Genomic DNA, 72,089 nt, shown 5'->3' with positions numbered 1-72,089 from the left:
AAGCCCACACACTCCCAATAGCTAATTAAATTTTAAAAATAAATAATGGATGTAATTCCACTATTCTCACCCTAGCCTTGGAAACCCAAATTAAAAATATGCTCTGGCCAACATAACGAGGATCGAACCTAGGTACCTGTGGTGGTGTCTGATCGTCAATTTGGCTGGAGATTTAAGTAAAAATTGAGGAGAGAGAGAGAGAGAGAGAGAGAGAGAGAGAGAGAGAAAGAGGTTACCTTACCATAGGAGTGGTGCCTACGTTGCTCCTACAACAAATCCACTCTGGTAAAAATGTCGGTGGAAGAGAATGGAACCTAGTAGTATTTTCTGTTTTCCGATCGGCGCTCCTTAGGCTGAGAAAATCGAGAGGAGAGAGAAGGAGGGACGGAGGAGAGAGAGAGTGATGATTCGCACGGGGGGCACTGCCTCTCCTTTCTGAAATTAAATTTTTCAAGATGCTTCACAAAAGCATCCTGATCCTTCCTTTTAATATATATATATTTATATATAATATTATATTATATTATTTAATTAATAATTAATAATTAATTAATTAATTTTTTTTACATTTCCATGCATATTATTTTTGGGGTCGTTACAGAAGAGATGCCGAGAGCCAGGAAAATTCATATTTAATGGATTTGTTGACGAATTGGATATTCTCCTTGACGATTGTTCTTCTTGGGTTCGTCAAAAAAACTTTTAGACTCATCGACGAACGCCTGATTATAAAGAGGCCCTGGATCCATTTCAGTGTGAAAATTCTCTCTTATCTCGCTCTCTCTCTCTCTCTAGGGTTCGGCCCTACAACCTTCTCTCTTCGATTTTGGCCTGGATTTGGCCCAATTCGATGATCGAAAACCACCATGAGGTTCCTAAGGCGATTCTCTTCAAGTTAGCCAGAGCAGAAACTTGATTTGGAGTTTTTGGGCACCACTCCAAAATTAGGGTAAGTAGGATATTTTTAATATTAAATTAATTATTGGGAGTGCAAAGGCCTAGGAGATGTTAAATGATAAATATCCTGGGGTTGAACTGATTAAGTTAGGAATTTTGGAATACAGGGTTCCGTTTTCCGTTCGTTGTAGGTAGAACTTCAAGGATCAAGTAAAGGGAATAAAATTATACCAGGCTTTTTTATTAAATTTGAATATGTTATTTTCGAATATAGGAACTGAATAATTATAATATGAATATAGGAACTGAATAATTATAATATGATTTTCTGAACAGTTTAGGCAATTGAAAGTAATGATTTTTGATTATAAATCATATTTGGGAAAAATCGTGTGGCATAAGAATAACCTTTCATAATTAACTGGTTGTAATCCTGTTCCATTGTGAATACAGTTTGCTTGTGAATACTGTCTGTTTGGGAATACAGTTTGTTTGAGAATATTGTTTGGTGGTGAATATTGGTTGGTTGTGAATACTACCTGTTCAGGTGAATACTATCTATTGTGAACATAAACGTGCAGTAAAATACGTAGCTGCCCTACGTGGGCCACGTAAAATGAAGTACGCAACTGTTCTATGTGGGCCACGTACTAGGTAGTACGTAGTAGTCCTATGTGGGCCACGTACTGAGATGGTACACAGTAGTCCTATGTGGGCCACGTACAGAAACGTACAATGAAATACATAGCTGCCCTACGTGGGCCACGTATAGTGTAGTGTGTAGCTGTTCTATGTGCGTCACGTATTGGGATGTATGCAGAAGCCCTATGTGGGTCACGTACTGCAAGGTATGCAGCTGCCCTAGGTGGGCCACGTACTGAGTTCAATGGATTGTATCGTATCCTATGTGGATGAACTGTGGTGTATATGTTTGTTGATTATGTGAGATAATTGATGTGATTGTGTGTGTATACTGGTATATGAACTTAAATGCATAAATATTTATGGCAAAGTAAAACTCTCCGCCTGAGGGCTTACCTTAGGTGAGTGCCTTGATAAGTATCATTTGTAACTGCACCCAGATTAATAGTAAGGTTGCAAACGGTATCAAGCAAAGGGGCGTTACATGTATGGGCATGTAAACTCCCCAATCCTCAGGAACTTTTCGCTATAAATATTGGTTTTGTTTGTGTGACTCCAGTTTATATGTGCTTTTCCAATTGTTGATTGATTGATGAGTTTATATATATATTAAAGCTCTTTTGTCACACACTGCTATAGTTTATTTCTTCCTTACTGATAGGTGTCTCACCCCGAGGAATCATTGACTTTTCAGGTCCTTCAGGTGATCAACCTTAGAAAGCTCCAGGGCAAGGCTGGGAATTTTGGGTAAACTTTGGGTGGTAGTAGGAACAGCTATTTGTAAAGTTATGTTTAGAATTTCTAGTTGTGTAATATATGTGGATGGATGCTCCTTTTGGGTTGTATATAGTACTCTGCTATTTTATCCCAGGTTGTTTATTATTTTTCTGTTGTATGAATGGTATCAGAGACGGTGAATGGTCTCATCACACCCTAGGCCCCACCTAGTGAGTTCAGGGTGTGACGAAGGTTTTCTGTGAAGTGTGTTGGTCCCTAGGGTTAGTCTACGGTCATTCTAAGCTATCTATTCACATCATGCATACCATGCATTATTGCATATATGTTGGCCCGAATATGCATCTAAAGGGGGGTGAATAGACGTTTTTTGCGGATGTGCAAGTTTTTATGCAATCACACAAATTTCTTGGCAAGAACAAGAGTATTATATCACAATGTAAAAATCAAGCAAACGGTAATTGCTAAGTAACACAAGAGAGAAAAGAGGAGAGAAACTTAACGCAGCGATATTAATGTGGTTCGGCATCGTGCCTATGTCCACGCCTTGAAACCAACTCAAGGATTCCCCAAATCAACTATGTGACCCACTTTTCAGCAGAGAAGCCTACACAATCAACTGCTCACAAAGAGCTCTTACAATGGTGCTCACTTAGAGACTCCTCACAATGGCCCACAAAGAGCCTTAAAATACAAGTAGTTTGAAGAAAGGTAAATACAATTTGAAGTGCTCCTCTTGAGCTGAATATCCCAATGTAATCCTCACACTATTTCCTCTTTGTCAATGGAGTGTAAACAAAAACAAGAGCAAGAGGGCAAGTGATTGCACAATGAAACCTTAGAGTAAATGCACAATGAATGTTTTCAACAACTAATGAGCTTCACTAGTTTGAGTTTAATGCATAAGTCTTATTTTAAAGGCCAAAGGGGTGAGCTAGGCGCTAGAGAGCCGTTGGGCATTTATTGATACGAAACAAGATGAAAACTAGCCGTTCTAGCGCATTAAATGCCACCTATAGCCTGATGTTCGTCGACGAGGTCAAGCCTTTGTCGACAAGCCCCATAAGTATCTTCATCGATGAAACCTTGTGTTTGTCGACGAGGCAGGAGTTTTGAATTTTGATAGGTCTCGATTTCTCTTCGTCGACGAGTACCCTGTGTACATCAACGAAATGTGTGCAGACTTCATCATTGAATCCCCTGTATTCGTTGATGAAGGTGCTCTGAACTTTTTGGTGTTCTCGGTAACTTCTCGTCGACCAATACCCTGTGTACATCGATGAGGGTCTGTGTTGTTCTCGTCGACAAAACCTTGTGTTCGTCGACGAGGCCGCTTTTACTTTTCTAAAATTCATTTCAACAATATTTGTGTCAAAGTAAAAAGGTCCCTAACTTTATTTTAGAAATGATCTCTGATCTATTTTAAGATGTCTTAGGTTTAATAAAATATTTTTGAAGGTTTTAGACATCTTGTGCAATTTTTCTTGACTTGTTATATATTTGGGAGTGTGCCTGTGTTCTAGTGATATGTATGTGATTTGCCCATTTCTTGCTTGTTATTTTGAGCCACACCATACATAAAGGATTACAAAATAAATCTCTTTAAGTCTCACACTCAACTTAAAACATGTGCTTGCTATGTAGGATCCATGAATGCTTTGGTTTGAGTGGCTAAATTTTGGTCATGTCATATGTTGCTTTTGGCTGGTTTGAAACTTGCTTACTTTAGAGTTGTTCTATGCAACTGAGCTGGACTAGAGGAAAAAGTTAGTGGCCCTAAAGAACTTCTAATGGGTTGTTGTAATTCAAACATAGTTGGAATGAAAGACCTTTAACCACTAGGTCTAACATTCTCCCCCTTTTTGATGATGGCAATCCAATAGTGTTCTTTTTGAAGATATGCTCCCCCTCACTATACGTAAATGTTTGGAATTTAAACAGTTCCTCCCCCTTAATATATGCATTATTTAAACGAAGATTCAAATAAATTTTCGACAGCATGTCGTCTATAAATAAAGCATTTTCCATTGTTTTTTAAACCTGCATGAAACCTATACTTGACAGTTCAGTATATCAACATTTCAATATTCTAAGCAAGTATTCAAACATTTCAGTACTTTGCATTCAACGTAAGTTCATTCATGATTCATGTTCATCAATTATGTTCATCAATCAAAATACATGCAAAGTAATCAGTACATCAATCACAAATACATGCGGAGTTATCACTAGGGCTACTACTATATTATCGATAAACTACTACATCCGAAACTATAACATCTTAAGACCTATATTTGACAGTACTGCTACATCCAAAAACATCCAAAACTATTACATCTGAAGGCCTATATCTATATCTCCCCCTTTGCCATTATCAAAAATTGGGGGGAATAGAGCTATGGAGGATTACTCGCGCGGGCGACCAAGTATGTTGAAGAGAGCGGCTAGGGAAGTGTCAATAGAGTCAAAGTGAGAACGATTATTATTTTCTTAAAGGGCAAGAGTCGCATCGATAGAGTCAAAACGAGCACGATTACGCAAATCAGACTGCGTCATAGCCTGTTGAATGCCATCTAGGCGTTCCAAGATAGGATCAGCGGAAAGATCCTTAGCTTCTTCATCCTCCTCCATGGCGGTCTTGACTTCATCAACAGGGGCCTGACCCTGCTCATGGGTTTTGACCCACGTGTTAGTGTCATCGTCCTTCTTGAAGTGCATGCGACAAAGGGTGGCCTCGGTGTAGGTATCCTCTAGCGTAGGTCGAACGTAGGGCATCCCGGTGCAAATAAGGTCGAAATGATCAAAGAAGGTCATGAGGAGATGACCATAGGGAAGGCAACCCCGTTGCCATTTCAGGCTCTCTTCCATGTTTTGAACAATCACGGAGGGTAAGTAGATGTCGTGCTTAACCTAGAGACAATACATAGTGAAGATATCACCCAGAGTCACCCAATCGCGTCCACCAATCCGAGGGCAAAGATTATAAGTAATCATATGGTAGAGGACCCGAAACTCAACCATGAGGTCCTTGGATTTCGGTCGGGTGATGGAAAGGATACGAGGGTTACCGGTGATCAGCTTGAGGGCCGTATGAGAGTAAAACCATTCGAAATGCGTGGGCCGAGAGGCCTTGGGGAGGCCTCGGAGAGGGCAGAGGCTGCATCCGAGCACCTGAGAGAAGGTGTCTTAGGAAAGACAAATGATGGTGCCTCGCACGATGGAGTACGTGGCAATGTCGCTATGGGACGAAATGAAGTTGGCGTAAAACTCTTGAACAAGCTCCTCATATACGAGCTCTCCTAGGTTGGAGAGAGCATCCCACTCGACGACCTTGATTTTGGAAAGCAATGTAGGGAAATGCTTCCGGAGGAAAGTGCATGGCACGATCTTTCCATGGATTATGTGCTGCTTGGTGATATCATTGTGATATCGATAGGAAGCCTCTGTGGATACGAAGTGAGGATCAATGTCAACGAGAGCCTACGGGGGTTAAGCGGTGGAGGACGGTGAGACGACCCCTTGTCGTCCTTAGTTTGAAGGATTAGTCACTTGGGTTTGGGAGCCATTGATGGTGGGAGGCAAGTTCTTGAGTGCGAAGGTCTAAAAGGGATGTTTAGTGGTTGCCCTACTAGCAGTCGCACCCACCAGCGGAGCGGCAAGCTTCGGGAGAGATGTGGTGGTGGAATGTAGGTGTGTGCAGTTGTGAGGGAAGGAATGGAGCTTGGAGGGTGTACGAGAGAGTGTGGTGTGAGGGAAGGAGGCAAGAAGGCGTCAGAGGGGTGAGAGGAAGGAAAGGAGGCGAAGTGTTAGGGTTAGGGTTTGAAAATGAGCACGACAGGCTAGCTGGTATTTGAGGTATCTCGACAGCTTTCATCGATGAGGACCCTGTGTTCATCAACAAAATTAAGGCAAGTTCGGTGAGGAAACCCTTGTGTTCATCGACAAAGGTAACGAATTTCTCAGCTACAAAACCCCTGTGTTCATTGATGAAGATGATGGATTTCTCGGCGATGATTCCCCTCTCTACGTCGACGAGGTCAAGAAGAAAAACAGAGTTTTACTTGGTTTGAGCTTTAGAATGAAAGAGGAGAGGCAACTAGAAGATCCTAAGATAGATATGAGGGAGTACACATGCCTAGGGCATGCCAAATTTTATTGAACCTTTCTTCATTGAGAGGCTTTGTCAATATCAACTAGTTGATTTTTAGTAGGTACGTAAACTAACTCAACATCTCCCTTTTGGACATGATCTCGAATAAAATGATGCCTTATCTTAATATGTTTGGTCCTAGAGTGTAGGCATGGGTTTTTTGAGATATTGATGGTACTAGTGTTATCACAATAAATTGGAGTTCCCTTAATTAAAACTTTGAAATCTTCAAGCTGTTGCTTCATGTAAAGGGCTTGAGCATAGTAGCTCCCAACTGCGATGTATTCAACCTCCGTGGTTGAGAGAGCAACAGAGGTTTGCTTTTTGCAAAACCATGACACAAATGAGTGTCCTAGGAAGTTACATGTTCCACTAGTGCTTTTTCTATTAGTTTTGCAACCTCCATAGTCGGCATCCGAGTAGCAGGTAAGATTAAGGGGAGCATTCTTAGGATAAAAGAGTCCTAAGTCATGTGTTATGGCTAAGTACCTGAAAATTCTCTTGACGACATGAAGATGAGACTCTTTGGGACATGATTGGAATCTAGCACATAAACAAACACTGAACATGATGTCAGGTCTACTAGAAGTGAGATATAACAAACTACCAATCATTCCGCGGTAAAGCTTTTTGTAAGAACCCGAATCGTGATAAATGGGTTTAAATAAATAAGAGAGCGGAAAATTTGGAATTTGGCACATTTTGTCGACGAAGCCAGATTTCGTCGACAAAGCCTTTGTTCTTCTCGTTGACGAAATTCAGAGACTCGTTGACGAGGAGAAGCTGAGGAGTCCCAGAAAAACCGGTGATTCAGATTCTTCGACGAGGGCACCGATTCGTTGACGAAGTCAGTGGAAGACTCGTCGACGAAGGCACCATTTCGTCGACGAATTGGGCTAGGTGAAAAGGCTATAAATAGAAAATTTCATTACTTCTTCATTAAGAAAACTCAATCCTATCTCTCACTCTCTCTAGAACTCTCCCTACTCTCTCTCTCTCTAGATTTCTTTGACGATCGTTGATGGAATCGAAAATCTGAAGTTACCATGAGGATCGTGGAAGGATTCTCTACAATTTCTATGGATCAGAATCTCGTTTCCGAGATTTTTGGGTTTTGGGGAAAAATCGAGGTAAGACTCAATTTTCAATTTTGATCCAGTAGTTTTGTAAGTAACTGTTTTATGAGCATATTCTGTACTGTGACTTGTAGGTTTTGGAACTCGGTTTGTTGTTTAGGGACCTAGGAGTTCGAGATTTGCTTTTTGAGGAAAAGGTAAGGGGAACTATGTTTATATTGGTTATTTTTTAAATCAGACTTGGTGGAACTACGGTTCACACTCCTGTGTGTGTTTTGGCTACTCATATGGGGGGATCTAACAGGGAAAACTATAGGTTTTTCATTATTACAGTTTTGGGAAAAGGGGTCGACGGGCTGCATCCCTAGTTTTGTTGAAAACCGTGGGTATATGTTGATTTATACTATGATATTGGGATGGTCGTACCTTAACTTGTTTAAACTGTATATGTTTGAAAAACCATGATTTAGATTACTAAATGGGTGTTGTTTGTTTTGTTATATGAGCATGCATGTGTATATGATATGTTGAAATGCTAGTAAGAACGCGGTTTCAAATTGTTCCAGGTACTGAGAGTGTCCGGCTCTATATCTGAGGGTGTGTATTTTTACCACCTGCCATATGGGCAAGGGTGTCCGGCTCTATATCCGAGGGCGTAAGCCTATTCCGGAAGATCAGGTCGAAGGGTGTGGATCCACTAATTATGCGCCGGTACAATGCCATGGGAGTCTGGGACTAGCCATGGGCCAGTGGCGCCGTGCTTCACAGGTTGGCTACGGGCCAACGCCGAATTGTCGTAGACCGGCTTTGGGCCGAAGGGTGTGATGACACCAGGATTACTGATCATGTATATGTGTATGGGTGCGTGTGTGCACTGTGGAAATTAGTACTGGAATGCATTTAACTGCATGTATGTTGTATCATGATAACACTCAAATGCCATACACCGATATAACATGTGTTCTTCCTTACTGAGAGGTGTCTCACCCCTACTGTACGTACATTTTTACAGGTCCTTCGAATAACCGGAAGTAGCGTCCTAGTGTAGGGAGCGTAGTGATTGGTGTACTGTGTTTAGCACTTGGGTAAGTGCTAGGACTGTATTTTTGGTGGGTTGCCATTTTGTGATGTATTTGGGCACCCGTTTGTACGTTTTGTTAGAGCCATGTTCTGCTCTCATATAGACTCTGGTATGATACTGTATATGTTATATAGAATGACCTTATCCGTTGCGTATATCTTTGTGTTTGGATGTGTTTAGGGTGCCTGGGAACCCCACGGGGTCGGACCCTCATCCATTGTACTGTATCTTTGGATGTTTGATCAAATACAGGGACATGTTAGATTACATTTTCACCCTTGGGTCCCCATTTTGGGGTTCGGGGCATGACACTTTTGGTCTACATTCTTCCCTTTTTCATCAGTGTCAAGTTTTGTTGTGATGCTCATAGGGGTTACTTTAGATTTTCCCATTTCAAAACCGAACTTCTTGAGCATGTCCTTAATGTATTTGGCTTGATTTATAAAAATTATGTGTTTTATTTGTTTTATTTGCAACCCTAGGAAGAAGGTTAATTCACCCATCATACTCATATCAAAAGTTTTCTGCATGGTTTGGGCAAATTTTTGACACAAAGTCTCATTTGTTGCACCAAAAATGATATCATCTACATAAATTTGTATGACTAGAATATCCTTTTCTTTATGTTTTAAAAATAATGTTGTGTCAAATTTACCTCTTGTGAACCCATCGTCTAGGAGGAATTTGCTTAAACATTCATACCATGCTCTTGGTGCTTGCTTAAGTCCGTAAAGGGCTTTTAAGATGCTTGACATAGACCTCTTCATTTATGTATCCATTTAAAAATGCACTTTTTACATCCATTTGAAATAGTTTAAAGTTTTTGTAGCAAGAGAAAGCAAGTAGTATCCTAATAGCTAGTAGTCTTGCCACAGGGGCATAAGTTTCATCATAGTCAATACCCTCTTGTTGGTTATACCCTTGAGCCACTAATCTAGTTTTGTTTCTAACAATATTGTCATCTTCATCTTTCTTATTCCTAAACACCCATCTTGTGCCTATTATTGTAGTATTTTTCGGTTTAGGAACTAGGTCCGATACTTTGTTTTTTTCAAACTGGTCTAATTCTTCTTGCATGGCATTTATCTAGTTTTTATCATTTTCAACTTCCTCAAAATTCTTTGGATCTAAATGCGATATGAAAGCTATATGATTACATTCACTTCTTAAGTGAGATCTAGTGCTAACTCCTTGGGATGAACTACCTATGATAAGGTCAGTTAGGTGATTCTTGACAAATTTCCAAGCCCTAGGTGGTTCGTAATTTTCTTCTTCTTGTTCACTAGACTTTTGAGGAGATGATTCTTGATGATCAATTTTTGTGTCTTGATAGTTTTTATCTTGATCATTATTTATCTTAAGTTGCTCAACTTTTTTTTCAATTCTAAAGGTAGTGACTTGATTATTTTCTTCCATGTCAACAGTTGTTTTGGATGTATGAGGGTTAGTTTCATCAAAAACCACGTGTGTTGATTCTTGAACAATTTGAGTTTTTTTTTGTTGAATACCCTATACGCTTTACTATTCATGGCATATCTTATAAAGATTCCCTCATCAGATTTTGAATCAAATTTTGCCAAATGATCTCTATCATTTAATATGAAACATTTGCATCCAAAAACTTTAAAATGTGAAATGTTTGGTTTTCTACCCTTCCATATCTCGTATGGGGTTTTTCCTAATTTAGATTTAATGATGACATAATTACTAACATAGCAGGTTGTGCTAACGGCTTCGGCCCAGAAATATTTTAGCAAATTATGTTTGTTGAGCATTGTCCTAGCCATTTCTTGGAGTGTTCGGTTTTTTCTTTCAACTACTCCGTTTTGTTGTGGAGATTTTGGCACTGAGAAGTTGTGTGAATAGCCATTTTCATTACAAAAGTTTTCTAGTTTTTTATTCCTGAATTCTCTTCCTCTATCACTCCTAATATGAACAATTGACATTCCTTCTTCATTTTGAATTTTTCCATAAAAGTGGATGAAGGCATTACAAGTGTCACTTTTGTTTACAAGAAAAATTACCCATGAGAATCTAGAGAAGTCATCAACTATAACAAAGACATATAGTTTTCCACTAATACTTGCAATATCAATAGGTCCGAACAAATCAAGATGGATCAACTCTAAAGGTCTTGAAGTGGATATCATTTTCTTGGTTTTGAAAGAAGATTTAACTTGTTTTCCATATTGACATGCATCACAAACTTTGTCTTTTACATAGTTATCTTTTGGTAGACCATTTACTAGTTCCTTAGATGATAGTCTTTGTAGTAAATTCATGCTAGCACAACCTAATCTTCTATGTCATAACCAACAATTTTCATTAGTTGCTGCCAAACACCTAACGTTACTAGTTTTAATGTCATCAAACTCAATTGTGTAGATGTTGGATTCACTTTTTCCTATTAGTATGATATTTCCATTTAAATCATTTATCAAACACCGAGTGGTTTGGAATGTAATGTTTAACCCTTTATCACATAACTGACTAACACTTAATAGGTTATGCTTGAGTGTATCTACAAGAACAACATTTTTAATAGCCAAGGATGAATTACTGATTTTACCTTTACCAATGATTCTTCCTTTGGCATTGTCTCCAAAAGTGACCAATCCTTCCTTCTTGTAGGTAAGTGAGAGGAATTTGCTTGCATCTCCCATCATGTGTCTTGAGCAGCCGCTATCAAGAAGCCATTTATTTCTTGTGGAGTTGGTCTTTAAGCATACCTGCACACAACATTAAGTGATTTGTTTTAGTACCCACACTGTCTTGGGTCCTATGGAGTTAGTGTTCTTAATCACCCATTTGTATTTTATGCTTTTTCCTCTATTTCCCCTAAAGGGGCAAGTAAAGCATACATGACCTCTTTTTTCGCAATATAAACAAACTTTATTAGCATGTAAGGGGTCTGGTTTAGGTGTAGGGGTTTTCTTTGACACAAAGCTTCTTTTAGTACAAAGATTTGCAAAACCTATTGATTCAGACGACGATAAGTCGTATCCCAATCCCTCTTTGAAAATTCCAAATCTTTGAACTTTAAGTAGCTTATCAAAATTTTCTTTACCATTTGTAAATTTGTAAATTGTATTATTTTGATCTTCCACCTTCCTTTTCAATTTTAAATTTTCTTGAAGAATTCCCATAATTTGTTTTTTCAAGCTTCCAACTTCTTTTTGAAAAGAGTCCTTGTAATTTTTACACTCCTTAGTAAGTTTTTTGTTTTCAAAACTGAGAGATGCATTCTCTTCTTTTAAAGTATCACATGAGCAGATTTGTTTTTGCTTACATCTTGCATGAGTTTCTTCTAAAAGTTTGATTTTCTTTTTGGTAGTTATCAATTCAATGTAGAGCTTCCTACAATTTTCTTCTAATTCTTCATAAGATGGATGGTATTCATCGTCAGAATTTACCTCACTTTGTTCGTCCGCCATAAGGCAGAAGTTGGAAACCTCTTCATCTATTTCTTTATCGATTGAGGTTCCATCTAGTTCATCCCATTCGGTTGCATTCATTGCTTTGAACTTCTTTTTGTCTCCTTGCTGTTTGTTGCCTTGTTTTTGAAGAGAGGACAGTCAGCCATACGATGCCCGATCTTTTTGCAGTTGTAGCACCTTATGCTTAATTCTCCCTTCTCCTTTTGTTTGCCACCTCGTTTGTTTATCAAAAAATTTTTTGAATTTTCTTGTGAGGAGAGCGACTTCATCTCCGTCGTCATTTTCTTCCTCCTCTATGAGCTCTTTTTGTTTTCCATCTTTTAGAGCTATTACGATAGTCTTCTTTGGTGCTTCAAAATCTGTGGTAGCGTTTTTCTTTTTGATTTCATAGGTCATGAAAGACCCAATCAGCTCATCAAGAGTGACCTTTGATAGGTCCTTTGCCTCCTCAATTGCAGTGGACTTTGCGTGTCAGGATGCCGGTAGAGAGTGAAGGACTTTCTACACATTATCTTCCACAGAGTGTTCTCTACCAAGTGCTTTTAGCTCATTTGTGATATGAGTAAAGCGAGTAAACATAGTAGTAATTGTTTCACCCTCTTCCATTTTAAACATTTCGTATTCCTTAACTAACATGCAAATTTTTGACTTCTTTACTTGGGTTATTCTTTCATACATTACCTGAAGCTTTTCCCACATTTCCTTTGCTATGTTGCATCCACAAATTCGGTTGTATTCTTCATCGTTCATAGAACAATAAAGGAAGTTTTTAGTCTTGAAGTTTAGTTGTGCTAGCTTTGCATCAGCCTTGGGAAGTTTCCCAATCAGTATGTCATTACCTTCCTCATTTTTGAAGATGTAGTCTCCTTCGGTGATGACGTTCCACATTTGGTAGTCATAAGCTTGGATGAAGGTTGACATCCGATCTTTCCATGCTGGGTAGTTAACTCTGCAGAATTTGGGAGGATGGTCCACGGATTGACCTTGGGTGAACATATCCGCTATATTGATCTTTGTGCCTGGGAGTTACTCTGAATATCTAGCGAGTGGCGCTCTGATACCACTTGTTGGCCCGGATATGCGTCTAGAGGGGGGTGAATAGACGTTTTTCGCGGATGTGCAAGTTTTTATGCAATCACACAAATTTCTTGGCAAGAATAAGAGTATTATATCATAATGTATAAATCAAGCAAATGGTAATGGCTAAGCAACACAAGAGAGAAAAGAGGAGAGAAACCTAACGCAACAATATTAATGTGGTTCGGCACCGTGCCTACGTCCACGCCTTGAGACCAACTCAAGGATCCCCCAAATCTACTATGTGATCCTCCTTCCGACGGAGAAGCCTACATAATCAGTTGCTCACAAAGAGCTCTTACAATGGTGCTCACTTAGAGACACCTCACAATGGCCCACAAAGAGCCTTACAATACAAGTAGTTTGAAGAAAGGTAAATACAATCTGAAGTGCTCCTCTTGAGCTGAATATCCCAATGTAATCCTCACACTATTTCCTCTTTGTCAATGGAGTGCAAACAAAAGTAAGAGCAAAAGGGCAAGTGATTGCACAATGAAACCCTAGAATAAATGCACAATGTTTTCAACAACTAATGAGCTTCACTAGTTTGAATTAAATGCATAAGTCTTATTTTAAAGGCCAAAGGGGCGAGCTGAGCGCTTGAGAGCCATTGGGCATTTATTGATATGAGACAAGATGAAAACTAGCCGTTCTGGTGCATTAAATGCCACCTATAGCCTGACGTTCGTCTATGAGGTCGCACCTTCGTCGACGAGCCCCATAAGTACCTTCGTCGACGAAACCCTGTGTTTGTCCACGAGGCAATAGTTATGAATTTTGATACGTCTCTGTTTCTCTTTGTCGATGAGTACCCTGTGTACGTCAACGAAATGTGTGCAGACTTCATCGCCGAATCCCCTGTATTCGTCGATGAAGGTGCTCTGAACTTTTTGGTGTTCTCGGTATCTTCTCGTCGATGAGTACCCAATGTACGTCGATGAGGGTCTGTGTTGTTCTTGTCGACGAAATCCTATGTTCATTGACGAGGCCCGTTTTACTTTTCTAAAATTCATTTCAACCATGTTTGTGTCAAAGTAAAAAGGTTCTTAACTTTATTTTAGAAATGATCTCTGATCTATTTTAAGATGTCTTTGGTTTAATAAAATATTTTTGAGGGTTTTAGACATCTTGTGCATTTTTACTTGACTTGTTATATATGTGGGATTGAGCCTGTGTTCTAGTGATATGTATGTGATTTGTCCATTTCTTGCTTGTTCTTTTGAATCACACCATACATACTCTCACACTCAACTTAGAACATGTGCTTTCTATGTAGGATCCATGAATGCTTTGGTTTGAGTGGCCAAGTTCTGGTCATGTCATATGTTGCTTTTGGCTAGTTTGAAACTTGCTTGCTTTGGAGCCGTTTTGTGCAACTGAGCTAAACTAGAGGAAAAAGTTAGTAGCCCTAAAGAGCTGCTAATGGGTTGTTGTCATCAAAACATAGCTGGAATGAAATACCCTTAACCACTAGGTCTAACAATACCAAATTATAAAACAGAATGTAATACAATTTAAAATAGATGTCTTCTTCTATCTTGTTCTTTTAACTTCATGGAATACACCATGATGTATGATCTTGAGGTCCTTCTGGCGTCCATTTTCCCTTAACTCATATGCATGTTAAGATATAGACCTATTCACACTCTAAATGCACACGTGAGATACAGACTGCTTTGTCAGCATCAAAATAAGGATCGGACTCTAAAAGTCAACACGTGTTGCCACTACTGTTGGAGATGATTTGGTTCTTGCTTATGATGATAATGTAATTAGTGTTAACTGTAATGAAATTAGCTGGGTGGTTAACAGTGTTGCCTTTTTTCATGTGACATCAAGGAAGGATTTCTTCAGTTCATATACTTCCGGTGACTTTGGAGTTTTGAGGATGGGAAACGATGTTGTGGTACCAATAGTTGGCACTGGAACTGTTTGCTTAAAGGCCAACAATGGAACATAATTGGTACTCAATAATGTCAGGCATGCTCCTAGTGTTCATCTGCATTTGATCTTTATTGGAAGACTTGATGATGATGAATATTGCAACTTCTTTAGTAATTGACAATGGAGACTTACCAGAGGAAATTTAATTGTGGCCCAAGGTAACAAATTTTCTAATTTATATTTTATGAATGCTTTTATTCTCTTGAATTCTATGAACGCGGTTGATACTGATATCATATTAGAGTTATGACACAAGTGACTTAGTCACATAAATGAAAAAGGACTCGATCGCTTAGCCAAGAAGAATTTGTTGTTAGGCTTAAATGGTGCAAAACTAAAAAGATGTGTTCACTGTTTAGCTGAGAAGCACAAAAGGGTTTCATTTAAGAGTTATCCTCTTTCCAGAAAAATAGAGTTACTTGAGTTGATTCATTCAGATGTTTGTGGCCCAATGAAGGTAAGGACATTTTGTGGTGCACTTTATTTTGCTACTTTTATTGATGATCATTCAAGAAAACTTTGGGCTTATGCTTTGAAACCCAAAAATCAGGTGCTTGATATGTTTAAATATTTTCAGGCTTTAGTTGAGAGAGAAACAAGAATGAAGATAAAATTTATTCGCACTGATAATGGTGGAAAGTATTGTGATCCATTTGATGTAGACAACAGGGCATCCGACATCAGAAGACACCTCCTAAGACTCCTTAGTTGAATGGTTTGGCAGAAAGGATGAACAAAACATTGGTAGAGAGAGTCAAATGTTTGCTTTTAGAAGAAAAACTACTTAGATCATTTTGGGGTGAGGCATTATATATTGTTGTTCATATAATTAAATTTTCTCCTACTATTGCACTACAAACTGATGTCCCTGACAAAATCTGGAATGGGAAGGATGTTTCCTATGACCATCTACGCGTGTTTGGCTGCAAAGCTTTTATTTATGTGCCTAAAGATGAAAGGTTTAAGTTAGATGTCAAGCCAAGACAATGCATTTTTATTGGGTATGGTTAGGATGAGTTTGACTACAAGTTTTATGATCCGGTGGAAAAGAAACTTGTGAGAAGCCGTGATGTAGTCTTCATGGAGGATCAAACCATTGAAGACATTGCCAAGACAGAAAATTCTCAGTTTCAGGATAGTGATGGCTCAGTTGACTTGGATCCGACTCCTTCTAAAAATTTTCCTGATACAGTTGAGATTGACAATCAGTATGATATAGAGGCAAATGTTTAGAATGATCATGTGGTGGAAGATCACAAAACTGTTGATAAGGAAGGTACTTCAACTATTGAACCACCTACAACTTCACTCAGGAGGTCTACTAGAGACCGAAAACCCTCCACGAGATATCCTATAGATGAGTATGTTCTTCTAACTAATGAGGGAGAACCAAAGTTTTATGAAAAAGCCATTGAAAGTGAGCAAAAGCAACAATGGTTTAGTGCAATGGAAGATGAAATGAAATCTTTGCATAACAACCACACTTTTGAGCTAGTAAAATTACCTAGAGAGCTTTGAAAAATCGTTGGGTCTATAGATTAAAACAAGAAGAGAATTCTGCACTCCCACGGTACAAAGTTAGATTAGTTGTCAAAGGCTTCAGTAAAAAAAAAAGGGATTGATTTTGGGGAGATTTTCTCACCGATAGTAAAAATGTCGTCAATTCGTGTTGTTTTGGGTTTGACTACTAGTCTTGATTTGGAGGTTGAGCAAATGGATGTGAAAACTGCTTTCTTCCATGACGATCTTGAGGAAGAAATTTATATGAACCAATCTGAGGGTTTTGTGGTGAAAGGTAAGGAGAATTATGTTTGCATATTGAAGAAGAGCTTGTATGGCCTAAAACAAGCTCCTAGATAGTGGTATAAGAAGTTCGAATCTGTCATGGAAACAAGGCTATAGGAAGACGACTTCAGACCATTGGGTATTTGTTCAAAAATTCTCTAATGATGATTTCATTATTTTGTTGCTTTATGTTGATGACATGCTTATTTGGTCACAATGCTTCTAGAATTAATAGGTTAAAGCACGTGTTGAACAAGTCTTTTGCCATGAAAGACTTGGGACCAGTGAAACAGATTCTTGGCATGAGAATCTTATATGACAGAAGTGCTAAGAAGTTATGGTTATCTCAGGAAAAGTATATTGAGAAGGTACTTCAACGGTTTCACAAGGAGAAAGCCAAAGTGGTAAGTACTCTTTTTTTAAAAAAAAAAAAAAAAAAGGACAGCACCTCCATTTATTTATTGATAAACCCTCACTTTTGGCAGAGAAATACCGTAGTTACTGGTACATACTCCTCTTGCTACACATTTCAAGTTAAGTAGTAAATAGTCTCCTCTAAATGATGAAGAAAAAGAGACATGGAAAGTTTTCCATATGCATCTGTAGTTGGTAGCTTAATGTATGCCATGGTTTGCATATCGTTAGATTTAGCTCATGCAGTTGATGTAGTTAGTAGATTTCTCTTTAAACCAGGTAGAGAGCATTGGAATGCTATGAAATGGATTATAAGGTATCTCTGTGGTACAGCTCATTTTAAACTCTGTTTTGGTTCTGAAAAATCTGTTCTAGTTAGCTATACAGATTCAGACATGACTGGAGATTTGGACTCAAGGAAATCTACTTCTGGCTATTTGATTACCTTTACAGGGGGAGCTGTGTCTTAGCAATCTAGGTTATAGAAATGTGGTGCTTTGTTCACTATAGAAGCTGAGTTTATTGAAGCTACTGAGGCACATAAAGAGTTATTGTGGATGAAGAAATTGGTCCATGAACTTGGATTCACTCAAAAGAGGTATGTGTTATTTTGTGATAACCAAAGTACTATTCATCTCAGTAAGAATTCAACCTTTCATGGTAAATCAAAGCATATTGATGTGAGATATCATTGGATTCGAGATGTTTTGGATTCTAAGTTGCTTGAACTTGAGAAGATCTACACTCATAAGAATGCTGCTCATATGATGACAAAGATGGTACCTCGTGCGAAGTTTAAGTTGTGTGCCGTGACAACTGGTATCAAAATTGTTTGATAATCTTAATGAATGTCTCATTCCTCTTATGAGCTGGAGGGGGAGATTTGTTGGGTCCAGCCCACATAAGGGAAAAAAAAAAAAAAAAAAGGAGGCCCATGGGCTTGAAGCCCATTAGGGCAAATTAAAGGAGGCGACAATGTGAGTGCCGCTACAGGGGAGAAAGAATTGAAGCACTGCAACAGTGTGTGTGTGGCAGTGTGTGAGACAGTAGTAGTGTGTTGAGCAATCTTCATCAACTCGACAATCGGAAGGTCTTTTGTGATCCGATTTTGCTAAAATTTGGATAGCACATTTGGAATTTGTCAACTTTCGATCTGGACGGTAGAGATCTGTTTCAGATTTTTGGAGGACCTGATTTTGTAGTAATGATAGTAATTGCATTCAGGTGACTTCTTTCTGCTCATTCTTATTTTATCGCAATTCTTTTGGGAATCCTTTTTCACTCCAAGTTTGTGAGCATTTTTGGTAATTGTACTACTGTAATTTTTGTCTCTATTATAGTGGAAATTTTATTGGGTCTCATAGGCCTCCTGGTTTTTACCCTTCACATTGGAGGGGTTTTCCACGTTAAAAATAATAGTGTTCCTATTGTGGTGTGTGATTTATTATTATTGTTGGTTGATTATTTTTTACTCGTCACAGATTTATTTTTGGGAAAGATTTATCTGCTATCCTAGTTGTCTTGTTACTTTCCCAACAGAGGGCTTTGTCGTCTTTGATTCTGTGACGTAATGGTCTAATATATCAACAAGTGTTCATACATAACAATTTTACTAGCTTTATTTTTTTTACATCTTAATAAAAATTTTCTTGTACATATATTATTTTTTACTTTAAAAATTTTTAATTTCAATAAAATAAGATACAATGTAACTATTAAAATCAAATTAAGTCCAACTAAGTATAAATTATAATAATAGAAATTTCCAACTTACTGCAAAATATGCAACTACAATAATGTATGAGAGGCTCAAATAAAATAAGATATAATAATTAAACTTAATATTTCTTTTGTAAAATTAGGTACATGTATAGTTATTTAATTTTTTTAAAACTAGGCATATGTAAACTAGACTATTTAAAATTTAACATAAAAAACTAAAATCCTTTAACGCAGGATGTCATAAACATTATATTTTAAATTTTAATTTATCTAAAAAATAATGTTTGTTACACTGAGATACTTTAATGTAGAAATTTAATTACTAAAATATATAAGTAATTTGTTTTGAAAAATTACTTCTTTTGAGTTTTGACCTGCCTCTCTCCTCGGCAAATACATAAATCAATCGCCGAAGCCGCCACCGCACTGCCGCCGCCACTGCCGTCGCCGCCACCCTTCCCTTGCCGTCAAGGGTGGAGTGGAGGGACTGAACTTTTGAAATTTTTGTTTCTACAGAAGTGAAGATGAATGCGTCCCGCCGTGACCGGTGTTCTTCCGAGCTCGGCTCTTTTCTTGTTGTAGTGATTGCATTACTGTTGGTGAATGCACCGATCGAAGTCTTAGCCTCCAATTCTGCCTCCGCCTTCGTTCACAACGTCATCTATTCCAACAAGATCGCACTTTTCTCTAAATCCTACTGCCCGTGCGTCTCTCTTCTCTCGGTTATTCTTTATAATCATTTCATTTTCTTTTCTTTTTAAAATGTTAGGATTAGTGTTTCATGTGGTAACTGCTTGAAACTTTTTCTCGATGCATCTGCTTGAAATGGGCCATTGGTTGTTCTGATGATGGTTCTACATGCAATTTTAGCAAGGGCTAGTCTAAATTGATCGACATGCGAACATAGATTGAGGAAAACTTGGGCCCTGCGTTTGGGAGCATGGATTTCAAGCATTAGATTCGAAATTTTGTGGATTTGACAAACCACGATAAGAAATTTTATTGAGTTTCGTCGAATTCTATAGAAATCCAAATCCAATGTTTGAACACTTTCCCCAAATGCAGCCTAACTTAATCAAAGGGACTTATGCCGTACTCCCACACAGAGACTCGTGAAGTTGATTTGAGAGTGGGAAATTGTCGCAACTTTCCTGTTGGTTTGATGCTTCATTTGGTTGGCATTGCAATCTCTGCAGCTTTGTAATAGGGACCCCAATATGGGTCGTAAGATTCAGAATGATGATCTTAAACACCCCAGTTGCTTTGTGACTCTAGTTCTGCTGAATGTCAACAGTTTGTGCTTGATAGGTTTAGTATGGAATATTATAAAACAAAAAGAAAGATTGATTGTGTTGTTGCTCTGTGGATTTTTACTAATTCCTAGTGATGCACTTTCATCCTATCCCTCGAATTCTCTCTTGTTGTAAAGTTAGAGATGGAGGAGAGAAGAGAATAGGAGAAGAAGAGAGAGAGGAAAGAACTGAGCAGCAGTTTCTGGAGTACATGTACAGCTCTAGGTCTGCCTTCCTATATTATAATAATAATAATAATAATAATAATAAAGTATTAGGACAAAAATACTCCCATTAGCACAACCTAAATATTAAAATAACTTATTCTCTTCTAACACTCCCCCTCTAACTGGAGGTGTATAAATATCACCTAACCCCAGCTTGTAACAAACATTAGACAAGGCGGGTGGGCTTAAATAAAGGTTTTGTAAAAACATCGCCAAACTAATCGAAAAATTTCACAAAGGGAGTCACAAAATGACTTTTTGTGCATGCTTTGTCCTCTTGTGGAACATTGGATTGCTAGCAATATAAATGTCAGCTTGATTATCACAAAATACACCTATTGGCTTCGTTATCAAGAATCTCATCTCTGACATAAGAGACTTCAGCCACATAAGCTCACTTATAGTATGAGCCATAACTTGATATTCCTCTTAGCACTAGATCTTGTTACAATAGTTTGTTTCTTGCTATGCCAAGTAACAAGATTACCTCCCACAAAAGTACAATATCCAATAGCAGATCTTTTATCATCAATAGATTCAGCCCAATCAGCATCAAAGTATCCCACAATCTCACTATTGCTATTTCATTTATATATCGAACCTTTGCTAGGAGAGCCTTTGACATACTGCAAAATCCTACAAACAACATGGCAATGTGGTTGTTTGGGATTTTCCATAAACTGGCTCTCTATCCCTATTGCAAAAGATTTGTTAGGTATAGACATCTAGTGACAGTAAAGTAGATCAACTTGCGAACCAACTGCCTATATTAAGGTTTGTTTTCAAAGTTTGGTTCAATATCCTAGATAACTTCACGTTGGGATCGATAAGAGTATCAACTAGTTTAGCTCCCAACAAACCAATATCTCTTAGCAAGTCCAAAGTATATTTTTGCTGAGATAGATTCAACTCTTTCCTACAGCGTATAATCTCAATACTGAAAAAGTAACGCAGAATATCCAAGCTCTTGATTTGAAATTTTGCTTGAAGTCATTGCTAAACATCTGCAATCTCATTATGGTCATTGCTAGTGATGATGATATGATCGATATAAACTACTAGAAGTACCACATCTGTCTCTATTTTGCAGCCAACAACCAAATGATCAAAGTAGCACTAGTGAAGCAGGGCCAGCATCAAGGCTCTGCAGCCATGGAGAAATTAGAAGAGAAGCAGGGGAAGGGAGGAGAGAGGAGATACCAGAGGGAAACTCACGTTCACCTGAATTCAAATTCATCAAAAACTGCCTGCAACATGGCTTTCACACACTATTTATAAGAAAGTCTCTAAACACATGAAATTACTCATATACCCCTAAAACTACTTTACATTACAAACATACCCCTAGAATACACAAATACTACAAACAAGCCTCGATATACACATAATACTCTACTAATTAAACTAAACACATAATAAACTACCAACTTAACCCAACAATTCCTTGACCCTACTCTTCTTAATTATTCTCTAGCAAGGATCTTCTCAAGTTCTTGCATCTTGTCCTACATCAACTCTCCCCCAATTAGAAAAAAAAAATTCGGCCTTGAATTTTGAAATGTTGGAGGATCAAAAGCGAGAAGCAAACTTGGACTCTTCGAAAGCTAGTGCTTGGATGAGACAAGAAACCACATCCCATTAGTAGCACCATAGAGTTGACTTGAGAATTAGCATCAATAAGCTCATCGGGGGTGACAAACTCTACAATAGGAATGTTTGAAGGACTTTGAACGTCTTCAAACACATTCATTGCCTTCCTTGTAGTGTCTTCAAGTTGAGTAAATTTGACATGATCAATAATCTCAAATTCTTTGTCCTAGTTGGTTGGTAGAGCAAACTTCAAAATGATTTCTTTCCATTATAATGGAAGACATATGTGTTTTCGTGTCCTTGAGTCACACCCAAATCATTCTACCAAATGAGATCCACGGGGTACATGGCCAATCTTCATAGGTAGGAACCAAACATCTTTCATAAACACATAAGGTAAGGTAGTGTTATCAATCCATCTCATAAGGCTTTGGGTGAGGTTCTTGATGAAGTTGCATTTGAGTGACCCCATTTATAGAAACTGCATTTGTTGGACATTTTCCATCAATGATGATTTTGCAAACTTTTTCTCCACATTTGACAAAGGTGTTGAAAAGTTTGAAATTATGCCTTGGCAATGATATTCCTTTTTCCTATAACTTGTCACCATGTTGCTGAATTTATGCATATATATGTTGCATCTTTATATCACCACCAACCCTTTAACACAATTTCCCACCCGCCTTACTCCCAATTCCTCAAAAACTATCTTCAATTCACCTTTATATTGATTTTCCTACTAAAACGAAACAAATTCACAAAGAAAACTCACCAAATTACGACAAAAAAACCTGATTTTTTTTAATGTTGGAGTGACAATTTCTAGGGTTACATGCCAAATTATCGCGCTTGCTTGCAATATATTTTGTCCACATTCCACAATCAAAATACCATGCTGCAGATAAAAATATCGTGGAGAAATGCAAAGTATCGTGACTGCAGGCAATTTCTTGCAAAACTGGCAGTTGCGGGGACTTTGACAACTTCTCTCATGAGCATCGGCAGCCTGTGAGTTACTGGTGGCAGCTTTTTGACGATGAATTTTGGGGTGAAGGGAGATCAAGGGGTGGGGGGAGTATAGTGGTGTTGGTGGTGTGATGAGAAAAGCTCAGGAGATTAGGGTTTTCGAAGTGCTGGCAGCTGGGGCATGCTTTTTCGGCTCGTGGGACCATGTGACTGGTTGGATGGTGATACAATTTTGCGGGGAAGGATTTCAAAGGTTTCTGTTTTTAATGGAATGGGTGGTGTTGTAGGATGGTGACTGGAAGGTGGTGTTCAAACAAATGGGGACACTACTGAAATTTTGGAATTTGTTCAGAAACTGTAGAACTGGCTTGTTTTTTTTTGGTTTTTTTAACTGAAATTCAGAAATAGAGAGAGAAAAGATTAAGAAACTGAAGGAGGGAAAAGAAGAATATGGGTGATTGGAGGATTTGCTGGACAGAAACTGCCAAGAGACAAGAAGAAGAAGAAGAAGAAGAAGAAGAACGGAGAGGGGATTATGGACAGAACAGGAGATCAGAACAAAGAAGAAAAAAGAATAAGAGAAGAAAGAAGAAGGGAAGAATGAGGGAGAATGTGTAGACTGAAATGGAAGAATGGATATTGTGGTTGGGCTTTGATAGCAAATGATGTAGGTGCAGCATCAAGGTTCTGCACCCATGGAGAAAGTAGAAGATAAGGAAGGGCCGAAGGGGAAGGGAGGAGAGAGGAGATGCCAAGGGGGAACTCACATTCACTTCAATGCAAATTCATCAACAATTGCCTACAACATGGCTTTCACACACTATTTATAAGAAAGTCTCTTAACACATGAAATTACAGATATACCCTTAGAACTACTTTAAATTACAAACATACCCCTAGGATACACAAATACTACAAACAAGCCCCCAAATACACATAATACTCTACTAATTAAATTAAACACATAATAAATTACTAAGTTAACCCAACAATGCCTTAACCCTACTCCTCTTTATTATTCTCCTGTAAGGATCTTCCCGAGTTATTGCTTCTTGTCCTACATCAAGTAGATAAAGCCAAATGCAGAAATTACAATACTAAATTTGCCAAACTAGGCTTGAGGAGACTGTTTAAGACCATAAATGGCCTTACGCAACCTGCGTACTTTACCATCCTCCACCTGAATGTTTTAAATTGTGGTTGCATGTCACATAACAGTCGTGGGTGTCACGGGACGCGGGAGAAGCGAATCTTATGTTATAGGAAGTGTTCGCAGCAGCCGTGATTTCTTTTTTCATGGACATCCATACCAAAATTGAAGAATAAGCATGGAATCCTTCAAAGCATGATTTTTAATGAATTTTGACTGCTTTTATTCAACCAACAAACACTTTTTAATATGCAACACGATTTTTATAATAATTTAGTGTGCTGTTTACAGGAAAAGTCATATATATATATATTTATACTTTCCACTACTTTATTTTAGAAATGTAATTGAAAATGAAAACCAATTAATTAGAGAAATAAAATGAGTCAATATACAATTATACATATGCATGAAAGTCATTAGTATCAGTACGTGAAATAGTTACATTTAATAGTTACTTATAATTTTATAGTTACTGGAAATTTAATTCTTAAGTTTCACTATTCAAAATAGCAATAAGTCAATAACTAAGCAAGCATAAAAATTTAGGACATTGGGGGTTAGGTGATTTAGGCCCATTTAGCAATTTAAGACTAAATTGATAGTAGTTTCATTGTATTTAATATTTGATAGTTACATATTTTTTTTGTATTTTCTAACAATTTTAATTTTTAAATTCTAATATTCAAAATATCAATAACTAAGCATAGCAATTTAGGCCATTGGGGTTTAGGCAATTTAGGCCCATTAAGCAAATTAATCGGTTAAACTATAAACAACAACAACAATTTAGGCCCATTAGGCAATTTAGTCTCACTAGGTGGGGTCGGCTATATGAATCCCTTTCCACCAATTTATGTCATCATGGACCATTTCTTTTGATAGATTTAGGGATATTAAATCCTTACTTACTATCTCCTTCTAAATTATTTTAGATCTACCCCTGCCCTTTCTTTGCCTCCCATAGTAACTAACTCACTTTTCCGCATTGGCACACTTGTGGCCTACGTTGCAAGTGCCCCACACCATCTGAGTCTTCCTTCCCTTATCTTATCTTTTATAGGAGTTACACTTAACTTACCGTGAATATGTTCATTCCTTAATTTATCTTTTAATGTTATACCACTTATCCATCTAAGCATTCTCATCTTGGCAACTTTTACTTTTTGAATATTCTGTTTCTTCGTCGCCCAATGTTCTGATCCATATAGCATTGCTAGTCTTATATCTGTCCTATAAAACTTTCCTTTTAATTTTAAGTTCATTCTACGATCACAAAGCACACTTGAAGCACTTCTCCATTTTACCCAACCTGCTTTAACTCTATACATTACATCATCTTCAATTTCTCCTTCGGCTTGGACAATAGATCCGAGGTATTGAAATCTACAAGTGCTATTTATTTCTTTATCATCAAGTTTAACTTTGTTTCCAATATTCCTCCTACCATTACTAAAATTACATTTTGTTAGCTTTACTATAATCCCAAGAGAGAGGGGGGGGGGGGGGTGAATTGGTATTTTAAAATTAATCCCCTAGGTCAAACCACTAGCAGCAGTATTACACAAGCCTAAGGTCAATCTAGTGCGGATAAAATAAATCAATATATATATTCGGTGGAAATTAAACTACACAAGTAATCTAATTAAGCATGCAAAGGAAAGCAGTAAAGAGAGACAATACTAGAAATGTTATCGAGGTTCGACAAATTGCCTACGTCCCCGTCTTGGCTCACCAGTACAAGGATTACACTATGGGCTCACTTAACTAGTGGAGCGGCACTTAAATACAATTAGGTCAATTAGCACAGGGCTTACCTCAACCTTCACAATCAATCCTTCCAGGCTGGATTACCGCCCCCTCAAGCCATGCCTGGAATACAACAGTGTTTCAATACAAGATGCGTATAAATATAATACTTCTTAATCAAGCAGATTTGCACCAGTAATAATCAAAACACACCGATCATGTAAAAACAATAAACTCAATGGTGTATATGTGCAATCAACACTCAGAATAGTGATTATCTCAAATTAAGCACAAGAGTGTATCTACAAGCAAATCTTTGAAACTAAGTAATGATAAAATCTCAATCTCAGTTTAGGGTTTCAAAAATTCAAACCAATGGAAATTTAGAATATCTCTAGTTTTCTCAATATCAAAGCACAAGGAGATATTCAGATCTAAACTTGTAAAAATATTTTTGCACACAAAAAATACAAGCCCTAATGAGTCTTGCAATAATAATGCAAAGACCCACAAAGCTATAAGATTTTTCCCAACCAAAGATTTATTAATAAAATCAAGGGGAAAAATCAAGCTAAACCCTCAATCCAAAAATCAAGTGAACACCACACAAATGAGGGTTTCTAGCAATATAAAACAATGAATAAAACACTCACAATGCTTGATTCTCGAGGGAATAGAAGTATATGAGTGTATAGACTTAGTATGGGAAAATGGGTTTTGGAAATTTTCAGAGAGTTTTTAGCTAATCAATTTGCTAAAATTATCCCTTAATCCAAGCAAATGAACCCCTATATATAGAATAGGCTAAAATTATAACCTTTGGGGGGTACGTAGGGTATTATTAAAATTATTTTAAAAATATTTAGAAAAATTAACCCTTCTTAACCGCGGTAAAAATTAAAACAACCCAAGAGTTTCGGGCGCCTGACCCATGGTTCGGTCACCCGAACAGACACAATAGAAAAAATTATTTTTTGAAGTTCGGGTGCCTGAGTGTGGGTTCGGCTTGCTGACCGAAGGCAATTTCCATTTTGTCTGAGGTTTTGTCGCCTGATCTTGAATTTGGTAGCCCGAGGCATTTTTTAATGTGAAGTTCGGGTTGCCAAGTTGGTGGGAAAAGTCAGAATTGTGATTCGATTGACCAGGGATGCTACGTTCCTTTTGGTTCGGTCGCCCGAAACCAAGTCAACACTTTGACTGGTCAATGGCTCGGTCGCCTGAAGTATTTTGAACACAACTATTTGGTCGCTCGAAGCCTCACTGATTTTACCCTATAAGTCCAGTTTTACTTCAATTAAATCTCCTGATAATATATGTGATTTTGGGGACATCTTATGTGTATGTGCAAGGACCTAAGGTCTTTCTAAGGTCTTTTGAGCTTATTGCATCTACATGCATGATATGCAGTGATTATTATAGACCTTTTCCTATATTACTATTACAGACCCGAATGAGCATCAAATAAATTACAACAAAAATAAATCTTCTGGGTCTTTAGACTTTAAGTCTTTTCATGCTATCAAATGATTTTGTAAATATGAACCTGCACACAAACTTGAAAAGGCCGTACCCAGTGCACAAGGCTCCCACTTTGAGTGGGGTCTGGGAGAGGTGGATGTCGGCAAGCTTTACCCCCATTTTTGAAGAGGCCGCTCCCAAGTCTTGAACCCGAAACCACCCGTACCGAGGCAGAGGCACTTGCCATCGCACCAAGGTACGACCTCTAACCTGCACACAAACTTGATAGACATTAAATACCTGAGTATTTGTCATAATAAAAACCGAGTATGACCAATAGGGTCAACACATTTTATATATTCTGTCTTATTTCTACTTATCCTAAAGCCTCTAGATTCCAAAGCTTCTCTCCATAATTCTAACTTGGCATCTACTCCATCCCTAGTTTCATCAATTAATACAGTATCATCTGCAAACAACATGCACCATGGAACCTCCTTTTGAATACTCTTAGTCAGTTGGTCCATCACTAAAGAAAAAATATAAGGGCTCAAAGCAGATCCTAGTGATTGAAAATTCTCTAGTTTCTCCATCTATAGTCCTTACACTAGTCATTACTCCATCATATATATCCTTAATGATATCAGTATAACTACAACATAAACACTTTTTTTCTAAAACCTACCATAAAACTTCCCTAGTTTCTCCATCTATAGTCCTTACACTAGTCATTACTCCATCATACATATCCTTAATTACATCAGTATTCCTACAACATACACCCTTTTCTTCTAAAACCCACCATAGAACCTCCCTAGTTATCCTATAAGAGTAGCAAATTAGCAATTGAATGCATAAGTAACTAAGTACCAGCTAGTAAGTGGAAATAGTTAAGCTACAAACATTTCATAAGCTTAAGCTGTAAGTAGAAAATAAATTAATTAATTAAGCACTTAATCTAAGCATTGTTTACGCTTAAGCCACAAGTAGCAAATTATTTAGTTAAGCTAATAGGCTGCCTAACTTGCTTTAGTGAAAAAAAAAAAAAGGGGTGGGGTGGGACAAAATTGTACATGCTGGTAATAGGCAAACCCATGAACAGGAATTCAGGACTCAGGAACTCACAAATATGAAGCGCCTCCCACTCGTGAACCCTATTCAGAGCTCAAAGCCTCAAACCCTCTTTGGATCTACCCATATCCCAAGTTTCTAGCTTGATTTCTTACTCAAATCTACCTAAATCACTTCCAAACAGCAACAAATTTCTTTCTAAATGGATAAAATTTCAGACAAAGGGAACGGGTGCTGTAGATCACCTTCAGATGGCGATTTCAAGAACAGATTTCTGTTTTGGAAGCCATAGATCACTGGATCTAAGCTGGACAACCTGGAGGAGAGGGAGAAATGTAGGAGAACATAGAAAAATCAGGAACAAATGAGGTATTTTTCAGTATATGGGCCCGTCAGCAGGGAACGATGGTGTAACGAGGTGTAGTGGAGTGTAACGTAATGGAAGCGTAATGCTCGTTATGGAAGTGTAACTCCCATTAGGGCCGTGATTTTTTTCCTCACTGCTATAGTGGCTTGTATCGATATTGGGGCCTTGAAATTCCGTTACTTAACAACATTACACTATGTAACGGCTGTTATATAAAACCATGCTTCATGCAAGAAGACATTCTTCACATCCAACCAATATAAGGGCCAATAAAAATTAACTATCAATGGGAGCACTACAAAAACAGAATTTAATTGGGCATCCGGAGAGAAAGTTTCATGATAATCAATACCATATGTTTGGGAGTACCCCTTGGCAATTAACTGATTCGTAAGCTGTTTGATAGAGCCGTTAGGAAGATATTTGATGGTGTAGACCAATGTCACCTAAGCAATTCTTTACCAAGAGGAAGATCCACCTAGTCCCATATCCCTCGAGTAGTCAAGGCATCCGTTTATCCATCCATTGCATGTTTAAAATCTAGGGTTAGCAAGTGATTCAACATGCGAGGAAAGGATAGAAATTGAGGAAATAGACAAGGCAAAAGAGCACATAGGACTAGGAAGTTGAAGAACTAAAACATAATGAGCGATAGGATAAGCAACTAAGGATTGCTAAGCATGTTCAAGTACCTTTCTAGTAATCAATGGGTGAGTCAGAGTCACATTGGGATGGTTCTCCAAAAGCAGAAGTCGAAATATTGTTGGGCAGACAAGGTGCCTGCGTGGTGGTAGTGATGTTTGTGTTTGTTTTTCTTCGTTCATAAACCTTCAATTGTTTCTGTGGATTAGTAACAAATGGATTTGGAAGAGGGGCAGAAGATTTCTTGAGAGGTATAAGGATAGGAATAAGAGGATCAACACAAAAGGAGGGACCATAAATCATTGATGGAATCAAAAGAGATTCATCCGAGGAGCCGACACTGGAAAAATAGGGTTTCCCCTAAAAAGGTGACATTAGCACTAACTTATTTCCTACGAATGTGGGGATCATGGCATCTATATCCTTTTTGAGTTCTTGAGTACCCAACAAAGACACATTTAACAGTGCGGGGAGAGAACTTGTCCTGACCAGTATGTGGAACATGAACAAAACATGTGCACCCAGAGACATGAGGCACAGTAGAGAACATGGATGTTTCTAGATACACGATGGAGAAAGGGCATTTGTCCCCTAAAATACTTGAGGGCATCCTATTGAGCAAAAAATAGGCTGTAAGAAGAGCATTAGTCCAAAAGGTTCTTGGAACATGCATGTGAAGGAGTAGGGACCGTGCTATGTCAAATGAATGTCTTTTTTTTTTTTTTCGTTTAGCTACTCCATTCTACTGAGGGGTTTGTATAACGTTTGATGAATAATCCTTTTGGCCAAGCAAAAAGCCTAATGCTCATTTTGAACAAATTCAGTGCATTATTAGATTGAAAAATTTGAATACTGATGCCAAATTGAGTTTTTATTTCGTGGCAGAATGGGGTAAATACATTCAAAAAAGCAGACCTATCTTTTAACAAATAGATCCAGTTCATAGTGAAAAATCATCCACAAAGGATACAAAATATTGATGACTAGTCAAATTCTTGATTCAGCATGGACCCCAAATATCTGAATGAAGTAGAGAAAATAGTGATTTTCTATGAGACTTGACTCTAGACGGAAAAGATGCCCTAATATGCTTTCCTTACTAACATGCAAAACACTCAAAATGAGAATCATACTTGAACATAGGAAAAACTTGTGGTTTTTGAAGGAATGGATGACCTAAACAAGCATGCCAATGATTAAGAGAGACACCATAAGCAGAAATTGAGGAAGCCATATGACAATAATTGGACCTACCATGACCCCCCATCTAAATAGCACATGCCATCCTTTTCAAGCCTCCACCAATCCTTTTCTTCATTTGAAAGTCTTGAATAACACAATGAGAAGGAAAGAAGGTCTCAGAATAGTTATGAGACTTAGTTAATTAACCAAATAATAGCAAGTTCAAGGGAAATTTAGGCACATATAACACAAATGAAAGAGGAATAGAAGGAATTGAGAGAATCTTGCTAGAATCAGAAACTGGTGTAATTGAACCATCAGCAAGAGTAATCTTAGTGTGTAAAGTAGTGGGGTTCAAGGACTCGAACAAATTAGGACTGTTTGTCATATGAAAGGAGGCACCAGAATCTATAATCCAAAGATGAGGTTGATGAAGAGGCAAAAAGCCTGATTGTACCTGTATTGACCATAGTAGCACTAGATGTAAAGGACTGAGTTTGGAGTTGTTGAACCATGCGGAAAAGATTGTTAAACTCCTCTTCAGGACATTGTGGATGATGTACTTAACTCCTTAGTGGAGTGACTAGGTGCATTTGAAGTGTCAATAGTAGAGTCACCTTTCGCAAGAGACTTATTGGCCCATGTTGTTTTCCTGAGGAGATCCCAATAGTGATTAATGGTATGATTTTCCTTGCCACAATGCGTGCAAATGTGGGACTTGCCATGATGAACTCCTGGTTGTGTTACAAAACCACTGCCACAACCACAATCCAAACCTTGTCCTGACCCTCCAAAAATTTCCATGCTATAGTTAAGATGTAATATCCATGGCTGACTAATTGTGGGAAGGAGCTTGAGTAGTCAGGCAGCACACACTAACACAAACAGCACTTCCAGGACTTCAAAAAAAAAAAAAAAAAAAAAAACACCAGTACTTACAACACTTCAAACTCGCCAAAATCCAGAAGATCCAGAACTTCAATAGGCAGCTATGACTACAGAACTGAGCTTACAATATCCTAGGAGGAATTACTTCACCACCAAGAACAGAGCAGATTACAGCAAACCTGGCAGCAGGTCCAGGCATTCCAGCTGGCAGCAACTGGAAATGAATGCAGAACAGGAAATAAATATTTGAACACCAATCGAAACCAACCAGAAATTGGTACAAGATTGCGAGCAATCAATCACAAATACACGTCAAAACAGCATCATCAGAAAATCACAAACAGGGTGACAGAGGAACAGCAGCAGGAGCAGCATACAAGAAACAGAGTATAACTGAGTTTTCACATCAGCAAATCACCATGAAAACACACAGCTTCCTGCCAAGGATGCTGCACAACCTAACCCATGAGGAGGGTGTCGTTAAACGAATCTTAAGCCAACCATAAAATCAGATTTTAGGACTGATTAGAGGAGGATGAGGACAAAAATAAAAAAAACAGGGGAAAAACAAAAATCGGAGTATCAAAACCAATTCAGATAAAGCAGATTTGAAGGAGATCAATGTTCTGAAACCATGTTGTAAAGTTAGAGATGGAGGAGAGAAGAAGAGAAGAGGCATGGTTTTAAATTGAGGTAGTGGGTAGTGTAACATAACGTTAACGAGTGTAGTGGGAAGCGGGAGTAGCAGACATTACATAATGGGAAGCAGGTATAACGGCTATGAATTTTTTTCAAGCAGACACAACCTTATGTATATCAGTGTGTTTGCATTCTTTAAGCTTTTAACCCTTCTTAGAAAGAGTTTTAGTGTATTTTGGATCTTTTAGTTCAACTAAGTTGTTTGGTAAGGGGAAGAAATTTACATTTGTTTTAAACCACTATTGACAGAAAATTATGAGTGGGTGTGTGTTAAGAATTCAATAAGCAGAGAAAGAGAAGAGAAAAAGAACTGAATTGTATTGAATCAATTTTCGAGCAGCAAATACAACTAAGAGAAGAAATATACACTCGAGAGAGAGAGAGCATACTGAGATGTATCAAATACAGAGCAGCCTTTTGAGTATTTATACTACATTGAAGAATCATAACTAATGTAATTGAAAACTAACTGAAAATTAATTGTATCAGTTAACAGTTAAAGATTTAGTTGAGTCTTCTTGAGCTCCTTGATCTGCCTTGAGTTTTTCTTCCTTGGATTTTAATTCCAAGTGGTCAATGTGAGATGCTATACTCCAACACCCCCCCCTCAAGATGAGCATGGATGTTAATAATGTTCATCTTGCGCAAATTATGGTGGAAAGGCAATGAACCAAGAGGCTTTGTAAGGATGTCTGCAAGTTGTAATCGTGAGGGAATATAAAATTTTTTTATAATACACTGTTGTAATTTTTCCCTTAGAAGATGACAATCAATTTGAATATGTTTGGTTCTCTCATGTTGTACTGGATTGGTGGCAATTGACAAAGCTGATTTGCTATCAATATATAACAATGATGGTTGAGGATGAGCAACATTAAGGTCTTGAAGGGCAAAGAGTAACCATTGCACTTCACATGTTGTGGCTGCAAGGGCTCTATATTCTGCTTCAGCAGATGATCTCCTAACTGTGGGCTGCTTCTTAGATTTCCAAGAGATCAATGAATCTCCTAGAAAAACAGAAAAACCAGTGACACTTCTCCTGGTGTCTAGACAACCTGCCCAATCACTGTCAGAGAAAGCCTTCAATTGTAAATTTGAAGATGAAGGGAAAAATAATCCTTGGCGTGCTGTTGCTTTTAAATAACGAAGGACGCAAATAGCAGCTTGATGATGAGATATTGCTGGTTTAACGAGAAACTGACTAAGAACCTGAACAAAATAAGCTAGATCAGGTCATGTAATGGTCAAGTATAAAAGTCTGCCAATTAATCTTCTGTAACCTGAGATATCTTCATAGATATTGGGGTCAGCTGCGCTAAGTTTGATATTTGATTCCATTGAGAAAGCATCTGGCTTGGAACCCAAAAGACCAGTATCTTGGAGTATGTCTAAAGCATATTTCCTTTGACAAAGAGAAATGCCAGACTTTGATCTGGCTGCCTCCAATCCCAGAAAATATTTGAGTTGTCCCAAGTCTTTGATTGTAAATTTATCATGTAAAAATGATTTGAGTTGCTGAATTTCAGTAAGGCTGTCACCTGCTAGAATAACAAGTAGAGCTATAAAAGAAGTAGTTGTTTTCTTAATAAAAAAGAGCAATCAGACTGTCCTCGAGTGAAACCATAATCAAGAAGGGCTTGAGAAAGTTTTGCAAACCATTGTTGAGAGGCTTGCTTTAGTCCATATATACTTTTGAGTAGTTTGCAAACCAAATTGGGCTGCTGAACATCTAAACCAGGCCATATAAACTTCTTCATGTAAATCACCATGTAAAAAGGCATTATTGACATCTAATTGATGGATGTGCCAACACTTGATAGCAGCAACAACTAACAATAATCGAATGGAAGTAATTTTTGCTACTGGAGAAAAGGTGTCAAAGAAGTCTAATCCTTCTTGTTGATTATAACCTTTGGCTACCAGCCTTGCTTTATGTCTTTCAATGGTTCCATCAGCCTTGTATTTCACTCGAAAGACCCATTTATAACCAATGATCTATTTATGTTGAGGGAGAGTAACAAGTTCCCAAGTTTTGTTTAACTCTAAAGCATTTAATTCATTTCTCATAGCAATTTGCCATTCAGGTGATTTGGCAGCCTATTTATATGTCTTTGGTTCCCTAGTAATAGAAATTGAAGTTAAAAAGGTTTTATGGGAATTTGAAAGCCTATTAACCGAAAGAAAAGAAGAAATAGGATAAAGAATACTTGTGTTTGAGGAGCAATCAATTGAAGGAGATGAGTTGTTTGCATAAGGAAACAATGAGACATTACCACAATAATAATCCTGCAGAAATTTTGGTGGATGTTTAACTCTGGAAGATTTTCTGATGTATATATCAGGAGAAATGAGAAATGTTGATTCAGAAGGACCATGGTGAGTGTGAGAAGAGTTTGATGTAGAGGGAGATAATGGGATATTATGACATGAATCAAAAGGAATAGAAGCTGCTGATTCAAAGTGATTTCTATCAATATGAGATGAGTCTAAAGCAGGAAAATTAAATGATGTAGTATGTGGAACAGAAGTAATAGGATTAGAGGAATCATGTTGGAATTCTGAAGGAGGAAACCAAAAACTTGAAATGGCAGAGTTGAGTGGAAGAATTTTGAAAGGAAAAGTGGTTTCATGAAACATAACATCTCTAGAAATAATTATTTTGTTGGTGGTTAAGTCCATGAGTTTATATCCTTTGAAATTAGGAGGATAACCTAAGAATAGACATTTAGTTGCTCTTGGATCAAACTTTTGTCTGTGATTAGCAATTGTAGATGCAAAGCATAAGCAACCAAAAACCTTTAAAGGAGAAAGGTTTGGGGGTTTGTGAAATAGCATTTCAAAAGGTGATTTGTTTTGGAGAAGAGGAGTTGGAATTCGATTTATGATATGGGCAGCAGTCTATATACCATCACTCCAAAAAATCAAAGGTAGGTTTGCTTGAAACATCAGTGCTCGAGCTGTATTTAATAAGTGCTGATGTCTTCTTTCAACGACTCGATTTTGTTGTGGAGTTTCTACACAACTTCTTTGATGCAAGATGCCAAATGTTCTATAAAAGTTGGTAAGAGTAAACTCTGAACCATTGCCTGTTCTTATTGTTTTGACAAAGGTATTAAACTGAGTCAAAACTATTTTACAAAAATCTGGCAGCAAAGATGATACCTCAGATTTGTTTTTAAATAAAAAAACCCAAGTACATCATGTGAAATCATCTACAATGGTTAAGAAAAAATTGAAACCAGAGTATAAGATAGTAGCAAATGGACCCCATACATCACAATGAATCAAATCAAACATTTTATTAGAAGTATGCCGAGATACAGGAAAGGAAAGCTTTTTCTGCTTTGCAAGTGGACAAATCTCAGAGACAGTTGTACAATCAAATGCAATTGAATCTATTGAATAAAAGGAATCCTAGAATTTGAAATATGGCCTAATCTGTAGTGCCAAAGGTTTGACTGAATTTTTGTGGTAGCTAATGCAAAGGATGGTGTAGAATGCAAAGAAGAGGTTGACAGAAAATGCTGGCAAGAATTTGCTTTCGATGAAGCTTCAGAAAAGTGATAAGGTCCTTGTTTCTCAAAGGCAATCCCAATCATCTTCTTCATTGAGTGGTCCTGTGAAAAACAATAAGAGCCAAAGAAGGATATACAAAGATTATAATCTTTGGTTAGTTTAGAAACAGACAATAGGTTCAAAGAAAAGCTAGGAACACACAACACATTATGCAAAAATATTGTGTTAGAAAGTTTCACAGTTCCAGTATATAATGCTGGAACGGTATGACCATTGGGAAGATTAATTGAAATTGAAACTGATTTAGGGGTAGAACAATAAAGTTGAGGTGAACAAATCATATGATCTGTTGCTCCAGTATCCAAGATCCAAGAAAATCCAGAATTTAATTTTGTAGATGCAGAATTACAGTGATTGAAAAAGTTACCAGAAGAATGAGGTGTAGTGGCTAAATTTACTGTTGTTGTGGATGAATCAGTGGTCTGAGTAGATGAACCTGAATTGGCAAGAGCTAAGAGTTTATTGAATTCTTCAGCAGTTAAACTTATCCTTTAGTCCTCATTACTTCGTTGATTGGGGATTTCTTCAGTTGTGATGGCAGCATGTGCAGAAGAAGTATTTCTTTTTCCTTTAGGTCCAGTCCAACTAGGAGGATAACCATGTAATTGAAAGCATTTATCAATTGTATGACCATTGTATCCACAGTGAGTACAATGTAATAAAGATTTCTTGGATTTGTCTTTAGAAAACTTGGACTGAGTAGGCTGAGTATACTAAGTGTATGACTTGGCTAACAACGCATATGTTTCAGTAGCTGAATAATTTCTTTGTTGTCTCTGACTTTCTTCTTGAAGCAACAAAGAAAATACCTTGGCCTTGCTGGGCAATGGAATAGTAAGCAACAACTGACTTCTTATTAAAGCAAAAGAATCATTCAAGCCTACAAGAAACTTTAATATGTAATTTGATTGTTGTCAAAAAACCAAAAAATTGAACAAATCGCAGGTACAAGAAGCCATCTTGCCACATGTACAGGTTGGGAATGGTCTATAACTGTTATACTCATCCCAAAGAGTCTTAAAAGCACTAAAATACTCCGTAATTGAAGATGAGCCCTGGTTTATACAACTTAAAAATTTTTCGAGCTGAAAAACTCTTGGACCATCACTTCTCAAATATCGTGTCTTTAGTTCATTCTAGAGGTCAACAGCTGAAGTAATATATAGTAAGCTATTTCTTATATTTTTAGAAATAGAATTCATGAGCCAAGAAAGCACCAGATTATTTGCACGAAGCCAAGCAGTGTAAAATACGATGAGTAGTAGGAGGAACAGAGATTGAGCCATCAATGAATGCCACCTTGTTCTTGACAGTGAGAGCAATGGTGATCGAACAGCTCCAGGCAATGTAGTTGTCTCTTGCAAAAATCTGAGAAACCAGTAAAGACCCCGGATTATCACTAAGATGAAGAAAATATGGGCTTGAAGGATCATTGGAGAGATGTACAGGAAAATCATCTGATAGATGTGAAGAATCTGAAGAGTTAAGAGGATTTGCATAAGACATTTTGTACAAAAATGCAAGAAATGAAAGATTTTGAAGAAAAATTCCCGAGCAGAATTTTTAGTGTAGATTACAAGAAAAGAATGGAATATATGTGGAAGCAAGAATTTCGCTCTGATACCATGTTAAGAATTCAATAAGCAAAGAAAGAGAGGAGAAAAAGAACTAAATTGTATTGAATCAATTTTCCAGCAGTATACAACTAAGAGAAGAAAAATACAATCAAGAGAGAGAGAGCATACTGAGATGTATCAAATACAGAACAGCCTTTTGAGTATTTATACTACATTGAAGAATCATAACTAATGTAACTGAAAACTAACTGAAAATTAATTATATCAATTAACAGTTAAAGATTTAGTTGAGTCTTCTTGAGCTCCTTGATCTACCTTGAGTTTTTCTTCCTTGGATTTTAATTCCAAGTTGTCAATATGAGATGCTATACTCCAACAGTATGCTTATTTATGCTTTTTCATTATTCTTATGTGTGCTAAATTAATTAATAAAACAAAATATATTATACACCCTATTAATCAAATAAACACATAAGACATACGGATAAGACAAATATACAATAACTAGAAAAGAAAAGAAGGTTGAAATTGAAAAATATAGAGAATAGATATCAAATTGCCTATACTATCAAAATAAAATATTTTATTAACAAATAGTAGTATCAAATTATAATTTTTTTGTGCCATAACTGTCCTGTAGCGGTTACATAACAGCTGTAGCAGCCTTTTTGTAACAGTTGCGGTCTGTAACGGTTGCTACGGGTGTGATTTTTCTTTCAATCGATTCCGCGGTGTGTAACGGTATTGAGAACCTCAAAAATGTTACGTAAGGGCGTTATGTAATGGTTGCGTCCGTTATTCAAAACCATGAGAAGAGGAGAAGAAGAAGAAGAAAAGAGGAAAGAACTGAGCAGCAGTTTCTGGAGTCCAGGTACAGCTCCAGGTCTGCCCTAAAATTTTAGGACAAAAATACCCCCATTAACACAACTTAATTATTAAAATAACATATTCTCTTCTAACTTCTCTTTTTTCCTTTCCTAATAAAGATGTTTATTTACCGACAAGAATAAAATTTTTTTTGGAAAATTCCCTTGGAATTCGGCTGACAACATCTGTTCAAAGAGATGCATCCTTTGGCTTACAGCCGACAGGTAGTTCTTGTTTGGAAATCAATTTTTCCAGAAAACGAGCAAGTACATGGGGAGTTGGATGTTCTTTATTTGTGTAAACAAATGACCAAGTAAGATTGACCAAGCCCAGGTACCCCCTTCCTCACCCTGTCCCTTTTAAAGTTGCATGCACGCACACAAGGCAGTTTGTAGAATAATCTTAAGCAAGGTAGTTTGTGGAATAATCTTAAGCTTGTCTGAATGTGTTGTATATATATTCTTTGGGCCAGCAAATTGGCAGTGACAGAGAACAAAAAAAAAAATTCCCTCCACCTTGTTACTTTTTTAACATTTTATTTTTGTTTCTTTATTGTTTATTTATTTTTTATTTTTCTTTAGTAATAATTGGCTCAGACTGCTTAGTCTATCTATTTGCAAATTACAAACAAATTCAATATATAGCGAATATATATGTGTTTTATTTCAATTCATCTCTCTTTTACATCTATCACTATTAGCTTGAACATTACTCGAACATTATGGTTTGATTTTTCTTTCTTTCTATTATGTCTTGTATCACAATCCCTCCACCATTTAAATCCTAGCTTTGTCCTTGTTCACATAAAATGTTCCATTATGTAACTAACTCACATTAGAAACCACAATAAGGTTGTCTTTCTTACAATAGATTGTGCCCTGAGATTTATAATATTGTTGTTTTTGGTCTGTTGAGCCTTACACAAACTAGCATTGCTGGATAGAGGTTCCTAAAAGAATAGATATCTGATTTATAAAAGCAAAGATCTTTGAATATGTTCTTTTTTCCCTGATGCTAGGTATTCCTTACATGCCAAGCGCATATTCAGTGAACTACATGAGCAGCCTTTTGTTGTGGAACTTGATCTTCGAAGTATTCATCAACTCCAGCTGTTTCATATTAGATTGATTTTTATGAATTGTTGGATGGATTTCAAATAATTTGTTGATAAATGCATTCAGATGATGGATTTGAAATCCAGAATGTTCTTCTAGATTTGGTGGGCAGGCGCACAGTCCCACAAGTCTTTGTGAATGGCAAGCATGTTGGGGGCTGCGATGGTTAGCCCTCTCCTCTCTTTAGTTTAATCTTTCTCCTTTCTCCAAGGCCTTCAACTGAAATTTATAATTTGTCAGGCCTCTCATGGCATTCAACTGTTTTTTGTTTTTTTCTTTTCTTAATGCCAGATCTGAAAATAGCAGTTTCAAATGGTCAGTTGCAGAAACTTCTCAGCAAAAGTTGATGAAGTTGATGAAATACCTGGGATCTTGCGATCTTAGCTGAAGCAACCTATAGAAATCAGAGACTGTATTTTCTGATCCTGACGGTAATCTCTTAGGATATTATAATCCAAAATTGGAAAGTACAGCAAGATCTTATCTTTTCACTGTTCCAAAAAACTACAATCTTTGCTAACACAATGCCTCACTCTTCTTTTCCTCATGAATAATTGAGTTTTACACAGCAATGCTTGTTCTATTTGATGTTTTCTACGATAAGAACCCATTTTATTTGTTTTGAATTGGTTGAATGTTTGTAGACATCTTGAAATTGCGCACTGTTTCAATAGAATGAAAGATGTTAGAATGTAAGATGTTTCCTACATAGAAATAAAATGTTTGTCAGGCTCTTATTTCAACTGTAAAAATTGCACCATTCTGGCTTTGCCAGTGATAGATGACAACTACAATAAAATTGATGTTACATTTGATTAAAAATCCTCCAACACATCAAAATCGACAAATAAAACAAATCTTGCCCTGCCTTATCCTCAAGAGCAGGTGCAAGTCCAATATCTATAGGAAAAATTCTATTTCTAGCGAAGCATCAAACACAAGTTAGCTTTGGAAAGAATCTCAACTAGTAAGATTACATTTGAAGGAGCCTCCAACTCTACAGAAAGGCAAAACATCCCAAGTGTCTGCTTGGGAATGGCCAACCGTCTCCATTTCCTTGCACATAAATGCCATCTTTTGCACGATCAGGACGAGGCAGAGAATGAGCTGGGCCGCCACTCAGATTTTTGTGCAGCGAGTACAATTTCCTGCTTTGAGGAGAAAGCCACATGAACATTCCAGTGCAGGGACTTCAACAGGCCCTCGACTTCCTCGGTGGCACTCGGCTCGTCCCGTACGATCAGCCTGCCTCCAGGCCTTACTATTCTATCAACCTCTGCCAACACCGAGACAAGTGTGCACCTGCGGAAAGAGCCACGACATTAGGGTTCAGAGGTGAAATATGAATGGGCATGAGATATGGTAAAATGTCACCAATGAATGGTGTACCTCTTCTGGAGCCTGGAGAAGAGATGATCGGCATGCAGGAGATCATAGGTTCTGGGGTAGGTGCTGAAGGATTCACACCAATCGTGGTATATCCCGAACAGCCCCCTCTCATAGATTATGGGAAGAGTGTCTGGAGAATCTGTATTCACCACATTCATCACCCACACTTTCTGGTTCCTCAGTGCTGCTGCAAACCTGCATCCATACAGAGTCACTCTTTAACATTAATTTATGCCTACCCAAAGAACTCTTGTATTAGCTTTCATAAATCATAATGAAATAATCTTTGCATATCAATTCTATATCTTGGTCTTTACAGATAAAAAGATTCATGTTCGCATATTTATTCATTTTTTTTTTTTTTTTTTATAAATATTGATCAAATAATAATGTTAATGACAATATAAAAAGAAGAGGAAGAAGAAGAAGAAGAGGAGAGTAGCAGCAGCAGCAGCATAAACTTAGTGAGATTTTATACCCGCCATAAACAGCCCTCATGTCCATGACATTTCTGATGGCGGACCAGGTGATGCCCAGCTCGGTTAAATAAGACTTGGACACCACTCGTTTCCAGTGGTCGAAATCTGAGGTGAAATCGTCGGGCGCTGGTTTCCCATAAACGCCGGTCTGGGAGCTGTTGAGCCAGTAGGGGGGCATCTGTAGCCGGCGAGGCCATTGCTCTGGCCATTTAGTTCCCCTCTCACCTTCTTCAACCGGCACGCGGTGCACGCATGACTGTAGAGGCACATACCTGCATGCATCCAACCATTTATTAATTCATCGCAACCTCCCATAATTAATTGATTAATTGTACTCCATCAGTCATCATCTTCTTCCTGCCGAATCATGAAGATAGCTTTCCATATCCACTCTTTTCTTTATAATATATTAATTTTTTGCTTTTTAGTTTAATTGATTGAAAAAATTACACCATTAAGGGCACTTTGAAACGATTTATAAAATAAAAATAATTTATGGGACTAATACAACTCAAAAAAATTATTATATCATCATTATTATTATTGCTGACGTTTTCTTGTAACCCGTAAAAATAAGTTACTGATAAGTGACTTATCCTTTTTGACCTATTGGTGTTAAAAATAGAAGCTTAAAAAGGTCAATCTATATATGTATATTTATTGAACGATTAAAAAATAAAGTAATTTTCAAAAATATCATGAAACCTGTGGTTTTGCCACTCTGCCCCGCACCTTCTTTACCACCCAACCTCTCTGTCTATATATTCTACTTTTCCACCGTCTATGCCCGCCTTTAATTCTCTCTCTGTTCTGTTTTTCTTTCTTCCCCATCTTCTTTAAATTGCAAAAGTAATAATAATGAATTGCAGGCACAACTTGCATCCAAATGGGTAACATGGGTTGAGGTCTACTCTTAAATACAAAAAGTTTCACCCAAGTAATTTTTTACAGCTATCTCCGTCTTCTTTTTTTCTTTTAAGGTCATAATTAATTAATGACATTTAATTAAAAGAGAGAGTGGGGGGGGGGGGGGGGGGTTGGTGTGGAATAATTAGGCAGGCAGATGGGATAGAATTGAAGAAGAACGAAGAAGAAAGAAAGATCTGTATACAGTACGTACCAGGCAGCATTTGGGTCGTCATCACCCTTGCAAATTGGGGGTTTGCTGTGCTTTCTGCTGTCATAGCAGTCATTGGAGGTGGGTTTGCGGTATACGGCTGCCCCCACCGAGTTCAATTTATCCTTCCTTATAGTCACCAGCTCCCAGCACATTGATTTTGTCAGTGTTTTCATTTCTACATATTAAAAAACACAAAACAAAAAGACAAGATATATAGAGGGTCATGACTCATGGGGTTGGTACTGTTAACTCCAAATTCTGTCATTAAAGAAAGCCCCAAATTTAAAATTTTAAAATGATACAAGTTGTTTTGTGAGTGTAAACCTTTCCAGATTTCCACGTCTTCTTGAAGCGTCTGGTAGACGGGAGTGGCAGACCAGACAAAATAGCCGCCGGGCCTCAGAACCCGATTCAGCTCCAAGAGAAGAGCACCACCTTCACATTCACATGCATCTACCGTCAGTTTTTAAAATTTAATTTCCTAGCTAGCATTCAAATTATTTTTTTTTTTTAAGGAAAGGGGGGGGGGGGGGGAATAGAGATAAAAGGGTTAATTTAAAAATCAAAGAAGTACGTGCCTTCAACGTGCCAGGGAACACGGCAGCGAGCACAGTGAACAAGATCAAAGACGCGGCTAGGGAAGGGGAGGCGCTGGGAACCCATGACGGCGGAGATGGCGGGGATCCCCCTCTCCAGCGCAAACTGAACTTGTGCCTCGTGCTCGTCTTTTGGGGCGAACGACATTGCCAGCACGTCTCTGTCGAACAGAAATCCACCGAAGCTGGCCACCCCGCACCCCACGTCCAGTATCACCCTCGTCTGCTTCCCCCATGCTATCTTCGGCACCGCCTGCACCCATTCATTCACCAACCAAATTAATTATTATATCTATTCTCTTATAAAGATTTCAAAATGTTTAGCTTACATTAAATGCAATATTTTAATTTCAGTATAGATTATGATATTTTCTTGGATTTATTTTTTATAGAAAGAAGAAATTTAAATTTAAAACATATGTATATGGATGTCATGTTGGCATAATTACTCAAAAAGAAGATCTATCTTTTAATGAGATTTACGTTTAATGTCTTAACCCTTAACCCTTAATTATGACCTCTATATATTTTCTTCTTAATGAGATGAGCTGATTTCAAAACTTTCAAAAGCTTATTTAAGTATGGTTTTTGAATACAAAAATGTTGAAATGATTATTTAACCCTTTTATTACTGTTTAGCACTTAATCATATCAATATTTTTGATCAATTCCGTGCTATTATTTTAATTAATAAAAATTAATTTAGTGAACATTAATATTTATTAATAACAACTAATTATGAACATATACTAGCACACCTCACATCTTAAAATTTATTATTAATTTAGTGATATTAAAAAGTAACAGAGATCTGTTTAAATTTTAAAATATAAATAATTTGTAAAGAGTACTAATATATTACAATCTATAACTTTTTTTAAATAATTGGCTTTTTTAATAAAAAAAAAATGAGTAGTGAAAGAATTTTATAATTAATAGAAGAGATAGTTATTAAAGTACGTATAGATCATAGCTGTGACTAGGGGTAAGCATGGTTTGGTTAATCAAGTCATTACCTTCAAACCATTAATTGAACCAAAAATTTCAGGATGGAGATCGACATGCGTTATCCCTTCCTTTTGTAGAAATTCTGACATGTGGACAACCTCCAGATGTCTATTTTCTTCACTAACATGGTGATTACATTTCGTTCGTCGACATGGTGACACGTGGACAACCCCCGAATGTCCACAATGTTTGATAACCATTTGAACATCTTATGGAGATACTTGAAGACTTTTCAAGAATCAAGAAGCCCCGAGTTGTGATTTTACAATTCTAAGACTCAAGACCCTTGTGGGCTCCACATGGATCTACTGGGTCCCATATAGCTACTCTAGGCCTACCACAGGTTGGGCCTCCCTTTTATTTTTATTTTATTTAATTAATTGCATTATGAGTTGTTAAATACTTAATTTGTGAGAGATTTATGTGAGTTAATTTGTGAACATTAAGTGAGTTGTCTCCCATGCCTGTATGGGGACGTTTAGGTCATTTATTGCTAGGTCTTTACTTTCCCTATATATATTGCTATTGTAAAAGCTGAAAAGAAGTCGAGTATTGTTATTGAGTAAAATAAATGTTTCTCCTTTGAAAGCTGTGAGCTTTGTTTTGATCCTTTTAATTGAGTGGCGAGAGGCTACATCGTTCTCTTCGGAAATCAGTTGGTGTGAGACCAACATCTATCCATCACATCTTTATCATCTCTAATCCTCCCCGCCATCGCAGATGAATAACACCCATAGCACTTTCACATAGATCATAAAAGATTTGAAGGAATTCTTGGATTGATTTGCGTTCGTTGATCATTGGTAAGTTATCCAGTGATTCCACACGGTAATTTTCATCTCAATCCGTCCATAACTTGATTGAACATCTTTGTTTAAGATTCCATAAGCTCCCATTACAAAAAAAAAAAAACCCTAAAAATCTTATCTTGAATATCAAAACCGTCGCTGGTCAGGCGACTGACCCCCTTATGTTCAGTCGACTAACCCCTTTACAGCTCTCAGTATCTCACTAAAATCTTAGTCAGGCGACTGAACCCACTGGCCTAGTCGACTGACCCTTTTCTACTCTCGGTATTTCATCTGAAATCTCAGACAGGCGACTGACCCTACTACCCCAGTCAACTGAATCCACCCTGAACCTTAAATTCTCAGCATTGTTTACACATAATTGCTTGTATTTTGTGGGAATATGATTGTGATAATTTAAACTTAATTTCTTGAATGAATGAATAGCATCTTTATGGCATATCACTTTATTATTTTGTGAAAAATCTATTTGATATTGGATTTGAATCAAACTATATACCCTTTCAAAATCCTTCGACATGTTTGATAAAGCATGATTTATTTTGTTTAATGTTTGATTGGTTAAATTCTGAGTTCAAAGTGTTTATCATGTGTGTTGTTTGAGGGTGAAACTTGTAGGATTAGGTCACCCTATCCCGTCCTACATCATCTTGGTATCAGAGCCTAGGTCGGATTAGGTGAACCTTCTAAGTCCTAAGATCTTCATTATCCATCTTTCGAATTGATGTGTGATTTTCACTATAAAAACCTTCCCATCTTTAAAAGCCTTAAACAAAAAAGTTGTGGAAAATTTTCTTTACTTTCTTTTGACACCAGAATCACCTTATTTGAAGTTTTGTAGAAAAAGCTATGCCCAAAATACCAAAGGGTGTCTGCGGTTGAAAATCCATTAGCAGCTTTCGGGTTTCTAGAAAAACGGGTGATGGTTTTGCCCAGGCCAGCTTGCCTATATTCTGAATTTTGGATATTTGGAGCTACAATTTGGTTAGGTTTACACTTGATCCTACTTTGTGTGACCAAACACCATTCTATGGGCTTCTCTAGTGTGTCTGAATCCTTGTCCAACCCCTAGGATGTCTACTTAAATTAGGAATCCTTACTGAGGTCGTAGGATTAGTGATGAAAGAGGACCACCTATGCCTCCTAGAGAGAGACCTCCTCTCCTTCCACAATGGCGATTGAATCATTAGAATGACTTTTCTAGGAGACCCCCATGTCATGAGACCTATGCCCAACATTGGGACGATGAGGGCTATGACATTGATGACCTTCATGTTAGGAGACCTTACCGTAGGGACCGTCGTGATCCATACAAGGATGTAATGAGGATAGAAGTCCCCACCTATGATGGACAAAAGGATCCTAAAGTCTTCCAAGATTGGTTGATTCAGATGGATGCTTATTTTGATTGGTGTAAGATGAATGACCTTCATCGGGTTATGTTTGCAAAAATGCAATTAACGGGGCAAGCCAAGCTCCATTAGATAAATGTCGAGAGGCAGGAAGTGAGGTTAAATCATCGACCCATTGAGCATTGGGATCTAATGAAGGACAGGTTAAAAGAGAAGTACGAACCCCTTAGTTATAGAGAGCACCTTATAGATCAGCTTTACAGTTTGCGTCAAAGTAGCATGACTGTTTCAGAATACATGATTCAATTCGATGAGTTGTTTATAAGATGTGATGTCTATGAGACTGATAGTCAACAGACCTCCCGATTTTGCCTAGGATTAAAGCCTAAACTGAGGAGAAAACTGTTCCCATATCACATTGAGTCCCTTGAACATGCCTATAATTTAGCTTATGACTTTGAGCAAATTACTAAAGGGCCTATAGGAAAATAGTTTTCAAATGAGCCACACTCTCAAAGGGTATCGAATTACAACTAGTCCCAACCAGCACAATCAGGTCTAGTCACCTCCTGAGAGAGTAATCCCATAGTCCAACAACCTATGGACAAAGGAAAAGCACCCGTGAACTTGACACTTGATATGGCAAATGGTGATAAAAATAAGAAGGAAAAGAAAGAGACTTGTGGTGAAACCTTAAACACCATGAGTAAAATGCTGTGTGAGCAGGAGAGTCAAAATACCAAGGTAGTGTCGATGGATGTTCCTAAGGAGACTGAAATACCCTTTCTTGGAAAAGAAACACCCTTAGAAGTATCATCTCTACCTTCTGAGTTTAAGGATGTCCTATTTGAGCCACCTAGTGAGTCATCTCCTGCGACAAAGCTTTCACATGTCACAAATCTTGTTCCTGGTTCATTTTTGCCTCATTTATCACATCATAGAGTGAACTCGACAGAATATGAGGAGCTGACACCAGTGCATGAATTGAAGGAACCTAACCTTGTTTAGAAGAGTTTAGGTACACTTGACTACCCTACTTTTCCTAATCCCAAGGAATAAAACACTTTGAGCCTGTGCATCCATAATAGAACAAACAATAAGATTGTCATCAAGAATAGGTTTCTCAAAATCATTGTTTCCAATAGGGATGTGAAGCTCATAGGTTACTTATTGAAAGCCTTGAGGACCATGTTAGGCACCGGGCTTAAATGTCCTAGTGCTTATCACCTGCAAACCAATGGGCAAGTTGAGGTAGTTGATAGGAGCCTTAGTAGCCTATTAAGATGTTTCATAGTTGAACACTTCATAGCTTGGGGTTTATGCCTTCCTATGGCCAATGTTGCATTAAGTTGTTCAGAAAATAGGACCATATGCCTTAGCCCGTGTCAGGTTATCATAGGATATAGTCCTAGAAAGCATATAGATCTTGTCCCATTACCTCTGCAAGTTAGATTGAGCAAACAAGCCGATGCATTTGCTAAACACATATATGACCTACACTCTGAAGTTAGAAAGAAGGTCAACTTGAACAATGAACATTATAAATCTATTGCTGATAATCATCGCAGGTTGTAAGAATTTTCAGAGGGTGATATGGTTATGATCCTTATTCGTCCCGAACGAATTCTGGTAGGAAAGGTAAGAAAGTTATATGCTTTCAAGATTTTAAATAAAATCAATTCTAATGCTTATATGATTGATATTCCCACTAAATTTGGCATTAGTAACGTGTTTATTGTTGAAGACTTAACCTCATTTCTTAAAACTTCTACTTTCGTGGAACCTCCTATTTCTAACCCTACAAGTGATCATCCCACTCCGTTCTCTACTTATCATGCACCCGAACCACAGAAATTACGTTTGCCACCATCACCACTGATATCCAAGAACCGTGATAAAATTGAGGAAATTATGGATAATAAAATCATGATCACATGAACTGGATCCTATCAGAAATTCTGGGTCAAGTGGAGAGATAAATCAATTTCAGAGCGCAGCTGGATTTTAAAGGAAGATCTAATTTGTGTCGGCCTGGGATGTTACTCCCAGCACTTCGTCTTTCATTCTTCTGGGAAGAATTCTTTTGGGCCCGGGAGAGATGATGGGGATCAGCATGCACTACTCCTTCCTTTTGTAGATGTTTTGACACGTGGACAACCTCCAGATGTCTACGTTCTTTACCGACATAGTGACTACATTTCGTTCACCAAGATGGTGACATGTGGACAACCCCCAAATATCCATAATGCTTGATAACCATTTGAAGATCTTATGGAGATACTTGAAGATCTTATGGAAATACTTGAAGATCTTATGGAGATACTTGAAGACTTTTTAGAATCAAGAAGCCCCGAGTTGTGATTTTACAATTCTGAGACTCAAAACCCTTGTGGACCCCACACGGATCTATTGGGTCCTACATAGCTACTCTAGGCCTCCCACAGCTTGAGCCTCCCTTTTAACTTTATTTATATTTAATTAATTACATTATGAGTTGTTAAGTACTTAATTTGTGGGAGTTTTATGTGAGTTAATTTGTGAACATTAAGTGAGTTGTCTCCCATGCCTGTATGGGGACGTTTATGTCATTTATTGATAGGTCTTTATTTTCCCTTATATATTGATATTGTAAAAGCTGAAAAGAAGTCAATTATTGTTATTGGGTAAAATAAAGGTTTCTCCTTTGAAAGCTTTGAGCTTTGTTCCGATCCTTGTGATTGAGTGGCGAGAGGCTACACCGTTCTCTTCGGAGATCAGTTGGTGCGAGACCAACATCTATCCATCTCATCTTTATCATCTCTAATCCTCCCCACCATCGCAGACGAATAACACCTGCAACACTTACGCATAGATCATAGAATATTTGAAGGAATTCTTGGTTTGATTTGCGTTCGTTGATCATTGGTAAGTTATCCAGCGATTCCACATGGCAATATTCATCCCAATCCATCCATAACTTGATTGAACATCTTTGTTTAAGATTCCATAAGCCCTCGTTACAAAACAAACCCTAAAAATCTCGTCTTGAATATCAAAACCGTCGCTGGTCAGGCAACTGACCCCTTCATGTTTAGTCGACTGACCCCTTTACAACTCTTGGTATCTGACTAAAATCTTAGTCAGGCGACTGACCCCATTGGCCCAGTCAATCGACCCTTTTCTACTCTTGATATTTCATCTCAAATCTCAAACAGGCAACTGACCCTACTACCCCAGTCAACTGAATCCATCTTGAACCTTGAATTCTCAGCATTGTTTACACATAATTACTTGTCATTTGTGGGAATATTATTGTGATAATTTAGACTTATTTTCTTGAATGAATGAATAGCATCTTTATGACATGTCACTTGATTCTTTTGTGAAAGATTTATTTGGGATTGGATTTGAATCAAAACTATATACCCTTTCAAAATCCTTGGACATACGTGATAAAACATGATTTTTTTTTTTTGTTTAATGTTTGATTGGTTAAATTTTGAATTCAAAGTGTTTATCATGTGTGTTGTTTGACAATGAAACTCATAGGATTAGGTCATCCTGTCCCGTCCTACATCATTTCAATTCATCAGAAAATAAGAACCTAAGCCGAACCATTTAAAACGGTTAACCAAATTTGGTTAACCATTTCTTAGATTAATATCTAATGTTTAACTAATAGAATTGTTAAGTATAATTTAAAATTTTAAAGTCACTGAAAATAATATATTTTTTTTTTCATAATAATCAACATTTCTCCTGAGATTTCAAAATTTTAGGGACCTCTTTTGAGATTTTAGGTTTTAAAAATCTCAGGAACCTCCTCTTAGGTTTATAAAAAAAATACAAATTTTTCTATAAATTTTATTAAAAGGACAAGTTTTTCGAGGAAAGGTTCGTATAAATTTCAGGGGAGATTTATACCATTTTTGAAACCACGGAAAAATGTTCCTATTTTTTTTGTCAAACCTTAGGAGTCTTTTGTCCTGAAATTTAAGCATGAATATTAGATTAATATAACTTTTAAAATTTAAATTATTAAAATTTTATATATATAATATGTATTTTATATGTATATTTATAATATATAAATTTGATTCGATCCGATTATTTGTGGTTATTGAGTGCACCAAATCGAAACAGAACTGTCAACTGAAAAAAAATTAAGAACTCCAAATAGAAATTGAACTGAAAAATGGTTAAACTATCTTTTAGTTCCATTTGATTCAGTTTTGAAATATGGTTTGGTCTTTCGATTTTTTTTGCCCACCCTCGCCGATAAGAAGTGAGCACGCTTCGATTTTTTAAAAAAGAAAAAAAAAATTTTAATTTATTATTTTTAAGAGTAATGCTTCTAAAATAATGAATGCATGGGCGCGTTGAATGATAAGTTTGACTTGTACCTTCTCCACGAAGTCAATGTAGTGGAGCGCACCGTGTATGAACTGGGTCCCACCGCCCGGGAACGTCAGGAACTCCCCCGTCACCTTTACCCAATTCTGGTGCCCCTTCACCTCCGCCAGCTTCGTGTGCGGAACGTTGTGATACCATATCTGTTTGGACACCACATTAAAAGTAAATGCCACTCACCCCATATCAATAACAATCTAACGGTTCAGATTCGATCATACCTTTTCTCTGCTCTGCGGCCACTCGATCGGCTTCTTGTACGCCTCCGGAAGTGGGACGAGGCACGTCGGTGCCTCCTCCGGACAATGCCTCTCCCGGTGCTCGTAATGTTTCCTGGTGCGCAGTTTCCTTATCGCCTTCTCGTTGTCCAAGCACGGTATGTAGTCCGTGCCCGCCGTAACGTTGCAGAGCTGCCACGTGTACCCTCCTACGCTCCCGTCCGTGCCCCTCCCGTCGCTATTGCTTCTCCCGTTCTGGTTATCGGACTGATCCGCCTGAGTCGACCAGGACTTCGCGTTTGATTCCTCCCGGGTTCCCGACTCGGCGCCAGAGTCAAACTCCCCGGGCTTGATCTGTTTGGTGGGGCTTCTCTCGTCAGGCTCCGGCTCTGGTTCCGATTCCTTTTGGCTTTCTTGATTTTCGGGTTGGGTCTGGACCTGTTCTAACGTTGATGGAGTTTGGGACTCCCGAGCTGTGTCTGTGCTGGTCTGCGCTTGTTGGGGTCTCCCGTTTTTATTGCCTTCATCGTCCGTTGGTTCTTGAGTACTCGTCTCTTGCTGCGATTGCTCTTTCTCTGTTTCATCCGACGTCTCTTTCTGAGACTGATCTTTTGTGTTTTCACTGCTTTCGCTTTCCCCGGAATGGTTTTGATTTTGGTCTTCAACATTAATTCCCATGTTCATTACCCCTTTGCTTTCTTCTTCGGGAATTTTCTCCGTCTTGATTTCCGGTTTATTTTGCTCTGCGTTTTCTTCCTCTTGATATTTCTGATTCTCGCTCTGACCGCTTGTTACCTCCGCCTGTTGGGTTTGGGTCATGGAACTTTCCTCAGAGACTTGATTCTCACTTTCGTTGCCCGATTCTTGTTTGTAGTTGTCGTTCTTCCCGAACGATTCCGATGACGCCGCGTGAAATTCCTGATGGGCCTTTTCGTCCACAGCGGCAGCGTCGGATTGGGGGCGGGGCTCGTCGGATTTGATGGCGTCGTCGGGGAGATCGCCGGGATTGTCTTCGAAAACAGGGGAGTCTTTTTTATTGAAGGAGGCGGAGTTGGAGATATGGGCATCGCCGGAGGAAGAAAATGCGGCGTTGCCAGAGTCGGCGGTGGTGACGGTGGAGGTGGAGGTGCGAGTGGTGGTTTGTGGGGGGCCGACGGAGTTGGAGGTGAGCATCCAGACTCCCAGAACGCACATCGCTATGAACACCGCCGTGGTCACCGTCGACGCGTAGGAAGTGGACGGCCGCTTGTGGGGCCGCGCCTTACCCAGAGCCATAGTGGTAGCGACAGAGAGACAGAGAGATTGAGAGATTTACAAAGTAAATTAAGATTGGTTTACGATTATGCTTTTGGAGGAGAAGAAGAGGTTGCCGTAGTGTTCAGAGAGAGGAGAGATTGGAATGTCTCAAAGATCCATAAGAGTCGGAGGGGAGTTCGTCAATTAAGACAGATCACAACTTTCTGTGGAGCAAAGGCATAAGAAAAATTGACTTTGTAAATCGTATGCAGTATTGATTTTTATTTATTTATTTATTTATTTTTTTAGAAAAAGAGTAAACAATAAAATAAAAAAATGGCTTTCAAATTTTCAATGTGCTTTCAATGTTCGTAGGACGGTCGGTGGATCTCCCCTGAGTTGAAAAATTTTTAACCGTATTCATCCTAAGAGTTTTTACAAAAATATTTAAATAAAATAAAATATGCACAAATATAGGATAGCTGGATAAAAAAGTATGAAAGTAAATTCAAGTGAATTTTTAATAGTCAATTTTTGTCAACACCGACTAATAAAAAATCGATTTCAATATTTTAAAAAAAATAAAACTCAGAAGGAACCAATGTATATATATATATATATAAATTAGTAAGGTGCCATTTTTTTGTAATTTTTTAGAAATAAATAATATCAAAATATTTATTATAGGAACAAAATTCCCTTTTATAATATTTTTCTAATTTTATTTTTTATTTTTTTTTAATAAATTCAAAACATTCAAACAAAACATAAATTGGAAGGTGCTTGTGAATACACGTTTTAAAAAAGTAAAATACTAATAGAACTAAGCACCATATCATAAACTCACGAGCACCTTCCAATTTATACATTATTTTAATTTTGTTCCTATATCTTCATTTGTTTTGAATTTATTAAGAAATAAAAAAAATTAAAAACAAATAGTAAAAGGGGAATTACAAAAGATGAGTTAATTTTTGTTGGAATTTGTGTATTCCCAAGAAGGGGGTGAATTGGAAATTTGAAATTTCTACTCAAGTATAACTAATCCAATAGCAATATACCATAACCTAGGGTCTGTCTAAGACACATATCAATTCAACAGGTAAACTACTGAGCATATATATAATCAATTTAAAGCAATCTCAGTATATCAAACATTTATAGCAATAAATATTAGTATACATGTGTAGAAAGTAAATTGTGAAAACTAAAACTGACACTAGATATGTTATCGGAGTTCGACCAATACTGCATACGTTCCCGCCTCAAGTTCACAAGCAAGAGGGTTTCACTAAGACTCGCTTAATGGGTAGAGCGACACTGATTACAACATCTTACTAGGATGATGCACCTAATTCTCTTAACTGAGTTTGAATCAGTTTAGTGCTCACCTAATCGAGTCTGAAAAATTCGGGACTATTCACAGAGTTATTCTCCCTCTTCCGACCATCCGTCGCGAATACAATAGATAATCAAATATTTGTGTACAATACAGATGTTTCTTACACTAAGCAGATATGTATCAATACAACTAATCTAATTAATGCACTAACAGATGATGTGATCTTAAGCTCAAGTGAGATTTCGTTAACCAATGTGTTAACTCTCAACAATATGTGTATTAATATGTATATGTGAGAGTGAGACCTTTGATCTCAAGATAATATATTTGCAATATGAATATTCAAAGAATCTCTACAATCCTAAGCAAATATCTCAACAATATTTATCAAATATTAAGCACAATAGATATTCGAGTTTTAAGCTTGCAAGTAATGTAAATATTAAAAGTAATATGCAAGCTTCTGAAACTTGCAATAAGGATGCAAGTTCTTAAGCAAATGTAGAGTTTTCCCAATATATATTTATGAATGAAATACAATGAGAAAACTTTAGCTAACTTTTAACAACAATATCAAACAATGCAAGTATGAGAGAGTTGTTAGCTTGTAAAATGAATTTGAAGAACAAAATGATCTCTTTCTAAAAACATGTAATTAAATGAGTATAAGAAAGAGATTTTAACAATATGCTTGTAAAAGGTAGGAGTATGAAAGATTTAATACAATAAAATTTTTAGAAAATTTTTTTTTAATCAATATGCTAATCTCTTGCTAATCTAGACAAATAAAGGGGTATATATAGATATTGCAAAAATTATAACCATTGGGGATATAGAAGGTATTTTGGGAAAAGCTTAATCATGTTTAGTTGAAAATAACTTTGTTTACTTGCGGTAAAAAATTGACCAACCCGAGAGGTTTAGTTGATCACTTTAATAAGTTCGGTCGACCTAAGCAAATTTCAACTACAGGTTTGGTTGACCATCTCAGGGCAATTTTGAACCCTTCATGGGTTCGGTCGACCACACAAAGTTTGGTCGGCTACTCATCTAGGTTCAGTCGACCAAGACTAATTTGAACTACAAGGTTTGGTTGACCAAGTTATTAGGGGTGTTAGACACTTTATGGTTTGGTTGACCTAGAACGGTGTGTTCAAAACAGAACGGTCGATCGAAAGAAGTCAACATGTTGACTTCTAACCGGTTCGGTCGATCGAGACATTTATACTGCCAAGGGTTCGGTCGATCGAGACCACTAAATTTGTGCTTTTAAGTCTTATTTTGGTCTCTATGCTTTAACAACCCTATGTGATCAAGCATATGTCTTTAAAGCTTAAGGGTATTGGTCCCTATGGTCATACTATGACCTCTTTGAGCTTATACACCCCATCATGCATGATATGCAAATATTACAAACCATTATTATAGACCAACAAATTATAAACTAAATGCAATACAATAAAATGTCTTCTTCTTAATCTTTTGCTCTTCACTTCATGGAGTACGCCAGGTGTATGTATATTAAGATCTGTCTTGACCTCAATTTTTCCCGTCCCTTATGTGTGATCTCAAATATGGACTTGTTCACATGCTAAATACACACATAAGTTCATTGTGTTTTTTCAGCATTAAAATAGAGATCAGACTCAAAAAGTTAACAATTTTTTTATTTTTATAATATGTATATAAAATATAAACAAGAATAAACAATTTTGATACTATTTTTTTGTGTAAATAATTTTAAAATTTTTAAACAGTTACAAAAAATAACACCTTACAATATATATATATATAAGTTGAAAAAAGGAGATAGAGAGAAAGAGAAGTATACACAAAGTTTTTTACAAAAATATTAAAAAAAATAAAACAAAAAACATTAATATAGAGGAAATGGGGAAAAAAAATACAAAATATTTACCCAACCGAATTTTTGGGTTAAAAAAAATTGATGTGGGATGGGACGGTGCATAGCGGGGGAGAGAGGGGATGTGATGCTTTTCAGGATTTAAAAAAAAAAAAAAAATAGAGGAAGATGGGACAGGCAGAAGAGAAGAGAAGATGCTTGTGGCAGGAGGGGGAAAAAAAGGTTGCATACATGCATAAAAATATGAATTAAATTCTAATAATTAATAAATTTAATTGCTATTATTATTTTTTTATACAAAATTAGTTACTTTTTAATTCAAAATCTGTAATACATAAATTTTCTTTTAATATTTTATTGGTAGTTTAAAATTTATTTAAAAAATAAATAAACATAGGTCAAAAGCAATTTCAACAAAAAAAAAATGATTAAAAAAAAAGAAATATAGATTATTCTTCTTTCACTTCAAATTCAAGTACAACACACAACTTAAAAAAAAATATCTTTTTGAGTCTGATATCTGTTTTGATGCTGACAAAGCACATGTATCTCACGTGTGAATAGCAAAGAAGAAGGCGTGTTCATTTTATTTGTATTGCATTTTGTAAGAACCTGAACCGTGATATTCGAAATAAATAAATAAGAGAAGGGTAAAACGGTAATTAAGTAGCCTTCGTCGATGAGGCTTTGTCGACGAAGCCAAAGTTCGTCAACGAAGGCTCTTCTGTTACTCAATGATGAAATGCAGAGGTTCGTTGACGAGGAGAAGCCGATAGGTTTCGAGAAATCGGGAATCTCAGGCTTATCGACGAGGCCACCACTTCGTCGACGGACGCCCTTATTGACTCGTCGATGAAGACACCGCCTCGTCGACGAGGTTGGCCGAGTCAAAGGGCTATAAATATCTTTTTCCATTACTTAGAAGCTAAGAAATCAAAATCCTCTCTCTCTCTCTCTCTCTCTCTAAGAACTCGAATCCCACTCTCTCTCTCTAGATTTCTTCGTCGTACGTTGTTAGAATCGACGACCTGACGTTACCACGAGGATTGGGGAAGTATTCTTTTCAAGATTTGTGGAACAAATCTTCATTCCGAGCATTTTTGGGTTTTGGCTTAAAATCGAGGTAAGACTTAGTTTTCATTTCCATTCTGGTAGTTTTGTAGGGAATGAAATTGTGAGTATGTTTGGTATTGTGATTTGTAGGTTTTGGGATCTCGGTTCGCTGTTTAGGAGCTGTAGAGGTCGGGTTTGACTTTTTGGGGAAAGGTAAGAGGATTCCATTTATGTCGGTTATTTTCAAAATTAGACTCGATAGAACTGTAGTTCACGATCCTGTGTGTGTTTTGGTTACTCATTTGGAGAAATCTAACAGGTAAAATTATGGGTTTTTCATGTTACAGTTTTGGGAAAAGAGGGGCATTGGGTCGCATCGTTGGTTTTGTTGAAAAACCGTGAATATATTATGATATATATTATGTTATGAGGATGGTCATGCCTTGACTTGTTTAAATTGTATATTTTTGAAAAATCATGATTTTAGATTACCAAATGGGTGTGGATTGTTTGGTTATATGAATATGCATGGTTGTGTTTTGCTGCAATGAAATAGGAATTGGGTTTCAAATTGTTTCAGGTTGTGAAAGAGTGTCCGGCTCTATATCCGAGGGTGTGAAATATCACCTGCCAGATTTGGTAAGAGTGTCTGGCTCTATATCCGAGAGCGTGAGCCTTACCGACTAATCACTGAAAGGTGTGGATCCACTAGTTGTACCGGTATAATGCCATGGGAGCCTGGGACTATGCCATGTGCCAGGGAAGCCATGTAATGCGGGCCGACTTTGGGCTGAAGGGTGTAACAACATCAGGTTACTTGATCATGTGTGTATGCATGATGTGCACTATACTGTAACTGTTTTGGGAAAATACTGGAATTGCATTGAACTGTGTATGTTTTACGTCATGATAACACTCATATGCCACACACTGATATAGCCTAGATCTGCCTTACTGAGAAGTGTCTCACCCCTATCGTACGTACATGCTTTTCAGGTTCTTCGGGTAACCAGAACTAGCGTTCTTGTGTTGGGAGCATAGTGGTTGGTGTACTGCGGATAGTGCTTGTGTAAGTACTAGGACTCTATCAGGTTGTCATTTTGGGGTTTTGATTGGCACCCAGGTTTATGTTTTGTGTTATGGAGCTCAGACTCTTTTTGTATAAACTCTGGTATGGTACAATATATATATATAGAAAGAATAATTTCCGCTGTGTATATGTCTTGTATATGAATGTGTATAGGGTGTACGGGAATCCCACGGGATCGGACCCTCATTCATTATGGTGTATCATTGGGTTTTGTATAATACAGGGACATGTTAGGTTACAAATTCACCCCTGGGTCCCATTACTGGGTTTAGGGTGTGACAGCTTGGTATCAGATCTAACCAAGTTGTTAGGTTTTGTAGACTTGGTTAGACATATCTGTGTGTACATACCAAAGTTTAGGATGTAGAAAATGGGTAGCGTAGGTCGAGGGTTGTTTTGTTGCTAGACAGGGACTTGTTGGCGGTGTTATGTGTTTTTTATGGAATGACGATTTCAGTAAAATTACGGCAAACCATTGATGATTTTCGTGTCGGTGTGATAGGATAGACCTGGACCCTTTAGGTGGTAGTTAACATGATTAGTTGTAATTGATTGTGTTAACTATACGTGATATAGGAGTACTAATAGATTCCTATGGTATTTTCAGAATGGAACCTAAAGATAACAACTGGGAAAGTGGCTCTGAGGAGACTACGAGCGATGAGTCTCCATCTGTGCCTCGAAGGTTGACGAGGCAAGTGATGCGGGAGATCGGGCGGAGTGTTAAGAGATGCAAACGCTCTCCTACTGTTGCGGGGTGTACCATCGAGAGGTTCACATGCATGCACCCTTCGACGTTTGCAGGAGGGCCCGATCTGATGATAGCAGAGGACTGGGTTGAGAAGACCGAGAGGATTCTGGAGGTCCTACACTGCTCAGATAAGCAAAGAGTCCTCTACGCTACCTTCCAACTGTTTGGAGAGGTGGGGCGATGGTGGACTGTTGTGAGTCTGCTGGAGAAGCAGAGAGCCGGTCTTACAAATATGACGTGGAGCCTTTTCAAGGAAGTGTTCTTTGAAAGATACTTCCCGGTTTCCATACGTGATGCAAAGGCGGATGAGTTCTCTGCTCTGACACAGGGAGATTTGACAGTGCAGGGGCATACTACTCGGTATATAAAGCTATTCTGTTTAATGCCGTGTTTGATCTTAAGCAAGTATGAGAAGACTCGGAGGTTCAAGAAGGGATTGAGGAAGGACATCCACAGATTAGTGGGTATGCTTTAGATCCGTGAGTTTTCGATTTTGGTGGATTAGGCCATTTTGATCGAGATCGGCATCCGGGAGGATGAGGTGGATTAGGAATCGAAGAAGAGGCCAGTACCTTCTGGTTCTCAGTTTGGTTCTCACCAGGGATCATGGAAGAAGAAGCACAAAGGCTCGGGTTATTGATAAAATACCGAGCGTTAGAGTTCTCAGGCGAGGAGGTTACTCTTGGACGGATGTCAGAGGTATCGTGAGGTGGAGTTTGCGATAGAGTTGCTACTTAGCAAGGCACCAATCTCTAAAGTTCCGTACCGAATGGCTCTGGTAGAACTTCAGGACTTGAAGGAGCAGTTGCAGGAATGACTGGACAAGGGCTTTATCCGACCAAGTGTTTCACCCTGGGGAGCTCCAGTTTTTTTTGTGAAGAAGAAGGACAGGTCGATGCACATATGCATTGATTACCATGAGATCAGTAAGGTGACTGTGAAAAATTATTACCCGTTGCCTCTTATCGATGATCTCTTTGACCAACTACAGGGGACGCAGGTCTTTTCGAAGATTGACCTATGGTCATAGTATCATCAAGTGAGGGTTAGATCTGAAGATGTTGCAAAGACTGCTTTCCAAACCAAATACAACCACTATGAGTTCTTAGTCATGCCTTTTGGGTTGATGAACGCTCCAGCAGTGTTCATAGATCTGATGAACAAGGTTTTCCATGAGTACCTGGATCAGTTCGTAGTGGTTTTTATCGATGACATTTTGGTATACTCGAGGAGTTCAGAAGAGCATGAAAACCATCTGAGGTTGATATTACAGATTCTGCGGGAAAGGAAGTTGTATGCCAAGTTGAAGAAGTGTGAATTCTGGTTGAATCAAGTCGCGTTTTTAGGCCATGTGGTGTCTGAAGGCGGTATCTCAATTAATCTGAGAGGTTGTACTGCCATTGGTGCTTGATCGTATTGTGTATTCCATTATTGGGCACTTTCAACTAAGTAATCAAAGAATGATAGTGCTTGATTCGGTTCCTTGCTGAAAAGTTCTCTATTGCACATAGTCTGGAGAAATTATTTGCAATTAGGAGTAAGAGCTGTATAGAAACAATTGACTAACCTCCGTGATTCAAACCCATGATGTGGACAAATATTTATCAGATCCTTGAACCTGCCCCAGCAAGCTTGAAAAGTCTCGTCACCCTTCTACATAAATTGAATGATCTGTTCCTGCAAAAATTGAATTCTCTATAAGGGACAAAAGTTATGCAGAAATTAACATTCCATATCAGCCCAATTAGAGATAGAGTGAGATCTCAAAGAATTAAACCACATATTTGTTCTATCCTTCAAAAAGGAAGTAAATAAATGAAGTCTAGTAAATTCATCAGCTCTAGCTCTAGAAAAAAAATATTTCAAGTCAACTCAAATTCAGTCAAATGCTGATAAGGACACTCAGTTCCGTCCCGTAGAACTGAGGTATCAATGACATCCTCCCACGCTAAATCATGAAATTAAGTGTGTCATTAGGTAAAGTAGTGTAAGATGGTGCAGTGGTGCATGCAGGCTGTAAAAAATCCATAAGATTGTGTAGTGTAGGTGTAGCCATATTTTTTTCAATACTCAATTTTTTTTTCTTTTTTTTTTCTTTTCATTAGATGAATTTAAATAATGGGAAAACACACTAGTCTAAAACTAAAACTAACATTCCCCGGCAACGGCGCAAAAAACTTGACTCACTCCAAAAATGAGTAGGGTAAAGACTATCCCAAGTATAGGAGTTTTGTCATGTAATATTTAGTTATAAAGCTAGATCATCTCCTCAGGGAATGTAGTTTATTTCCAAATTTTGTGTAAACCCAAAACAAAATAAGAAAAGAAATTTTTACTGAACACAATTTAGATTCGTAATTCTGAATTTTTAAGAGTTTGTGAGTAAATTAAAATAATGCATAACATAAACTAAGAACCTAACATGTATAAAATAAATGACAAGTAACGGTAAACGGACGATGGAAAAATCAACACAACTAATATTTTTACTCAATGATCCATTCACACAATGAAAAAAACGATAACAAAATTAAATGAGTAAAACAATCCTACATTTAAACATTCAGACAAAGAAATAAATCCTACATTTGAAATTTTAGACAAAAAACCAAAGATGAAAACTTTATTACTCAAATTAAACATTCAACCATAAAATTCTCAATTAAACATTAACTAAAAAAAAAAAAAAATTAACCCAATCAATAACTTAAACAAAAATAGTACTTAATCCGAAAATAGATTCAAACAAAAGTAAATTAAACTTAAACTTCAACGATGACTCAAATAAAAATAAACTAAACTTAAGCAATGGCTTAAACAAAAATTAAGCTTGAACAAAAGCTTGAATAAAAATAAACTTAAACAATGTATTTAAAGAACAATAAAGTAAAGAAAAAAACAAAGAAACAAGGGAGAGAGAGAGAGAGAGAGAGCCGAAATGTTGAGAGAGGCCGAGAGTCCTCTACTGTCCTGTGCACTGCTGCCTCATGTTGCTCTGCTCCCTCTAATAAACCCTCTTCTTCCATAAAATACCCTTTTCCCCCTCTGTATTTTGCCCTAGCCTTGTCTCCTCTTGAGATAGGAGCATGGGCCTATTTTTTGGTGGCCCGGGACTCCCTTTTTTTTTTTTCTTAAGCACTATACACGGCCCAACACAGCAACTTCAAGCCTGGTTTTTACCCCGTAAACATTCGTATTAGCAAAAGGCTATTTCGGGATGAATTGTATATGTTTTTTTAAGCTTTCCAATGCCACTTGAATCACATCAATCCAATATCATATGAGAGAGTTATGATTAAAATACCGAAATACATTCAGGCTGTCTCCTAGCGAATTTCAGACTTGGATTACAGCCCACTTTTCTTTGCATGACACGGATTCATGTGCATGAAGCCCACGTAGTCTTCTCACACATAAGCACAAATGGTTTCCAATTTGCATTAGCTCCACAAGAAGTGCATGGCCTTTTTACGGGCTCAAGCTCACGCATGCATGTTATAGGAGACACCTAGGAGAATGTCGGCTCAAGGAGACAGTTTGCTACCGGTGTGATCAGCCAAGACATATGGCTAGGGATTGTTGTGCACTGCTAGCGACAGTTCCTGTTCAAAGACTGTACAGAGGAGGTCACTAGGTGCCTCGGGGCGGACAACAGAGAAATGTAGCTCTGGCGTGAGTGTATGCATTGACACTCGATGATGCGGAGGCGGCCAGGGATGTCGTGACAGGTACTGTTTCAGTAATGTCATTTATAGATACTGCACTGTTTGATTAAGGGGTGACCCATTCTTTCAACGTTCAAGAATTTTTTAGAATATGTGGGTTTGAAACTTAGCAGTTGGGGGTTAGTTTGTCAGTAGCTACACTGACAGGGACTATGAGGATTTGTGAAAAGATGACAGAAAACTGCCTAGTCTGTATTCAGGGGAGGTTTTTGCCAGCTAATCTGGTGGTGTTGGAGATATATGGATTTGAGGTGATTTTAGGAATGGATTGGCTAACTGTTCATTATGCCAGTATAAACTATCACCAGAGGGAGGTGGTGTTGAGACCTCTAGGGGAGCAAGAGTATAAATTTGTGGCGTTCCATGTGCGTGCTCCACCGCAGTTGCTATCCGCCTTTGAGGTGAGGAAATTATTGAAAGAAGGATGTCAGGGTTTTGTGGCCTGTGTAAAGGAGGTGTCGGAAGAAGAGTTGAGATTAGAGGAGATTCCGGTGGTGAGGGATTTTCTTGACGTCTTTCCCGTGGATTTGCTGGGACTACCTCTGGATCGTGAGATAGAGTTTTCTATTGATCTCGTACCGGGGACAATGCCGATTTTGAAGGCGCCGTATAGAATAGCATCGGTAGAGCTAAAAGAATTGAAGGAGCAGTTATAGGAGTTGCTGGATAAGGGGTTTATTCGACCCAGTGTGTCGCCTTGGGGAGCATCGGTATTATTTGTAAAGAAGAAAGAGGGGACCATGAGGATGTGCATTGATTATAGAGAGATAAACAAAGTAACTATAAAAAATAAATATCCTTTTCCCATAATCGACGATTTATTTGATCAGCTCTAGGGGACCCAAGTTTACTCCAAGATCGATCTCTAATTAGGTTATCACCAGATGAAAATAAAAACAGAGGACATTAAAAAAGATAACTTTCAGGACCATATATGGGCACTATGAATTTTTTGTTATGCCGTTTGGTCTAACTAATGCACCAGCAGCATTTATGGACCTGATGAATTGGGTGTTTCATCAGTATTTGGACTAGTTTGTGGTGGTTTTTATAAATGATATACTAGCATACTCAAAGAGTTTTGAGGAGCACGGGCATCACTTGAGGCTAGTGTTACAGATATTGAAAGAAAGGAAGTTGTATGCAAAATTCAAGAAATTTGAATTCTGGCTGAGGTAGATCACCTTTCTAAGGCATGCGATCTCCGACGATGGCGTATTAGCTGATTTGGGTAAGATAGAGGCAGTGGTGGATTGACCAAGGCCGAAGAATGTTCAGGAGATCAGGAGTTTTTTGGGCTTGGCAGGGTATTATCGACGATTTGTGGATGGTTTTGCCAGACTATTAGGACCTTTGACTCGGCTTACGAGGAAGAACGCGAGGTTTGAATGCTTTGATGAGTGTGAGTAGAGCTTCCAAGAGTTGAAGTAGCGACTAGTTACTGCTCCAGTGTTAGCTATTCCATCCGGAGGGAATGGATTCTTTACATATAGTGATGTGTCTCTGAGAGGACTTGGGTGCGTGTTGATGTAGCACGGCAGAGTTATTGCTTACGCATCCAGGAAACTTAAATAATATAAGAAGAACTATCCTGTGCATGATTTGGAATTGGCAGTAGTGGTCTAAGCATTGAAGATATGGAGGCATTATTTATATGGTGGTCGGTGTGAGATATTCACCAATCACAAGAGCTTAAAGTATTTCTTCACATAGAAGGAACTGAACATGAGGTAGAGGAGGTGGTTAGAGTTGATTAAGGATTATGATTGCACCATCAATTACCATCCAAGGAAGGCAAATGTGGTGGTTGACGCTTTGAGCCGAAAGTCAGTGGGTTTATTAGTAGTTGTAGTAAAAATTTAGCACTCGATCCAGATGGATCTTGAGAGGCTCACTGTAGAGTTGGTTAAAGGTGACCATCAGACATTTATTCCCAATCTAATCGTGCAGCCTACTTTACAAGAGAGAATTAAAGTAGCTCAGGGTAATGATGCGGAATTGGTTAAGCTCATGGAGAAGGTTTAGGAAGGTCAGGTGGCAAACTTCAGTATTTTTATGACGGGGCTCTGAGGTTCCATTCTAGATTATGCGTATCTGTTGATCTTGAGATTAAGAAAGTTATCTTAGAAGAAGCACACAAATCTCCGTATATTGTTCATCCTGATAGTATTAAAATTTACAGGCATCTTCGGGAATCATTCTAGTGGAGCGGCATGAAGAGAGAGATAGCTAAGTTTGTAGGTCTATGCTTGACATGCCAATAGGTAAAGGCTAAGCACTAAAGACCTGTGGGGCAGTTGCAGCCACTTCTTATTCCTGTGTGGAAGTGGGATCATATATCGATGGATTTTATCATGGGACTACCACCGGCACAGCAATGACAGGACGCCATCTAGGTAGTTATTGATAGACTGACAAAGACCGCCCATTTTCTTCCTATTTGAGTTAATTACTCCATGGATAGATTGACAGAGTTGTATGTACGTGGGATTGTTAGACTCTACAGCGTCCCAGTGTCCATAGTTTCGGATCGAGACCCACGGTTCACATCCCGATTCTGGAAAAGTTTGCAAGGAGCCATAAGATCTCAGTTATCGTTTAGCACAACGTTTCATCCTCAATTAGATGGGCAGTTAGAGAGGGTGATAAAGATTATCGAAGATATGTTGCGTGCATGTGTGCTGGACTTCGGAGGCAACTAGGTACGATATATGCCACTGATTGAGTTTGCCTATAATAACAGCTTTCAGGCCAGCATTAAGATGACACCATATGAGGCGCTTTTTAGTAGGAGGTGTTGATCCCTATTGTACTAGGATGAGATGGGGGAGAAATAGATATTGGGGCCAAATATGATACAACAGACTCAGGATAAAGTCAAACTCATCAGGGATAGAATCAGTACAGCCCAGAGTCTGTAGAAGAGTTATGTTGATACTTACTGATGAGAATTGGAGTTTGACATGGGGGATCACGTTTTTCAGAAAGTGGCACTGTGGAAAGGAGTAATGAGGTTCGAAAGGAAGGGTAAGATGAGCCCTAGGTATATTGGACCATTCGATATTCTGGAGCGAGTGGGTCTAGTTGCCTACAGGTTAGCTTTACCACTTGCTTTCTCTAGAATTTACGACGTATTTCACGTTTCCATGTTAAGGAAATATGTCCCAGATCCCTCCTATGTAATCAGATATGATGCACTGGAACTTGGTGATACCTTGACTTATGAAGAGGTGCTAGTGCAGATTTTGGACTGGAAAGAACAAGAGCTTTGGATGAAGAAGATTTCACTAGTAAAGGTTCTGTGGCATAATCAAGCAATGGAGGAAGCCTCATGGGAGCTAGAGGAGCAGATGCACCAGAGATACCCGCACCTGTTCAGTGGGAATTAGGGTTAAGTTAGGTAATTTGACTTGTATTGCATAGGTTTAGTAGTGTTTGTATTTTAATGGTTTTGGGGAGAGTTTTTCTTTCAATAGTTGTAATCTCCAAGAACTCCTTTGTAACCACGGTATTCCTCCACCATAAGTGAAGATAATTAATAAAATAAGTAGAAAACTTATCCTTAAAGGATGGTGTTTAGTCGTAGTAGTAAATTTCGAGGACGAAATTTTTATAAGGAGGGGAGAATGCAGAGACCCGGGAAATAATAGTAATTAAAATAATAAGGAAAGGAGAGGAAAAATTATATTTGAAAAGGCTTCAGCGGGGTCTCATTGACGAACAGCCTCACGAGACTCGTCTACGGAGAGGTGAAAATTATAGAAGTGGTGAAAATTATAACCGCTAGGGATAAAATAGGGATTCTTAAATTTGTTTTAAACCAGTTTAAAGAAAATAAACTCGTTTAATCATCTTTAACCTCAGTAAAAAAATAAGTAACCCGACAGTTTTCGAGGGGCTGAACCTTGGTTTGGTCACCCGAATAGACTTAGTAGAAAAAGTCTCTTTTGGACGTTCGGGTGCCCAAGTGTATGTTATGTTGGCTGAACCAAGGTGAAAATCATTCTGTCTGCGTTTTGGTCCCCCGATCTATGATTCGATTAACCAAAGTCATGTGTTCGGTCGCTCGGGGCAATTTTGAACATAAAGTTCGGTTGGCTGAGTTGGTGAGAATGGTCACCTCAGCGGTTTGCTTGCCTATGGATGGTGCATTCATTTTGGTTCAGTCACCCAAAACCAAGTCAATATGTTGACTTGTCCATGGTTCGGGCGCCCAATGTGTTTTGAACACAACGAGTTTGGTTGCCCGGCCTCTCACAGATTTGCCTTTTATGTTCTATTCACTTCAATTGTTTCCCTTGACAATATAAGTGATTATGGGGACTTTCTTACGTGCAAGTGCTGGGACCTAGGGTCTTTCAAGGTCATTTTGCTTACCGAAAAAATCCGATGTTGGTCAATCGAAGGGTAATCCCTAAGGTCATTCAACTATGGTATTGAGCTTATAAGTCCCTACATGCATGATGCACATCAATTATTACAAACCATTTCCTAAATTACTATTATAGATCCGAATAAGCATAAAATAAATTACAAGAAGAATAAGTCTTCTGGGTCTTTAAACTTTAAGTCTTCTCAGCCATCAAGTGATCTTGCAAATATGAGTCTGCACACAAACTTGATAGACATTAAATACCCGAGTATTTGTCATAATCAAAATCGGGTATGACCCATAGGGTTAATAGAAACTCTTGACCTCCTGAACATTTCCTGGTCTTACCCAATTCATCACTACTTCTATTTTGCTTAGATCTACTGATATGTCATCCCCGGAGATCACATGCCCAAGGAAAGTGACCTACCTCAGCCAAAATTCACATTTCTTGAATTTAGCGTATAGCTTATTTTCTCTTAGTACCTGCAATACTAATCTCAGATGATCTTCATGCTCTTGAAAACTCTTCAAGTAGACCAGTATATTGTCAATAAATACCACAACAAACTATTCCAAGTACTGGTAGAACACCCGATTCATCAAATCCATAGACACTGTGGGTGCATTAGTCAGACCAAATGGCATAACTAGAAATTCGTAGTGGCCATATTTGGTCCTGAATTCCATCTTTGGAATATCCTCTTCTTTAACTTTCACCTGGTGATATCCCGTCCGGAGGTTAATCTTGGAGTAAACTTGGGTCCCCTGGAGCTGATCAAATAAATCATCAATTATGGGAAGAGGATATTTATTCTTAATTGTTACTTTATTTATCTTTCTATAATCAATGCACATCCTCATAGTCCCGTCTTTCTTTTTCACGAATAGGACTGGTGCTCCGCAAGGCGACACACTAGGCATAATAAATCCTTTATCCAACAACTCTTGCAACTGGTCTTTCAATTCTTCCAGTTCAATTGGAGCAATTCTATAGGGTGCTTTAGATATCGGTGCTGACCATGGGAGTAAATTCACAACAAACTCAATCTCTCAATCTGGTGGCAAACCATGTAACTCTTCTAGAAATACATCTGAAAATTACTTGACTATCGAAATATCAACAAGTTTTAATTCTTCCTTTAGCATCTCTTTTATATAAGCTACATACCCCTGACAACCATCCTAGAGTAACCTCCTGGCCTAAATGGTTGACACAAACTGTGGCGAGGCATGCACACGCGATCCCACGAACCTGTTATCTCGGGGGGTATGAAGATCACCTCTTTTTTATGGCAATCAACGCTGGCATAGTTAGCTATCAACCAGTCCATACCCAATATTATATTGAATCTTTGCTTGCCTAACACTACCACATCGGCTGGTAAGATTTTCTAATGAATGACCACTAGATAGTTTATAAGCACCCTTCCACATCTCACTTCGGATCCAGTTGGCATGGCTACTAACAAATTAGTATCTAATAATTGTGTCTTAACTCCAGTTGACTTGACATATCCCAATGATACGAACAAATGGGTGGCACCTAAATCAAATAAAATAATAGCTTTATATGATAAAGCAATAACCATACCTATCACGACGTCGCCCGCAGCCTCAACATCTCCCGGCATCAACGCATAAACTCTCACTGGAGTTGTATTCCTCTGATGGTCACCACCCCTAGGTGCCTGGATATTCCCTCCAAATGGTCTGGGAGCAGGAGCAGTACTATACTGCATATGACAGTCCCGTGCTACATAACCTGGTCCACCACATCGGTAGCAGATATTCCTCCCTGCTCGACATTCTCCTCGGTGTCTCTTCCCATATGTAGGACAAGCTGGATATGCCTACTTGCCCTAAAACTCCCATCTCCCAGTCTCCTATCTCTAAGCTCTGCCGTATCTTTCTCCCTTCCAAGGGCCTCGGCTGGACCCTACATGGAATCCCGAAGGCATGGGCCTCTTTCTCTAACTCGACGTCCCTACATCCATCTGATTGCTTTCCTCTGCCACTATGGCCCTATCCACTAATTCAGAAAATTCCTACACCTTTAGGACTGCTACCTGTCTATGGATGTCATGCCTCAAACCCCTCTCAAACATTCTTTCCTTTTTTACCTAATTTGGAACGATGTAGAGAGCAAAGCATGATAGCTCGATAAACTTTTCTGCATATTGCTGAATCATTAGTTGCCCCTATCTCAAATTCAAAAAATTTGCTATCTTGGCTTCTCTAATAGTGGGAGGAAAAAAATGATCAAAGAACATTTCCTTGAATCGATTCCATGACATGACTAATGGCACGGGTCTCTGTTCCTTTAGCAACTTCACGACTGTCCACTATATCTCAGCCGCTCCTGTCAACTTATATATAGCATATAGGACCCTCTGCTCATCGGTGCAATGAAGCACCATCAGTACTTTCTCAATCTCCTGCATCTAGTTTTCAGCCACTGCAAGATCAGCTCCTCTTGAAAATGTCAGTGGATTCATTTTGGTGAACTTCTTTATAGTGTAGCCCTGGTCTGCTGCTATTCCTTCCTACTCCTTGGAGCTCCATGCAATATCAGCCACAACCTGATAAGTTACACTATGCAGAACCGCATTTGAATCACCACCACCTGCACCAGATGGGCCTGCACCATCATCACCATTGGCATGAGCACTACTACCTCTAGGGTCCATCATGAAAAGAAAATATACATAGTTTGAGGACCCTGTCTGTATAACATAACTAACATATTTATCTAATTGACATCTTATATCCTTAGTTAACCTAACATCCTTATTCTCAATTTAAGATTTAGTCCAACAACTAAGAAACACAACCTGACCATAGTTTACTATGGCTTTCCTAAAATCGTCATCCCAGGAAAGACACAAAAACTACTATGGAAATCATGCTTCCCGATTATGAAACAAAACCCTAAATACTCACCTTAATTTCCCCAGCATTGACTCTCTCTAAATTCTTGTTCTATTCTTATACTCTGGCATTGTTTCTACTGCACACAAAAGTCTATAGAACCTAACAACCTAGGATTTGATACCAAAATGTAACACCCAGATTTTAGAACCATTTTTTTTTACATAAAATATTATTACTCTAATAATACTCTAATACCATAATGTACAGTCAAAGTCAACCCAGACCCATAAGTATCGGAGATTTTCTTGTTTATACATGCATATTACCTAAGCAACGGAACCAAAATACACTTTACATATATACAATACCATAGTTTCACTGTTTCTGCATATACACATATATACCTCAAAAATCTATCATAAGTCTGACCCGACTACTTAACCTGCAACTGGGTAGTACCTACGAACTCCTCTATCATGGAGCTCGCTCCACTCGTCTGTCGGGATTTCCTGAAATATTTGTAACACTAGGGTGAGACATCTCTCAGTAAGGGAAATAGACTAATATTATTGTGTAGCAATGTGAGTATTATCATACTATAAACATATACTGCAAATAATGTAACAGTAATATATACATATCTTATGCTATAACTGATATCATATGAAAATCTCTACTTTTGAACATACTATATCATAATTAATTTTCATATCTTAAAAATCATTTGCTAAATTTGTATTTTACTGAAATTATACCTTGGATGTAAATTTGTGTATCATGACTCCACCCCTCATGATCCAGGGTGTGTAGCCCATAGGCTAGACTTAACGCTAGTTGGCATACCAGGTTAAGTCAAATATAACATAATAATGCATGATTGCTCGCCCAACTTGGATTGCCCATCCTACTACACCGACAACCTCTAGGGGTCAATAACACAGTGGGTATCCTACTACACTGCCTACACTTTCGGGCTAATCGGCCATCGACCCACACTTCCTGAACAGTGTGGTTGCACTGTCGACTATACCCAATCTGGTCTGCCCAACCTACTCACCGAAAACCTCTCGGGGTCGGCACTTAGTGGGTATCCTACTACACCGATCTGATTAGCTAGCTATGATACCATGCTATTATTATACGTAAGCATCTGGGTTCTATTACTAGATAATACATTTCACATAATATATTTCTATTCATAAATAACATTTCTAATTTTTGTAATAAAATCTGGCTTTTACATATTTTTGAATAAAAACTGCCATTTCATACTTTTTGAATAAATTATCATAATAAAAGTGATCATGACATTTGTGTCGACTTTCATATCTCGGCATCTATGCCGACTATCATATCATAATATACTAGAAATATCTTTAACATCTGTACTATCTATAATCTTCTAAAATTATTGAAAAGCCATACATATTCTTTGAAATAATAACATTTCCAACATACTGATATTACATTCAATTTATACTCATGCCACACGAGTGAGTACTATTCTATATTATACTATAACATGCTATAAAAATCTTTTTCTCCACTTGACACCAGTATTCCCAAAATACATTAATTTATAGATAAATTTCTAAAAATACTTGACTTAATCTATTCCCTTACTTGATTCTTGCAAAGCCCGTTAAAAGCCCCGAATCACACCTATGACATTCCAAACCCAAACCCTAAAACCACATTCACCCTAGTTCACTCAACTCAAACCCAAGTATATTAACATCTAATACATTTTTCTAGGTTTTGAAATTCCAAATAAGCACATAAACCCTAAAATTACTTACCCTAATTTTGCGATGGTGCCCAAGATACTCGAATCAACATTTTGCTTTGGCTAAGTTGTAGAAAATCTCCCCAAGATCATTGTGGTAACTTATGATTGTCGAAACGGGGAGAAATGGAGCTGAAATCGTAGAGAGAAGTGAGGGAAACCGAATTCTAGAGAGAGAAATAGAAGTGGAACAAAATTTCTCGCTAAAAATGTGATTTTTGTTTATTTATAGATGGATGGCCATGTGACTTCGTCGACAAGACACGTGGACTCGTCGACAAACCGAAGAAGGGAGTTCGTTGACGAACCCATGAACCTCGTCGCCGAACCAATAAGTTTTGAAACCGTACTCTCTGTATCTCTTCATCAATGAGACACATGTCCTCATCGACATATCAAAGAAGGCAGTTCATCGACGAGCTCAGGGCACTCGTCAACGAAGCCCTGTAGTTTCCCCTTTAAAGTTTCTTTTTCCTTATTTTCTCCTTTCTTTTCTTTACTTTACTCTTTTCCTTCATTATTTTTATAATTTAAATTTTTCGGGTCTCTACAAACATGGATGGGGTTAAGATGCATTGATTTTAGTATTTATTAGAACCAATCCAACCAGTAGGTCAATACGAGAGGGGAAGATAAATAAAAACTAACGAGATAGAACCAATCCATTGCAGCATCTGCGCTTACCAAGAGGAACATTGTTTGGACACCCACCATCTTGGAAGAACTTAGTATGATGATTCTTCTGAACAACAATTACCACAAATTTGGGACACCACTTCTCATCAAGGAACTTACCTGCCTACACATATGAAACATTGCTAAAAAAATTTATGCGAGAAGATCTATTTCAAATTAATCCAAGAAAATAGTGGGGGTAACAAGTGTAAAAAAAGGACTTGGATAAACACAAACACCTCTATAATTTGATCCCATCCTATTTTTTGGTGGCCCAGGACTCCCATTACTCAAAGTTCAAAACCTGGTTGAATCAAGATTCGCTAACACCATCCCTAAATCAAACAGTTAATTAACTAATGAGCGAAGATTAATCTAAGATAAATGAAGAAAATAATTGATACGAAAACCATCCTTTTAATACTTGATAACATTAATACTTTGGATCCAAAGGATATGGATATTGATATTATCAACTATTAAAAGCCATATATTTGTTTCTATTTAGGCGAATGATTCAAGCAACAAACTTGATTTTTGGGGGGGGGGGGGGTTTCAACATCCTAGTAAGGCCAAAAGATTATC

The 72,089-nt window shown here is 37.8% G+C and overlaps 2 protein-coding genes across 2 annotated transcripts; one reads left to right on the top strand and one right to left on the bottom strand.

The window, feature by feature from the left end:
- Window positions 1-19,315: 19,315 nt before the first annotated feature.
- Window positions 19,316-40,119, top strand: LOC131162134 (monothiol glutaredoxin-S6). The gene is made up of 4 exons (XM_058118323.1): window positions 19,316-19,663; window positions 39,280-39,353; window positions 39,443-39,541; window positions 39,668-40,119. Exons 1-4 carry the CDS (start codon window positions 19,485-19,487, stop codon window positions 39,721-39,723), a joined length of 408 nt encoding a protein of 135 aa, XP_057974306.1. The 5' UTR covers window positions 19,316-19,484; the 3' UTR covers window positions 39,724-40,119.
- Window positions 40,086-52,321, bottom strand: LOC131162129 (probable methyltransferase PMT27). Its single transcript, XM_058118310.1, has 8 exons — window positions 50,740-52,321; window positions 50,512-50,661; window positions 42,943-43,213; window positions 42,689-42,799; window positions 42,365-42,539; window positions 41,244-41,516; window positions 40,766-40,960; window positions 40,086-40,678 (listed from the first exon to the last, which is right to left on the bottom strand). Exons 1-8 carry the CDS (start codon window positions 52,009-52,011, stop codon window positions 40,462-40,464), a joined length of 2,664 nt encoding a protein of 887 aa, XP_057974293.1. The 5' UTR covers window positions 52,012-52,321; the 3' UTR covers window positions 40,086-40,461.
- Window positions 52,322-72,089: the final 19,768 nt, after the last annotated feature.

The sequence above is a fragment of the Malania oleifera genome, chromosome 1 (genome assembly GCF_029873635.1).
Source record: "Malania oleifera isolate guangnan ecotype guangnan chromosome 1, ASM2987363v1, whole genome shotgun sequence".
Taxonomy (NCBI): domain Eukaryota; kingdom Viridiplantae; phylum Streptophyta; class Magnoliopsida; order Santalales; family Ximeniaceae; genus Malania; species Malania oleifera.
The sequence above is the reverse complement of the archived record's forward strand: the minus strand, read 5'-3'. Positions and strand labels throughout refer to the sequence as shown.

Bases quoted from the DNA above. Each gene is read 5' to 3' on its own strand.
- LOC131162134 (XM_058118323.1), top strand. From the start codon at position 19,485: ATGAATGCGTCCCGCCGTGACCGGTGTTCTTCCGAGCTCGGCTCTTTT. The intron at 19,664-39,279 runs GTGCGTCTCTCT...CCCTGATGCTAG, and splicing joins TTCTCTAAATCCTACTGCCC to GTATTCCTTACATGCCAAGC. The intron at 39,542-39,667 runs GTTAGCCCTCTC...TCTTAATGCCAG, and splicing joins GCATGTTGGGGGCTGCGATG to ATCTGAAAATAGCAGTTTCA.
- LOC131162129 (XM_058118310.1), bottom strand. From the start codon at position 52,011: ATGGCTCTGGGTAAGGCGCGGCCCCACAAGCGGCCGTCCACTTCCTAC. The intron at 42,540-42,688 runs GTTTACACTCAC...TTTAATATGTAG, and splicing joins AGACGTGGAAATCTGGAAAG to AAATGAAAACACTGACAAAA. The intron at 40,961-41,243 runs GTATAAAATCTC...GTATGGATGCAG, and splicing joins ATGAGGGCTGTTTATGGCGG to GTTTGCAGCAGCACTGAGGA.